General features: G+C 42.3%; 1 protein-coding gene across 1 annotated transcript; it reads left to right on the plus strand.

Moving 5' to 3' along the window:
* The first annotated feature begins 2,909 nt into the window (after window positions 1-2,909).
* On the plus strand, window positions 2,910-57,960 carry OTUD7B (OTU deubiquitinase 7B). The gene is made up of 12 exons (XM_028088328.2): window positions 2,910-3,199; window positions 33,464-33,613; window positions 37,300-37,488; window positions 40,200-40,427; window positions 41,885-41,986; window positions 43,343-43,470; window positions 47,672-47,784; window positions 49,919-50,046; window positions 50,461-50,610; window positions 51,241-51,355; window positions 52,509-52,593; window positions 53,966-57,960. Exons 2-12 carry the CDS (start codon window positions 33,529-33,531, stop codon window positions 55,172-55,174), a joined length of 2,532 nt encoding a protein of 843 aa, XP_027944129.1. The 5' UTR covers window positions 2,910-3,199; window positions 33,464-33,528; the 3' UTR covers window positions 55,175-57,960.
* The last annotated feature ends 827 nt before the right edge of the window (window positions 57,961-58,787 follow it).

The following is a 58,787-nucleotide window of genomic DNA, read 5'->3' on the forward strand; positions in this document are numbered from 1 at the left end:
AATAAAATCTTTTGAAAAAAATTTAGATTCTTGGTTTTCAGTCCCCCAAATTCTCAGTCAGTCTGAGGTTCCTAGGCACATATAGTATGCTGTTTTGAAACTCCACAGAATCCATGGTTTGAATTACAGTGGTGGTAGTGAAAAGGAAGTTATTTTGGTTTGGTTTTCTGTTCCACCACAAAAGCATATAAATGCAAACAATCGCTATTTTTTTTTTCTTTTTTCCTGGTTAGCTGCAAAATAGCTTTCTCTGAACATTTCCCCCCACTCTATCCATTAGCCAGTGTTGAAATAGTCGCTCCTTTTAGTTTTTCTGGTGAAATGCAAAGTTCCGTTTTTTTTTTTCTGCTCTTGCTTAAAGTGAAATGAAAGCTCAGGGAACTCCTTGGAGCATCCCTTTGGATTGCTAAAATGAGTTAACAAAAACAGGCCTTAGGACAGAAGAGAACTTAGTACTGAATGACAGATGAGGGTATGTTGCTGGTACACTGGTAGAATTTTCTGTGTTGCTCTTTTTCTTCCTTCCTTCCTTCCTTCCTTCCTTCCTTTCTTCTTTTTTTTTTTACTATTCTTTTACCTGGCGGCAAAAAATAATCAGCTGTGTTCTGACAGCTGACAACATCAGACAGTTGCTTCTGAACATTCAGCACAGTGACAGCCAAATGGTTGCAGATCACTACAGAAGAGGTCCCCAGTTTCTAGGCAGAGAAACTGACACATAGGAATAGGAAGGGAGTCACTTAATGGCTTAGGGGCTGGCTGAGCTGGGACCAGAATCCAGGTGGCTTGGCTCCCAGCCTGGCTGACCACACTGCTACCCACATAGCCTGGGCTGACCCAAAACAAGCAGCTCATTGAGCAATTGCACAAACAACAATGAGTGATGGATGGTCAGAGCAAGAAACAGGCACAAAGCAACTGCAACCCCATCCCTTCCTGGCCCCTAAATTTCCAGGCAAGCCTGTAAATTTGTGGTTACTTAATTGAGTTTGGCCCAGCTTTCAAATTTGGAAACTTTTTGTGGTCATTGCCAAAAGTAAAAGTCTGCCTTGTAATGAGGGTGGAGAGTGCCTTTGAACTCGGTACCTGGTTCTCATAAGGTGGTGGTAGTGGAGTTAAGACTGGAAAGACATAGTCAACAGATTAGCAAAACCTCGTCCTGGGAGGGCTTTGGTGAAACAAGATAACTTTAGATTTTTGAGGCTCCTCATCTGTGGATCTGTTCTCCTACCTCAGATTTAGCTAGCAAGGGGTGGTTGTGATCAATGGAGTTCAGTTAGAATCAACTTAGATGACCAAGTCTCGTTTTACCCTCTTCCTCAAATCTGCCACTGAACATAGCCAAAATTTGCAGTCCCCTGATGCTTGAAGCCCAGGCCAAATGGCTCTGCCTGCCAACTTGTACTGTTGGTCCTGGGTGTGCCTCCTGCAAGGCACTCTGACCTGCTTGGCCTTGGTATGGCCTTAGGCTCAGCCCTAAATCAGCTCTCAATCTTGGGTGTCCCCAGGAGATATAGCTGTCTGTCTAGGCAGTTTCCTGTTTCAGATGTCCATTTTCTAGTCCTGGATAATTCCAAAATGTCTACGCTCCACCCTTCCCATTTAGAAACTGAGGACCTCAGGAAGTACTGAGGGGAAAAGTTGACTGTGGTACAGTATTTGTTCTTAAGGAGGCCCAGTGGGCACAGTTTAGACAATAAACATTTTTAATATGCAGATCAGGTGCCACAATGTTAGGAATCTGAATTAAAATTTAGGCTTTCTTTGGGTGCCTGGGTGGCTTAGTCACTGAGTCTGCCTTCGGCTCAGGTCAAGATCCCAGGGTCCTGGGATAGAGCCCCATGGCGGGCTCTCTGCTCAGCAGAAAGGCTGCTTCTCCCTCTCCCTCTCCTCCTGCTTGTGTTCTCTCTCTCTGTCAAAATAAATAAATAAAATCTTTAAAAAAAATAAAATTTAGGATTTTTTTGGTCAGGTTATAATAGGGGCTGGCCCCCTTTTGTGTTTGATTAAATGGCTCTTCTTACTAGAACTAGTCCACATTCTCCTAATTTTTATTTGTTCATTCAATAAATATGGAAGGTCTGCCATATGCTGAAGTTTATGTTCTCATAGACATAGCCCATTGTTACTCATATAACACACATGAGTTCTGTTTTATGTAATATAGTTTCATGTATTTTACTAAAGTGTAAGATCCTTGATGCCTGGAATTATGTCTTATTCATTTCTGTGTCACCAATATCAATGAGCACAGTACCTTGCACATAGTAGGGACTCAATAAATATTTGAATTGAATTATGCTGTAATGCTGTTAAAAGGCATTAATAAAAACAGTGATACTTAACTTTTTTCTTTTGGGCTAAGGCAGACATGTCATCATTATGCAAGTAAGTAAATATTGAGTGTTAACAGAGAAGGGTATGTTCACTTCACGAGTGACGGAAGAAGACTGCAAAACTGGGTGGAGTCTCGGTCTGGGAGAAGCACTGTTAATTTTCCTCTGGTCAGTCTAGAATGACCGCGAAGAGCAACTAGAATTTCAGTCTTCTCATTCGAAAGTATTTTCACCCCTCTCACTTTTCCAGAACTACCCGCCTTTTTCTGCTTCTTCCCAAAGGGCTATAGCCAACTGACTCTACCTCAAAGTCTCAAGAGCCCCCTCTGTACCCCTCCAGCTTCGGTTCAAGAACTCTCCAGCTCAGAGGCCTTAAGAACATTGGCCAGGAAAACACGGGGTCACGCGCAGGGCAGGCGCCAAACCGGCCGCAGCCAGGGGAGCGGCGCTAAAGGCGGGGCTGCTACGGGGCGGGGCGGGGCGGGGCGGGGCCGGCAGGAGGAGGCCTGGGGGCGGCTTAGGTGTCACCACCAACCCGCTCCGGCCGGAAACTGGCGCTAGTTTCCGGCCGGACGGCCGAAAGCCACCGATCCTGAACCAGCCGCCTGAGTCGGAGTGGCGACGGGGTGTGGAGCAGGCAAAAAGCCACTGGGGGAAGCCAGTCCTGATCAGTGCCGTCTGGCTCCAGCTCCTGATCCTGTGCGGAGCAACAGCCGCGGTCGCAGTCTCCGCCACCGCCTCCGCCTCCATCGTCGTCGGGGGAGGGGCCAGCCGGACCCCGGGGTCACAGCCGAGGAATGAGGAGAGGCGGCCGGGCCCCGCGCTCCGCCCCGGCCTAGGGCCTTGCCCCGGGAGCCGCGAGGGTAACGGAGCCCCCTGCCTTGTCACCCTCTTCCCGTCTGCTCCCGTCCCTCCCGCCTCTTCAGACTCCCAAACTCTGACCCTCCGATCTCCACTGTCCCCCTTCTCCTTTCTGATTATATTTCTCCCGGAGCCACTGCCTCCCGGCACCCCTTCCACGCCCCGACTGTGCCTTGCTTCGTCCCAACCTTTTCCCCGTTGCTCCTCCCTTTCACCTGCGTCCCGCGTTCCTAGCCCCCACCCCCGGTCCTGGCCTCCCTTCCTAAGCTGTGCTGGGCAGTTTAGACGGTCCCCCCCCCTTGTCAGCGAGACTTTCGGGGAGGAATGGTGGAGTTTTAAGGTGGTTCAGAGTGCAGGCTACCCCCCGCCCGTCCTACCCCCATAGTAGGATAAAGTTCATTGTAAAGTCTCAGTATAAAAGTACAACGAAAAGAAAACCAGCTTGTTCTCCCCTCTAGATAGCCAAACTGAGGTGCGTCCAGTAATGGAGGAAGGGAGCGAAAAAGTGTGTGTGTGTGTGTGTGTGTGTGTGAGAGAGAGAGAGATTGATTCTAGGGCAGGCTTATGAACTTTAGAAAAAAGAAAAGTTGCCATGAGCCGATGGAAACTTCAGAAGCTGACGATGAGTAAGCCGGGGGCTGCGTGATCTCACTCTTCTTCTCATAATTACTAGGTTAACGGTGTGGCTCCGGTCGGGATGGAATGGGATTTGTTTACTGGGCCGGCGTATTTTTAGCTTGTCGGCTCACAAGGACCAGAGAGCTCTTGAGTCTCTCTGAGTCTCCCTGAGTCTCTCTGAGTCTTTTTCCGTCTCCCTCCCCGACTCCCTCCCTCTCGTCTAGGTAGTCTGTCTAACCTAGGTGGTTCCCCTGGGCACAATACAGATCTAGAAATTAAGGTGAAAGAAGTGGACTGGTGAAATTTTATGTAAGAGAGTCTCTCCCACACTTTTCAGGGGCGTTCCTTTTCATAAATGCAAAAGCAGGAATTAGCAGGATTTTGACTTTTATTTTCCTCATATTTTTATAACTGTGTAAAATGCTTTTGAGAACAACCAGAAGCTGGTAATTTTTCAGTCTTTGGCTTGTCATTACTGTATATTTAGGAGGTCCTTGAGGAGGTTGGATCCCTTTGTCTTTCAGACCCTATTTCTAAAGTAGAAAAGGACAGGAAGAGGTAGTGGTAAGGCTAGTCCAAAAAGATAGCAAATCCCAGATTTTTGAAAAACATTTAGAAAATTTCTTTCCTAGTGAATGAGACTGCATTCCTGTTGGGGTGGAGAAGACAGCAGGAACTTAGGCTGGGTGACTAGGGACACTCAGACTTCTAATTAACCATTTGCTGTGCATAATTTACAAATGAATACATTCTAGGCAAACAATTATACTCTTTGTCTTCATTGTTCTTCTGAACAGTTCTTTTAAAGTTTAGGAGCCAACCTGCTGTGCTAGTCTATTGATATTTTGAAGGCTGAACAGAACTGTAAAATAAATGAAATTGATGTTGCTCATCTGGAGTGTGAATACCAGTCTTGTTCTAATTTCCACTAGCTACCCCGCATGCCGCGGAGCACCTCCCAGAGTAAGTGGCCAGTTACTATGTACTTAGTGATCGCAAATGAATACAAATGTTAGCTCATGCTAGGAATAATTGAGAAGGTAAATAATGCTGAAAAGATCTTCCAAAACGGAAATAGATTATTTTTCGATTTTTTTTCCATTTTGGATTATCAGCACCTTTCTGCCGATGATTATCCATTAACATGAATAATTTAGAATTGAACAGAAATCCACTTCGGGCATTGAGCATTCAAACAGGAAGGAAAGATGGAAGGAAGATAATTTCCAAACTATTACTAATTTTTTGTTGTTGCCTGACTTGACTTATCCCTTTCATTTAATGCCAGAGACTCCCTTGTGGAAAAAAAAATGTAAACCTTTGCCAGGGAAAGGGCTGTCTGCTGACTTGTATAAGGCAGGCTGAACAGTGATGAAGGGTAATTGTTAGTTGGACTTGGTGGAGTTAGGTCACCAGCAACTTGGAAATATTCCTGAAGCTTTACGTCCTTAATGTCCTACTCTGGGGACCCCTGTCGAAAAAAGATTTAATTTGGAGGGTAAAACCAAATTTTTTAAAAATCAGAAACGCCTCCCCAGAGTCTGTTGACTATTAATAATTGTTTTAATTTGTGTGTCGGTTGATGCCAGTATTAGTGATGTCTGGTAAATTCTATTTATATCAGTGACATAAATTAGGGAAGATTTTGGAATCAGCAAAATTGGAGGCTGTGGATTAGAGTCATAAAGAGGCATGAACTATGGAGTTAAATAGAACTTGGTTCAAATCTTGATTATGGCATTTACTATGTGACCTTGGACAATTTACTTCTCCATCCTTATAAAATATGTATGAGCATCCAAGCAAATGAAGTAGTTATTCTTTGTTAGGAGTATAAGAAAAGAAAAGAGCTTCCAGGCAGAAAATGTATTTATTTCTATTTATATCACCTTCCCCTACATTTATTATTTGGTGCCTGGTGGGGTGGGAATTGAAGCAGTTGATTAAGTAGGAATAAGCCTACGGCAGCCTAATAGTCTACCACAATTCCTCTTTCTCAGAAGGTGTTGTTTGGGGTTTGAGATTCAATATATGTAACCAAGTGAATCATGATGGAGTAGCAGTATTAAAAATAAAATTTCAGATTGTTATGGGGGCACTAAGGGCCAGTTGTAAAGTTTTCGAGCGTCTCAAGGATGCTTAAGCGTGCTAAGGATCCTGGCAGATCCTTGTGAGGCTCCTTGTAAGGAGTACCTCCTCTTTGACCCCAGACATTCATCCCATCAAGGGAAGATCCTGAGACAGTGCTTTGAAGTGTGGCTTCAGCAGTGTCTTCCGTGTGGAAACTTAGGAGCTGTGAAATCTTCTCAACAGCCCCTGATAAATTCAGAGAATTAAAATCTGTATAACTGGAATATAGATGCTGGGCAGTTTTATGAATGCCTAAATTCAGTTGTCTTTTTTATTATGATAGAAGAAAGTTTTTTTTTTGGTCTTTTTTTTTTTTTTTAAGATTCACTTATTAGAGAGAGAGAGAGCGCGAGCATGGGTGGGAATGGCAGGGGGAGAGGGAGAGAGAATCTCAAGCTGACTCCACGCTGAGCGCAGAGCCTGACGCGGGGCTTGATCTCACAACCTTGAGATCATGACCTGAGCTGAAACCAAGAGTGAGATGGTCAACCGACTGAACTACCCAGGCACCCCTCTTTTTTTTTTTTTTAAGTAAGGAATCCTTGCTGAATAATGATTGAGCACTCTTGAGGATGAAGCTGTCTCCAAGCTCTAGTGACAGGCTTTGGGAAGATAGAAAAGATATAAAAACAAGTGTCCTTGCTCTTGGGACAGGGGTAGGGTTGTGGAAGGTGGTATATATAAATGGGAAGGCACACTGTTATAAGGTTTAAGGTTTAACATTAGGACACAACATATAAACAAAACCAAGTTTAGTGTGCTACAGATGGAATATGTAAAGGCTAGGAAACTTGAAATAACAGAGTCTGTGAAATTAATTAGGGAAGACTTCTGAATCAGCAAAATTTGAAACGGACTTGGAGGCTGTGGATTAGAGTCCTAAAGAGGCATGGCCAATGGAGTTAGGTAGAACTTGGTTAAGTCTTGACTATGTGATTTGGACAATTTACTTGTCCATCCTTATCTGTGAAATATGTGTGAGCATTCAAGTAAATGAAATAGCTATTCTGTGTTAAGAGTAAAAGCAAATATAAGATCTTCAGAGCCAGAAAGTATAGAATGTACAGTGTGCAGTGATGGTATGAATGACTAAGTTGTGTTTGTTGGGGGAATAAATGAGAGGGACTGGAGAGAATGTGGGTGGTCAAGTCATGGGTAGAACGGGCAAGAGGGTGGAGGGGACTCAGAGGCCAGACTCTGTTGGGTGTTGATGGAAGGGTCAATAGAGTCATTGTAGATCCTTGAACAAAGGATGGATTTAATGAGAAGTTTTGAGCCTTCTGGTCCAGGGACTCAGGGGCAAGGAGTCAGGCAGGCACCGGTACACTGTAACTCTTTGGTTTCTCTTCTGGACCATCTTGGCCTGAAGGGATCACCCAGGAGACATAGGATTCCTTGTAGAAGTTTTTGTATTCACACACCTTACTCACCATGCTGAGCTCTGTTTGTGTGTGTCTCACATTGTACTGTGGGCCTGTGGGCTATGGCTGGATTATCCTCAAGAACTTAAGGGTAAGGACAGTATCATGTTTTAAGTGCACTTACCTTTCAGTTATCTCTGGTATTGTAGGATATAGTAGTATAAGTAATTCAGAATTTCGTATTAAAATTTCTTGGTTTGAAAATGCATCATTTTTTTAAGCCAGATTTATTTTAATGTTTTGAGGATCATACTGATGTTGAAATGAATTTGCATTTCTAAGCCTCTATTACCTGATGGTGAGGAGGGTATACTGTTGGTGAAGAACAGTCAAACTTGGTTTAAAGATTATGCCTCAGAAATCCTGTAAATTGGATAATCCATTTATGGGTAATTAAGACTGGATTATATGAGTATGTTAACGAAGACCAGTTTCTTTTCAAAATCTGTGCAGGTCCAATGTGGCCACTTGGGCTGTTTGCCTTATGCCTAAGTGATTTATAGATGATGCCTATGTTGTAGTCAGAATGAGTCTTTACTCACAGTATCTGGAGGAATCCTATTGTGTTATGTTGCATTGTTGAAGATGAAGGTGGCTTTTTCAGAGGACTTGGGCTTTGTAGAGGCTCTTCCCGATAGTAGCTCTGCTAAAAAACTGTCAGGTTTTTCCTCCTGAACTAAAGTTGGTTGAAAATATGGCCAATTTAAAAAAAAAAAAAGGAATGGGGAGCAGTGTTCACATTTAATAAACAAACAAAGGATCATATGCTTGTTCTTCCAACCTTGTTCTTTCAGTTGACTTGTTTTCCTACATCCCTGCCTACCCCCCTACCTTCTCACAGTCATTACCAAACTATGTGCTTATGATGTCATGAGCACAGGATTATTATTTACCTCTTGAGTCAGGAGATTGTAGTGTTTTTGAGTGGAAATCAGAGGTGGAAGTCAGGAATCTTAATTTATACAGTTTAGTTCAGGATAATTTTCAACTGTGTTTTTTAGGATTATGTCTCATCTTTTTATTTCTCTAAGAAATAGTTTTGGATAGGAAAAATTACTATACTGTTATTTTTGGTGATCTGCTTTGAGTTCAGTTTTATGCTAGGTACTGTGGAGGACTAGGAAAAATGACGATTTTGTGCCCTTGAAGAGTATACAGTCTAGTTGGGAGTAAGGAGTATGGGAAGGAGTGAATACCCTTCCTATGCCAGACAAATAAAACAAAGAAAATGAGAAATTATATTATTGATTGCATAGTATAGACTTCATGCCATATGTATTTGGGGAGAAGAGCACTCAGGTAGTTATGAGTGCTATCACAAAGGAATTGTAACTTGTTCCAGATCTTAACAAAATAAACAAAATTGTATCAGGTACAAGGGGTGAAGATGAAGCAAAGAGCAACAACAGCAAAATCATTTCATTTTGGAGCTGAGAGCGATCAAGCAAAAGCCTGGACCAGGCTTGGGTATTCTTGGGGCAGTGATGAGACTGACCTGAGTAGCAGTGAATAGTAGTGGAAGAGGTGGTTTGGTTGGTTTGGAGCTATGTTTTAGAGGGGTCTTAGGAGGGAGGCTTATAAGTTGAGATTTTAAATGATAGAAAATAGTGAACCACTGTGAATTTTTGAGGAGGATAGTAATATGATGATAGTAGGAAACAGGTGGGCCGGGAGGGAAGGGGGATTGGCTCCTGGGGTGTATGAGGTGATGAGACCTGAGCTGGAGTTGTGGGGGGGGGGGCGGATAAGGAGAGAAAGGGGGAAAAAAGATTTTGAAGGAAAAATTAAAGTCAGTGAGGACTGGATGTAGCAGATGAAGGAGAGTGATCCATCAAGTATGACTATGACATTGTAAGTTTGGGTTTCTGAGACACTGAGATAAGGAAGTTAGGAAGGTTTCCTCATTTTTTAGGGGAATTTGATGAGTTCAGTTTGAGAGGTATTGGATATGAAGTGGGAATGAAATGCCTGAGAGAAAGCTGATCCATTTGTTAGAGATGAACCTGAAGCTGGTAGAGAGTAGAGGCAGAGGTTAATACTTTTGGAAGTGTGGTTTTGTGGTTCATCAGTATGGATGTGGTAGCTGTAGCCAAGGGGATGAATAAGGTCTCTGAAGTTTAGGGAAAGAGCAAAAGGCCGGAGATAGTGGTACTGATAAACACTATTCTATACTCTTCGGGCCATCTTAATTGACTTCTTCCTTATCCTTTCTTGTTTTCTGTTCCTTTCCTCCCAGTGCCAGCAAACATCCCTTGAATGTCTCTTACCTGGTAAGCACTGTTTTGGGCACTGAGGAAACAGATGAGTCAGACAAGGTTTCTACCTGCAAGGAGTTACGGGTCCAGGGGGAGGAGACGGATGCATAAATATATAGATGTCATGAAGTGTGGTAGTTGTTGCCGTTAAAGAATGTAGGGGTTAGTAGGGGCCTAAAGGTCAGTTCTGCCTTGGGCATGCAGAGGTTGGAAAGTGCCTCCCAGAGATGACATTTGAGATGAGTCTTGAAAGATGAGTTAAGGGTGTACCCTACAGAAGATAGGGAGAAGTACACTCCAGGCTGAGAAAACAACATGAACAAAAGCTTAAAGGAACGAAACAGCCAGACTTCTTCAGGTAACTTTTAAATAATGATTGTGGCTGGAGGACAGGGTTGGAGGGCAGGGATGAGGCTGGAGAAGTAGGTAAGGCTGATCATGCACAGCTGTAGCTTGTGCTGCAGTATGATGAGCATTTCAGGGTTTTTAAGCATTGGGGGGAAAAGTAAATTTCACGTTGTAGAAGAAAGATTATTTTGTCAGTGGCGTAGGGGGTACATTGGAGAAGAACAGAGCAAAAGCCTTTTTAAATGCCTTTATTATGCTTAACAGTAACGCATTTCTCATTAAGTGATCGTGTTTGTAGACTTACGGAATCAGAGAACTACAGGGACTGTTTCTTAGTCTCCCTTTCATTTTCAAAGGGCATACCTGAGATTTACTCAGGATCACAGAAGTAGTTTTGTGATAACTTCGTCCGGAATTCAGTCACCAATGGCTATAATGTGGTTGGAGTTTAATGAATGTCATTTCACCTCTCTGATTCTCTCATGTCCCATTCCAGTGTTTGTTACATTCTGCCACACTGCATTGTGCTAGAAGACATTCCATCCCATTGTCGTTTTTTACCAGTCCGAAGTGAACAGTGGCATTTTCCCAGGTCTGACTGAGGAAGATCTGCCCTGAGAGTACCTCAGGGAATAGGGACTTTTGACCTGAGGCAGTTGGGTGCCCTGGAGTGGAGTGAATAGGATGTTAGGATTATTCATCTGAGGTAATGATGCAGATGTAGAAGAATGTCAAGGTATTTGTTTTACTGAGTGTGCAGATGTAATTATCTCTCTTGCTAAATTCCCTTCAAGTTCTTTTCTTTTAAACTTAATTTTAAATTGTGCCAGTGAAACTTTGGTAGAAGAAATAGACTTGGATAAATTGGTTACCCACAAAAAGGATATTTATGTAAAAAGACAAGGTTTGTCATTACACTTGTATTCTAAATCTTCCTTTCCTGTGTTTTTAATTTTACTGGATTTTTATACCTTTTTTTTTTTTTTTTTTTTTAAAGCAAGCTCAAGGCGCAACCTGGGGCCTGAACTCATGACGTCCAGATCAAGAGTTGCATGCTCTACCAACTTTGCCAGCCGGGTGCCCCTTCGTTGGGTTTTTGTGAATTGGGTTTAAAGTGCTAACTGGGAGTTTTAGTCATTTTGCTGGAGAAGAACGGGACGGGCTAGGAGGCTATCTTAGAGGTTCTTAGACCCCCTGGGGAAGTTGGGACACAAAGGGATGTGGAAGGATGGGTACCTTCCACTGATAAGTCTTCCTCAAAACGTAACTGAGTTGTGATTACTTTGCTCTTTTCTCTGGGTTCTTTCTGTCCACATCCTCTCCAGAGACGGGCCTTGGTTTGGGAAACTGTCCACTTTAGCAGAATTGCCAAGTTTTAATTCTTTGTCAAGTGGGCAAGGGTACATTTTGTTTTTGTTTGTGAGTGTTTGGGGGAGAGTGGGGGAGAGAGGAGGCATAGCATAACTACTCACAGTGAGTCTTTATCTGAATTCCTATGTAACTGGAAGTTTCCTTGGCTTTTTTGAGGGGGAGATGACTTGGTTACGCTGGCATTTATGTTGTGTGGGATCGTGGTCGTCACTCCCCTCGGATATCTGATTTAAGATGGCAGTAAAAACTTCCTTCTTGTCCTTTTCTGTCAGCCTTCACCCCACCCTGTTCCTGAGTGCCTTCTGTGCACGCTCTGAGGGATGTGAAGAATCCTGTTCAGTTGAGAGCTGAACTAATCCAAGTGTTCCCTGAAAGTTTAGGGAAACTGTCTTGCTCCTGACTATTATTTTTGGGTTAATGATTCCACTGTTTTTCCAGTTACCTGGCCCTTTCTTAATCTTAAAATTTTGAATAATGAGATATTTTGAATATTTAGAAAAGTCCAGGGGGAAAAAATCCAAGACATTTTTAAGTCCATAACCCAAATTTAGTGGATGTTAACATTTTGTCATATTTGTCGTAGATCTCGTACTCTGTTTAAGGTGTAATGTTGGATATAGCAAAGTCCTACTCTGCATTCCTCTTTCTTGGGAGATGACTACTGGCCTGATTTGCTATCTATCATTCAGTTTCATGTTTTATACATATTATATATACACAAACAACGCATAGTTTTGGAAATCTTATATAAATAGAATTGTACTGTATGTATCCTTTTGCAATTTTTTCCTCAACATTGTTTTTCTGATGTGTCTACTTGTAGATCTAATTCACTTAATCATCTAATCTTTAAGCCTCTTACCTCCATTGCCCTTTTCACTTGTCCTGTTAAAAAATATCCTACCTGTCAAAGTCCCAGTTTAAGCCATATTTTCCTGATTCTTTTTTTCCTCCAGTAGGATATGATCTTTCCCACTTCTGAATTCTCCTGTCATTTTATTCGTACTTGTCTGGTCCTAGTTGTATATTTTTGTATTTTTGTTTATTTGTGTCCTTGGCATGCCATTTCTACTACACTATGAGCTCCTTGACAACAGAGAAGTTTCTTTTATCTTCGTGTCTCTCCTGGGGCTTGCCGCAGTAACTTATACATGGTCAGCATAGTGACTAAATGGTTAATTAATGAATTAAAAAATAAAAACCCTTTGCATTGATGAACTGTTAGTTTAATTATGAGCGTGATAGTGGCCCCAAGAAAATAGAGCTTATAAAGAAACAAATGTTCAGCAACGAAAATTAAATAAAATGCACATGATTGGCGAGAGTAGCCAAGACTAACTTCCTGCAGGAGATGAGCAAACATTCCCTGAGAAATGAAATGGGAATTGATCGGTGAGGAGACTCCTGGGAATTGATCATGATGGCATTGGTGAGACAGTGTGCTCCTGTGGCCAGACTCATCTCACTAGCTATCAAATTCTGCTGTTGTCATCAGGGTCTTGACACCCTCACTGGAGATGAGATACCGGCACTGAGAAAAAGCAGCCTCTCTGTTCACTTCATAAACACTGCCGAGAACCAGGAATTCTTTGGCCCCTGAAGAAGAAAGCCTAATATACATATTTGTACATTCGTATGTATGTATGTATGTACGTATACTTTTAACACTTGCCTTTTTTATTGAAACCAGATTGTATCTCAGCAGAATATTTTGAAGCTTTTAATTCTAGAAGGTAGAGTCCCAATATAACATCATTTTGGCCTCACGGAAGCTCTTCCCTCTCCTGCCAAGTAGAAATTAAATATTAAGTGGAACTATATGAAATTGCAATTTCGTAGGCAAAAGCAGTCAAATATTGGCAGTTTTGTATGGTTAAACCTTATATGTCCAGTCTTGATTTTCTCTTGGCATTCTGCAGAACATTATCATGACCTTTTTGAAGTGGATAATCCCAAATCCATTTATAATTCTAAAATGCATTTCTGAACTTTAATTTGGAACCAGTTTTCTTTTGTAGTTATCTTAAGCTCAAGTTTTTTTTTATAAAATGTTTGTATCTCTCAGCACATATTTAGTATATTTTGGGGATGGTTGTCGGGGAATGTATAAGGATTGTAGGCCACACTGTGGGAAATAAGCCTGTGATGAAAACTTTTGCTGTCATTAGCTACATACAGTTGATTGAGTTGGCTTTAAGGAGCATACAGTTTCTTTGAGTAAATGACTCCCCACCCTGCACTTCCTGCCACCCCCATATCTCCTCTCTAAGTCTTGACAAGGGAGATCTGGTGGTGGGGAAAACCATGGAAGAGAAAATTATCTGTGGTCTTTGATTTTATTTGGAGACGTAACAGGAACGAGGATATGAGCCCTAGCTCCTGGCACCAGACTCGTACTTCATGGTTTTCCAACAGTTCTTTGGCTAAGGGAGCCCCGGGTGCGATGAGTGGCGGGCGTGGGGGGGGGTGGTGGAGAGCAAAAAAACAGAGATAGTGGGAGTTAGCAGATATTGTGGTATAGGATTGGGGAACAGGAATGGAAGAATGGGGATAAGTATAAAAATTTAAAGAGGTTCTGTTTCCGCTCATCCTTCAAAACCTGGCATAGAAGTCTTTATAACCCTGGTACCTTAACTATATCCGACTTGTATCCAGGCCACATACCTGCTTGGAAAACATCATATATAGAATTCGGCTTTGAAAATATCAGTTTTGTGTTCTAAAATAGTTCTTTGAAAAGTCAGGGTCATTTTAAATGAGTTGGTCTGCTACTGTCTTTTGAATCATTAATAACTCTGAGCCTTTAGTACTAGTAAGTCTTGGTCTTTATGTGAAGATAGTCTCATGTGAAGAACTGAGAAGGACAATGCGAAAATATCATGCTGCTAACAAAAATATTTTAGACAGCAAGTTCTTATCTATTTTAAAAACTTACCTGCTCTTATGAATTCCTTTGTGAGTATTTGCTTTCGTGTTCTTTGATCTAAGAGCTCACCTGGCCGAGTGTTCATTTTCTAAAATTTTCCACCAGTACTAAGGACAAAATTATCTGACATGAAGAAAGCTTCGTCCATTTTTGATGACTGGGGATAGAGACTTCCCAAACTCCTCAGAATTCTGAAAATAGAATTTGAAAGTTAGACTTAATATTTGCTGCATCCTGGTTTCTTTGGTTGCCTAAAATAAATTCCTAGCTGTTTGGCACAAGGTGACCTCTCATTTTAACAACATTAAATTCCTTCTCTCTCACATCATCTTTGAAGTTTTTTGCAATATGCTAGTTCATTATGGAAATTAGGATAAAAAAATCATCTACGCCAATTTCTCTTGATGTTTGCTGCCAGCTTGAGACTATAAATTCCTTTCTACTGAATACCTGCTGTGTACCAGAATTTGGACAACATGCTCTAAGGAGATGCTAAGGAAGTGTTACCCAGCAAATAAGTAGTAGGAGAATTGGCCCCTTGGGAATTTACATTCTGTGTTAAATGGGAAATAGTTTCATATACATAAATACATATATAGAAAAAAAGAAATGTAAGAAACAAATACAACTACAGAGTAGTATGTATATCATCATACAGCGTTTTAGAACTGAAGGGAAATTTACACATTGTCATCATTTTCTAGGTAAGGAAAATGAGGCCCAGAAAGTTTGACTTGTCCAAGGTAGTAGTTACTCTCAACAGCAATCATTTTATTGAATATTTGCTCTCAGAAAAGTTCGGCTTTAGTAAATAAAGAGTTAAAGTCATGAAGAACTTAATTATTAGTTGTGAAGACTGAATTATTTGCATAAAAAGATAACAGTACAAAGTCATGGGTACTAAGTGTCAAATGAGGAGTACAGTTGTACAGAATTACATAGATTTTTTTTTTTTTTAATAAAAGTAAGCTCTCTTCCTGACGTGGGGCTTGAACTCATGACCCTGAGATCAGGAGTCCCATGGTCTATCAACTGAGCCTGCCAGGTGCCCTGGGAATTATATGGAAGTTTAGAGAGAATGGGTAGGGGAAAATTTTAGACTTAGGCTAATCTAGACCTTAGAGGAGAGAGAAGACTGGGTAAGTTTAGAGGGCAAGGCATGAGAATAGTGAGCATTCAGAAGGCATTTGAGGCATGAGAACAGTGAACTAAGCCTGCCTTGTTTTGAGGGCAGAACAAGTAGACAAGCAACAAGATTAATAAAATTTGGAGAGTTAGGTAAATTGGAGAGGGCTTTAAATCTCAGGCAGAGGAATTTATACTTACAGTGATAAATCCCCAAGCACAGAATTTTATGTGTAAATGAGTATTTTAGGAAAATGGATTTCAGCTATGCAGTGTAAGGTGGAAGAAGAGAGACCAGGTAGAGTTGTTATAATAATCCTGGGGAAAGGGGTCTCTACAGAGTGATGGCAATGGAGAGAGAAAAGAGATTCCAGTGATTTGAAGAAAAGTAAATAGAATTTGGTAACGGCTTTTATAGGAAGGGTAGATAACAGTGCACGTGCTCTCCATCGGGGTTGTAGCAGTAGCAGAGCTGGGTTTGGCTGGTTTCTAATGTATCTGCTCTCCAAAGGATACTTTGGTGGAAGCCTTTGAAGAGCACTGAGTCTAACCCAACATTCTCAGTTAATACTGAATACATAGTTTAAGTGACTGGTTTAAGTTTGCAGAACTTGGTGTAGAGCCCATTCTTTTTGACTGTTGGCCAGTGATCTATGATATCCTATTGCTTAAGAGGAGGTGGGTCAAGTGGTTAAAAGCACAGAGGAGATGCCTGGGAAGTGAAATAGGAAGTTACAGACCACATTATGATGAGGTTTACCCACAAGCCGTTTCAGTTCTCCAAAGGTTTTCCTTATCTTCAGACACTAAATGTGTATACTGTCAGGCTCATAATGCAACAGTGACCTGCGTTCCTTAGAGCTATCTTTTGACATTCAGTTTTTCAGAGTCGAGGAAAAAGATTCCTTCCGATTTTGGATTTAATTGCATATACTCTCTGACTCCCAATTTTGAAGATGAAGTATCTTTTCCTCTGCATGTAGATAGGTTGTTGTGGTTACAGGCTGTAGGTGAGGTAAGCCTCAAAGGCCCCATCAGTCTTTTTGGAGTAAAGGGAGGAGGAGAGTTTTGGACCCAGATCTTTCAAGCTTATTTACCCTGTCAGCAGTTAAGAACAATTTACTTACACAGATCTTATTACCTAAAAAGGTCAGTAAATAGTGTGAATCAATAGAGTGTTTTCGCTAATGGGAAGTTTTTAGAGAATTAAATAGCCTTCTAAAAAATCCTTTATATTTGGTTTTAAATTTGTAGTCAGATTTAAGATGTGACTCAATCTCACTTCTTTTCCCTTCTGTTTTTCTTTCCTTTGCTTTTCTTTTCCTTTTCCTATTCTGCCAAGCTTTTATCTTGTAATAACAGATACCTGAAGACTCACAATAGCATTATCTGGATCAACTAACATTTATTATGTACCTACTACAAGTGTCTCTTATTTAATTTCATCTGCCAAGACGAAATATTCCGAGATTTTATGACTAGGGCCCTAGTAGTAAACATTTTCCAATGCTTGGCTTTTACAATTCTTACCCCATTTTAATCTTTGCCATGACTCTTCTGTTATAACTTCTGACCTGGCTGGGAAGGGAAGAAAACTTTACTATTTAATGGTGAGACCTACCATGAGTTTTATACTAAGTACTTTATATATCACCTCACTTAATACTCCTAACTGTTCAATAAGATAGGTAGATATTCTTATACCTATTTACAGATTAATTCATCTGAAATATTTATTACTGTTAATAAAAATATTTGTCAATTCAACCAAGATATTTAGGTACTGTTGAGGTGCTGAGGATACCACAGTGACTATCAGATGAGGTCCCTGATAAGGCACAGAGAAGTTAAATAACTTGCCCAAGGTCACACAGCAAGAAAGTGACAGAGCTAGGATTTACATATAAATCTGGTGGATTTCAAAGGGAATGTATGCAACCACTATAACACACTGCCATTTGTATATATTGCATGTTCTCTGTGATTACTTAAATAAACCAAGTTATAAAGCTAGGTGCTACTCCCAGTATTTCTTTTGTTTAAGAAGGTTCTCCATGGGGTGCCTGTGTGGCTCAGTCGGTTAAGTCAGCAACTGTCTGCCTTTGGCTCAGGTCATGATCTCAGGGTCCTGGGATTCCCTGCTCAATAGGGAGTCTGGAGTCTGCTTCTCCCTCTGCCCTTCTTCACTGCTCGTGTGCGAGCGCACATGCTCTGTCTCTCTGTAAAATCTTTAAAAAAAAAGGGGGATCTTTACATAATTAAAAAAAAAAAAAGGTTCTCCATGAATCTAAGAAAGAAATCTGTTGGTGCTGACAAGCACACCTGCCCAGTAATGCTTTTCCTCTCTTCCCCTCCCCTCTCCCCACTCCCTCTCAACTCACTCATACCTGGGTATAAACTGGACAGTGTGACCTGCTTTGGCATGTGGATGTGTTTGTGTTTTGAGGACTGGGAGAGTTTTGTTTGTTTCCTTGGCTTCCTGAACGTTCCTTGCCCACTTGCAAGTGCTTTCTTGTAGCGTGATGGTGAGTAATGTGTTGTTAACATTGTAATGTGGTCATACCAGTTGGAATATTTTTTTTTCTTTTTCCCTCAGTTCTCTCTGATGGGTATGTGAGTGGGGATTCTTGGGTCAAACTTGCCTTCTGCAGTTCATTCAAACAGAGAAGGCTTTCTGTATTTGGAAGACTGAAAAATAGTCTTGAGGTTAGGAAGACTTAAAATCCAATGTCTGGGGTGTCTGAGTGGCTCAGTTAGTTAAGCGTCTGCCTTTGGCTCAGGTCATGATCCTGGAGTCCCAGGATCAAGCCCTGTGTTGGGCTCCCTGCTCAGCGGGAGTCTGCTTCTCCCTCTCCCTTTGCTCCTCCCCCTGCTCATGTTCTCTCTTGCCCGTTCTCTCTTAAATAAAATCTTAAAAAAATAAAATAAAATCCAATGTCTTCTGCCCAGCTGAAACTCAGTTTTGTGGGGCGCCTGGGTGGCATCTGCCTTCTGCCTTCTGCCTTCAGCTCAGATCATGATCTCAGGGTTCTGGGATCGAGCCCCATGCAGGGCTCTCGCTCAGCGGCGAGTCTGCTTCTCCCTCTCCCTCTGTGATCTCTCTCGCTTTCACTCTCTCGAATAAATAAAATCTTAAAAAAAATTCAGTTTTGTCAGTATTCTAGGTTTATTCTTTAGCTAGTGTGATCCAAGAGAGTTGTTTGTTTTCAGTTATGTCCATTATCACCGTGTGCCATGTCTCAGATGAACGGTGTTTGTTCTGGAGTTAGCAGCTTAAAAATAGGCACACAGGTTTTGTGGTAAGCATTACCTAGTAGGAAGCACTAGGTAATGCTGTTTAGGTCTGTGAGACTGAGAAGCTGAGTTCCAGTTGAGTTCTAGGGATTACTTAGGGTGGATCAAGGTAGTTAGTGTTAGAACTAGTTGGTTTTAGGGACCCATGTCAATTAAGGACTGGGATTTAGTCATATCTGTGCATGACACATACGGTTAATAAGGTGATTTATGTGGATGTGTCTAACCCAGTGCTTGGTACTTGATTGGTACACAGTAAATATTAGTTAAATCTTTTAAGGTACTTGAATGGTGAGTGTTGTCAGTTTGTCTTTCTAGGGCAGCTTTCTCATAATTAGAAGAATATTTATCTTTAGAAGAATATTTATTGATCATTTAACTGTGGGTAAAGCATTTGGAAAAGGGATTGGGGTATCGAAGATTTCTATCAGAGTCTTGCTGAAACTATGGTCTTACCATGTACAAATTGAATCAATTAGGCCTAATTTAAAGGAAATTTGTGATTTTGCTTTGTTAGGGTCAATCGTATGCTTTTTTGATAGGAATAGCTTCTTGACCCTGTTGTAGAGTTGAAAATGCTTGCTTTTCAATTCCAGTTAAACTTGGTTTGATTTTTGATATTTGAGATAGTTGCCTATGATGTTTCCTTTTATTCTCTGCATTTTTTCAGTGAATAAAGTAATATATTTGCAAGTATTTTGTGAACTGCAAAGCTAGCATTTGCTATTACCACCATCACTACCAATAATAATGTTAAAAATATTAATGGGATAGGACTCATTCTAATGAAGGTTGGTTTCCTGGAGTAATTTCAAGGAGAAAAAGTCAGGACAATGGGATATGCCCAATGGCTTGTGTACTAATTTATATCTTTTGTACTTTTTGTGGAAGGGAAAAGGAAAAGCAGAGACTTGTCACTCTGAAAACTTGGCCGGGGCCTATGTCATCATGAAGGGTTGCCTGTAGTACTTAGATATACACTATTGTGGCAAGAAAGTTAAACAGGATTTGTCATATGTTTGACATAGTACATTCTACTGGAAGCATCTGTCTGTCTATATAGGAAACAACTCCTTCCAGTTCATTGGTAAGATCAACTACATTCTGTTACTATGGATCCTATACTGATAAAATGTATCAGTCTAGGACATTATGGCCTCATAGAATGGTAAGATTAAGGAAACTTCAATGCCTTTGACCAAAATATTTAGCTAGATGTTATCATCAAAATCTTTTACAGTCAACTTCTGATTGATTGGCATTCTTGGAGAAGAACATGTGATTTTAATAATTCAGAAGAGCAAGTTGTTTAGTAAATTTTGAAAAGACTCTTACTTTTTAAAAGCTTACTCTTCATTATTTTCTGTCTCCGATGCCTGGAACTCAGTAAATCTGTGTTGAATAAAGGAAGTTAACTGATACCTATCTTGGGGTTTTCTCTGGAATCAACCTGTTAGATTAACTTCTAGAAAGCAGGGATGATGACTTATTGGTTTATGTATCCCCTTCACTTAGTAGACTGCCTGGCATGGAGTGGGTCCTTACTAAGTTCTTATTGAATGATTGAGTCAGGAAGTTAAAGTTTTCATTAAGGGAGAATTGCAGTGACCTGGTGCTGTTGTGCTGATGGTGGCCTTCCTAAGAGGAAGAAGAGATGTAGCGTTCCCACAAATCAACATGAATCAAAGTGAATGTGAGGAAAGTGATTGCTTTGGTGCTGCCAGGCATTTTATTTACTCTTTCGGACAGGGAGAAGTAATGTCTTAAAAGTTGTTGCTTTATTTCTCTCTTGTTTCTTATTTTATGTTTTATTCTGTTCAAAATTTAGTTATTGCTGAGATTTCATAACAGCATATGAGAACTTTATTATAGCTTCAGAGTATCAATAGAAAAAAAGAAAAATCTATCCCTTTGTTACACTTAATTTTATCCTACCCTCTTGCTACAAAACTTCAGAACTCAGGGATATAGTGCTAGAAGAATATTTCCAAATCCAGCTTATATCTTTAGTGGTGATGAACAAAACAAAAATGGCCATTTGATTTTAGCATGCCCTCATGACCATCTGTATAGATGATTTCCCTTAATATGGTTTGCTTAAGTGATTAAATTTCCAAATTATGCATCTTTTTCTTTGGTACATATCTGTAGAAGTGAGAGATTTATCTGGGTGGCAGAAGGAAAGGAACTTTTCATAGATAAATCCACAAAGTAGATCACATGGAGAATTGAAAGTCATTGATATATGTCAAGTCAGGTAAAGATTACTAGAATAGGAGTCAACAGGCGTGCTTGGGTGGCTCAGTCCGTTAAGTATCTGACTCTTGGTTTTAGCTCAGGTCATGGTCTCATGGGTCAAAGGATTGAGCCCCACTTTGGGCTTCACGCTCAGTGGGGAGAAGAGGAAGGTCTGCTTAAAGATTCTCTCCTCCTCTGCCCCCCGCCCCACTCATGTGCACGCACGAGCTCTCTTGCACTCTCTAAAATAAATAAATAAATCTTTGGAGAGGAAAAAAATAGTAGTCAACAGATTTATGTTCTATACACAGTTTTAGCACTAGTTAGCTCTGTGACTCTGGGCAAGTCACTTAATCTCACTCACCAGTGTTCTCATCTGTAATTTGAGGGTATGGAATGAAGTGATCTCTGATGTCCTGGTTCTAAAGTCTGTAATTCCAAAGTGCCAAACAAGGGAAGTAGACTGACTTTCTGCACCTCACCACCAGGCTTGTTCCACATTAGACCCAAATGTGAAGTGTTAATTATGTAAAAATAGAAGTGTATAGTCTATGTTCCCAGGTAGACTAGAAGTTAGATTATATTAAATACTTATAACTAGTTTTATGTGCTTAAATATAAGAGGCATGGTTGCTTTTATTTATTTTAAATTTTATTTATTAGAGCACAGGGAGAGGAGCAGAGGGGGAGGGAGAGGGACCAGTAGACTCTGCGAGAGCGGTTTAAAGGTTTTTTTTTTTAGAATGAGAGAAGGAGTGCATGGTGGCGGGGAGGGTGGTGCAGAGAGAGAAAGAGAGAGAGCATCTTAAGCAGGCTCTGCACTGGGTGTCTCAACCCTGAGATCATGACTTGAGTCAAAGAAATCAAGAGTTGGATGTTTAACCAACTGAGCCACCCAGGTAGCTGAGGCTCTGTTCCTTTTGAAAGAAGAATTATTGGGATGTCTGGGTGGCTCTGTCACTTAAGCATCTGCCTTCAGCTCAGGTCATGATCCCAGGACCCCGGGATCGAGTCCCACATTGGGCTCCTTGCTCAGCGGGGAGCCTGCTTCTCCCTCTGCCTGCTGCTCGTGCTTGTGCTCTCTCTCTCTCTCTGATAAATAAATAAATAAAATCTTTTAAAAAAATAAATAAAAGAAAAATTATTACCACAAATGGCACAACCTATACAGATGAAAGAGACCCAAATAGAGACCCAAAATTATTTGGGTCTCAGGATATCCTGGGTTGGAGTTTCTGTCCTAACTCCAACCTAGAAATAGAAATATGGGTGTATTGGTGGAGTTGGTGGGGAGTGGGGACAATGGGGCTAGTAGTGTGGATGAAAATGGATAGTATTTTAAAAAGCAAAATAATAAAGAATTCCTTAGTCTGTGGAGTTTGCATGGCTAGACCAATTTGATTTTGTCATAAGTCCCTGTAGAACTGATATAAACCCTGTATTCAAATTCAGAATACCCGGGTCCAAACTCCTTGCTACCTGGGTATCATTTAAGCTTTGTAAGCTTCTCTGTGTGTATGTATTTTCCATCAGAAAAGAGGGGATTAAAAATCTCAAAAGAGTATTTAATTTTTATAATTTTTTTAAAGATTTTATTTATTTGAGAGAGAGAGAATGAGAGAGAGCACATGGGGGGGGAGGGTCAGAGGGAGAAGCAGACTCCCTGCTGAGCAGGGAGCCTGATCCAATCCAGGACTCCAGGATCATGACCTGAGCCGAAGGCAGTCGCTTAACCAACTGAGCCACCCAGGTGCCCTAATTTTTATAATTCTTATTAAATGAGGCCTTCTTTGTGAAAGTGCTTTAAAAACAAATTACAGCAAAAGAGAAGCTATTTTTAGTGTGAACAGACAGCTTTACACATATAGTCGCATAGACCTTGATTATATGTACCTATGGGGTGAATAGTGACATTTGAAACCAGTAAATAATTCACAAGCCTATTTTATTTTATTTTTTTGATTTGTTTATTTATTTTGAGAGAGTGAGAATGAGAGAGAGAGTACATGAGAAGGGGGAGGGTCAGAGGGAGAAGCAGACTCCCTGCAGAGCAGGGAGCCCGATGCGGGACTCGATCCTGGGACTCCAGGATCATGACCTGAGCCAAAGGCAGTCACTTAACCAACTGAGCCACCCAGGCACCCCTCACAAGCCTATTTTAGATATAGACTAGCTCTCAGTCATCCATACACATGGACTAGCATGAATAATTTAGAACTACAAATATTTATTAGGCATCTGCTATGTGCCAAGCAAATTTTTAGGCCTGTTTAGAATTTTTTTAAAGTATAAAAGAAAGGTGCCAACCTCAAGGATCTTAATTCTATCTAGAATGTATCTTGTTTTCCAGCCTGATGATTTCTTACACATCCTTAAAGATCCAGTTTGAGAAACTTCCCTAACCCATCCAGGTAAACTAGTTCTTATACCTCTTCCTACCCCATTGGGCATGAATAACATGTTTAGATTTCTCCCAGCACACTGAAATGCCCTGAAGGTAGGACTGTGGCTTCTCTTCTTCATTTGTATCTCCAAGGCCCTAGGGCAGTGCCTGGTACATGGTGGACCCAGCTGGATAAATTTTGATTGAATTGATTGAATGACTGGTAGTCAAATTGGAGAGATAAAATGCAAGTATCAGGAAGGCCAACTAATACTACAAGGCAATATATGATAACAGCAAGTGCCAGTATGTTGCACATACTGGGCCTAGAGGAGTTCAAATGAGGTCTAGATATGGCCAGGACATATGGAACTATGGAACTTGCGGATGGAGAATTTTAAACATAATAATAGTAATAAAAAATATCTTTCTTTGAACTGAGTTATGTAATTTTATAAAAGACAAATTTCTTTTTCTAATTGTTTGAGGCTTTTAAAAAATTAGTAGTTGTGTGCTGAAGGAAGTTAATTTATCAGAAATTTACAAAATGAATTTCCTAATTGTAGATAGTTCATAATTAGAATTTTTTTCTATTTCCTTTTTTTTTTAAGATTTTATTTGTTTATTTGACAGAGAGAGAGACAGAGAGGGAACACAAAAAGGGGGAGTGGGAGAGGGAGAAGCAGGCTTCCCACTGAGCGGGGAGCCCGATGCGGGGCCAGTCCCAGGACCCCGGGATCATGACCCTAGTCGAAGGCAGACGCTTAACGACTGAGCCACCCAGGCGCCCCTGCTATTTCTCTCCTTGAATAGAAGTTCTCTGACGGTGAAATGGCCAGAAGTTAGGAATCAAGAAGGGGAGAGAAGATTGTCTTCAGTTACCGAATGTGGGTTAATTCAGAGAAAGAATGACTAGCGTCTGTTGATTTGTAGTATCTTATTTTTTTCTCTCATGTCAAAAGTTTAGTAATCAGAATTTTTAAGGGCTTAAGTAGAACTTTTATTTTTACAGACTATTTTTTAAAAAATTGGATGTATTGAGAATCAAACCTTGAACTATCTTTGACCCTCCCTGAAAGGAAAGAGAAAAAATTCGTTGTGTGTGGCAAATAGAAATTCTGGTCTGGATCTAAAAAGATAAACATTAACAAGAGTTTTGTTTCTATTCAAGTTACTGTTGTTGTGCCAATTTCATAATAACAGACTTTCTCTATGACTCTTTCTGCCCTTATTTTTCTGAAGGTCACTTCCATTGTACACGTCTTCCGAATTATTAAATTTCCCAAGTAACTGTAATCCAAGGAGCCTTTCTTAGTAGCACTGAAAAGACAAATGCCAGTTCATAAGGAGTTCTCTGAACTTCTCCCTGATCTTTATATCACCATTTGGCTGTTAATGGGTTTGTCTCTTAGAGATTCATTTTGCTTTTTGTAGGCCTGATTTAAAAAAGCTAGAAACTTTTTTTTTTTTAAGATTTTATTTATTTATTTGACAGAGAGAGACACAGCGAGAGAGGGAAGACAAGCAGGGGAAGTGGGAGAGGGAGAAGCAGGCTTCCCGCGGAGCAGGGAGCCCGATGCGGGGCTCGATCCCAGGACCCTGGGATTATGACCTGGGCCGAAGGCAGACGCCCAATGACTGAGCCACCCAGGCGCCCCAAAAAGCTAGAAACTCTTGAAAAATATAGGTAAATCTTGCTCTGACACATACACATGCTAGTGGTAGTAATAAAGCCATGAAGCCAGTTCTTGAGTCTTTACTGGTATGTATCCACAATAGCATATAATAAGCTAATAAATTGTTTGGGAATGGTAAATTATATGATTGAGTTTTTTTTTTTTAAAGATTTTATTTATTTGACAGAGACAGTGAAAGAGGGAACACAAGCAAGGCGGTGGGGGGGGGGGGCGCGGAGAGAAGCAGGCCTCCCGCTGAGCAGGGAGCCTGATGTGGGGCTCGATCCCAAGACCCTGGGATCATGACCTGAGCCGAAGGCAGACACTTAATGACTGAGCCACCCAGGTGCCCCATGATTGAGTTTTTTTGGGTTGAGTTTTTTCTCTTAAGTTTGATTTAGGGAGAGAAAGTGGCTATTCCTTGAGTATACACTGTCATGGAGATAGAAAACCCAGAATTGTGCAGGGTGAGTAGAAGGAGATGTGAACATTTTTTTTCCAAAAAATAGACAACATGCATGAGATTAAGAGAATATTATAAAATCTTTGAATCTGGAATGAGTAGAGTAGTAAGGGGTAAATGTGGGGAGGTAGGATTGGTTGATTAAGACATTAGAATTTCAGTAAATATGTGTGAATTTGCTATTCCTGGAAATTTGGGAATGAATGGGCTATTTAGCTATGTCTGTACATCTAGGAGAGGACAGACAGTTCTCTTCTGCTGTTATTTTTGAGGGACCATCTGGCAGAAGGTACAGCCCAAGAGGTCCTTGCAACATTTTCTTGGAGGCTCAAGGAGTTGAAAGACACTGGAATGGGAATGATAGACTGGGTCCTGTGTGCATGTGTTGACGGTGCCTTGGAAATGGCTGTGGGACTGAAGGATTTGTTGGAGATGAGTAGAGGGAGCTTTTGCAGGAAAGGTACAGGGGCTGTATTGGGCACTAGTGGAGTGAGGTGGACTATGTGGGGGGCAGAAGAAAGGCAACTGACCTTTTTTGAGGACTTACTTTGTGCCAGGCACTGCCCTAATGTATCTTCAGTTAGTTAATCCTAACAAGAGGTCTGAAATGCAGATTATTTCCCCCATTTTATACATGGAGAAATGGAGGCACAGAACAGTTATATTATCTACCCATAGGACAGCCCTCAGAAGGTATACTGGTATTTGAACCTAAATCTGTCTGAATCCAGAGCCAGTTCTCTCTATCTCACTGTGGTGTTGAAAGCAGTTGAAACAGGGAGGGTAGACTGGCACATGGGGGGATGGCATGTGCTTTCTCAATTCTCCTCCCTGGACTAGGGGTGCTGTGGTGCCTGGGTTTGGTCTCTGGAGTCCATTAGGCCGGGCTCGTGAAAATCCTGGCTCTGCCACTTTTTACCTTTGTAACCTTGAGTGGATTACTTAACCTTTGTGAACTTTAGCAACCTCATCTGTAAGGTAAGGTTAATGATACAAACAAACCTCTTAGAGTTACTTGGAAGTTAAAATGAAATAATGTCTGAAACTTTAATGCATATTACTTCCTGTCACTTCTTTTTTCCGTTTTAGACCCATCTTTTTATCTCTGGGTTGTAACATAGGTCTCTTTGGTGTGGAACTTGGTCATATTCTCTCTCTTTTTTTAAAGAAGGTTATATTTTGTTTCTTTCACTTATAAGGACCCATATTGATTAAAAACAATCTGCCAAGAGAGTCTTTCATTTTTCCCTCCCACCTAATCAGGAATTGTGTGAAATTTCTAAGGGTTTTTGTCCCTCCTCTTTCTCCCTCTCTGGATTCCTTGGGACTGACATCATAGACATGGAGGAGTTTCTGACCTTTGAAAATTCTTGACAGTCTTAAATGTTGTGGTTTTCCAGTGAGTTTTGGGAGGAGTTGGAGGGGACTCAGACACAGCTGTAGTGCATCACTGGGACTGGGAGAGGGTATAGTGTGAGAATGTGGACGCTTTGGGGGATGTAGGAGATGAGAAAATGTAGGGTCAGTAGTTTCTCAGGCATTTTAACCTAACTTATCTATAATCAGTATTTAATTTTGGGTCATTTTTCTCTGTTACTAAGTAGTTGGGCACGCAGAGCATGCAGACTGATTGTAATGTTAGTCTGAGTTAAACAATGTTTAGGAAGAGAAATTTGTTGCAAATAAGATCATATAACAATCTTAGGCAAATGTTTTTGAGATGAGCCTCTGTTTTAGACCTGCCTATTTACAACACTGATTATCTGTGCCAGGCGCTGGCACAGTGATTATCTGATTATCAGCAATACTGGTGTGTGTGTGTGTGTGTGTGTGTGTGTGTGTGTGTGTGTGTGTGTGCGCGCATGCTTGCATGCGCACAGTGGGGGTACTGTACAAATACAGTTCAGTTAATCTGAACAGAAATTGAGTATCTACTAAGTGCTTGGGTATTAGGGATACAGGATGAACAAGACAAGATTCCTGCCCTCAAATTGCTCATGGTTTAGTGGGGGGGACAAACGTATAAATAAACACAGGTACTCTGTGGTGTGATAAATAATATTATAGAGGTGGAATACCAGGTGCAGCAGAAAAGGAGGAAGTGGGCAATTTAAGTTGGGAAGCCAGAGAACGTTTTGCCAACGAGGTAGTACTCAAGTTAGTCTCATAGAAGAGATAAGAATTCACCTGCTAGACCACAAGTCATTCCAGGCAGCAGGAACAGCATGGGCAAAGGAACTGAAATGTGAGCGCACGGTGTACTCGGGGAACTACCAGGAGGGGACGGGGAATGGTGGGAGGTGAGTGAGGCCAGAGGGTTAGGCAGGGCCAGATCGTGAAGGGGTCTTAAGCTTTTGTCATTGAAGAATTTAGAGCAGTGATTTGTAACACCTATTTTCATTTTAAGATTGATCAGCCTCCACAAGCAACCAATGGCTGGCGAGAGGAAGAGGGAGAAATTCAGAAGCTGTTTCCTAGAGTCCAGGTTATGAAAACCTGAGAGAGAATAAAAGAGTTGTAGTTTATGAAAAGGGTGGGATGGATTTGAGAAATTTTAAAGGTAAAATGAGTAGAACTTCACAAAGGACTATTTGTGAATGAGGATAAGGTGAAAGAGAAGTCCAGGGTGGCTCCCAGGCTTTTGTGACTTGGCTAATAGGGCGGATGATGGTACCATTTGCTAGAATAGGCAATACTGGAAGAGGAGTAGCTTGAAAGGGGGAAGGACAGAGATGAGAGAATGAGCTCTTGTTTTTAATGTGCTGAGTTTGAAGTGCGTGTGGGATTCCCAGGTGAGCTGGAGAGTTTGGGGCTGTGGATACATTTGAAGTTATCAGCATCTGGGTGCTCAGGGACATGAATGAAATTCTCATGCAGATAATATAACTTGACAAGATGGAAAGCCTGAGGTAGAATGTTGGGTGCACTAACCCGTGGTTAGGAAGAGGAGTCCACAAAGGTGACCAAGACGCGGAGCCAGAAGAGGCAGGAAGAGTGATCAGTAAGTATCACATACTACGAAGAGATCACTTTAGAAAAGCAGGGAAGGAGAATTGTGATCCTATTTTAAGTCAGTGCCATTCTCCTTCAGTAGAAGCACATTTTGATAGGATGAGCACTGCATGCAAGGTGAGAAAGCATCAGTGAATGTTGATTTTAGGGAGTTTTGCAGGGTGGAGGAGAAGAGCAGCTGGTAGGTAGGGACAGGGGAGGAAACCTGAAGGAACTCCTCTTGCTTTGTGTCCTAATTTTTTCTGTGAGGTTGGAGGCAAGGTCATGTGTCAGGAGTAAGGAGAGTGATAAGGATTGGGTAGGAGAATGGTGGAGGTGTGGGATAGTAGCTGAGAAGATTGGTTGACTTGTCCCAAAGTCAAGCAGAAAACAGCCATGTTTCATTGAATGTAATGAGAGTGAATGTCATTTACTTGTAATTGGGTTGCTATGCATGGTTATGTGATCTGATCTTGCTCAATGGCCCCAGGTAGTAGCAGAGAAGTTGAATGTGGGAGCCATCTAGGTTGGGCAGATGAAATAGAAGAATAGCAGAGCTAGGTTTTTACTAGAAAATAAGTGGCCATTGGGTTCTCATTCAGTTAGGCAAGAAGGGACAAAGTGGCATCTATCCACTTCTTTTTTTTCTCAGTCGTTACTGCTGTCATCCTAGTCAAGCTCACCATCATGTCTTTGCAGGAATTTCCACTTGTGCTCCTTCCACACCCTTCTCACTACAACCAGGGGGATCTTTTACTATTTCAGATCTGATCATGTCCTGCCCCTACTTACAGCCCATCGATGGCTTTTCATTACTTTAAGGATAAAATCTCAATGTTTAGCAGAGTCCACCAGGCCGCCTCTTAATCCTCATTTTGTACTCTTCTCACCTCTATGTTTCTTCCTGCCACAGAACGTTGATATGTGTTTCCTCTGCTTGGAGCATTCTTTCTTTCCCAGTTTGTCCCTCCAATTCCTACTCATTCTTTGGTCCTTAAATGTATTATCACTTCCTTGGGAAAGTTTTTTTCTGACACCCTGTAGGAGATAACACCCATCTCTCCAGCATTTCTTTATTACAATTTTCTGTGAAATTTTGTGGGTTTTTTTCTCCAGACTGGAATCTTCATGAGGATAAAAATTGTGTCTTTCTAGTTCACTGTTGTGTTTCTAATCCTGAACGTAGCGCACCTAACACGTAGTAGGCACTCCATGATTTTTGTTGCTTTAGTGAATAAGGTGGTTAAGGAATTGGATGACTTAATCTGAGGTGAGGATATCTTGAGGTAGCAGTAGAGAGGGAAAGCTGGAAGGAAGATGAGATTGTAACCAAAGTAAGATTTTGGATGTTGAAAATATAGAGGTGGAGTAGTTTTAGGAGATGGCAGGGTTCAGGACTGAGATGCTGGAGCATTTGATGAGATTATGAAGCTCTGGGCGCCTGGGTGGCTCAGTTGGTTAAGCGACTGCCTTCAGCTCAGGTCATGATCCTGGAGTCCCGGGATCGAGTCCTGCATTGGGCTCTCTGCTCGGCAGGGAGTCTGCGTCTCCCTCTGACCCTCTTCCCTCTCGTGCTCTCTCTCTCATTCTCTTTCTCTCAAATAAATAAATAAAATCTTAAAAAAAAAAGATTATGAAGCTCTTATGGCAGAAACATTGGATGGGTTGTGTAGGTGGTTGTTGAAATTGCTGAGGAAAATGGTAGGATTTAAAGTGAGGGTGATATAAGGCAGGTGTCTTTAATAAATAGAAGAGATGGGCACAGCCCTTTCCTGTGTGAAAGGATTCAGTAGGTAAGAATCAGTGCTGTTTTGGGGTTCAGCAATGCCCTAGTGCCTTGGAAGGCAGTATGGTGCAGTGGGGCATGTGTCCAAAATACTCTGGGTTCAGACTTTGGGCAACCTACCCGACTTTTCAAGCCTTATTTGTTTCTTTGTAAACACAGTTTTGTATGAAGAAATGCTTTCTCTAATCTTTGTCTGTGAAAATGCCATCATTCTTGGGTGTGGATTTTATTGTTCTGGAGAAGAGAACTCAGGCCATTATGTGAAAGTTATAGAGGGAGGTGGACTGGTGATTTAATTTAGAAAAGTGTTTTCTAATGATTAGATCTGTCCAACAATAAGACATCGTGGCAAAGGAATGAGTTTTCCATCAAAGTTGTATCCATCCATGCAGAGACCGGGTGATTTCCCTGTCAGAGATGTGATAGAAGGATTTCTGCAGGGGGGCAGACACTGGACTAAGTAATCACTAATGTCTTGTCCAGTTGGAGGACTGGAGGGTATTGACCCTAATTGAGATTTGTCTAAACACCGTTCAATCAACAGATGTTTGAGTGCCTCCTCTGTTTTGTTTGAAAGTTTGAAAGCCAGTATTTTCTTTTTTTTTCTTCCTGTGTGCTGAGACAGCCAAGGACTGTGTGTTTTAGTCCATGTTGTGGATATTTCCCATTTGGAATTTGAGAAGCTCAAGCCAGGTGTTGGTGGTGATGTAACAAAAGCTACTGTCCTCCCCTGTTGGGTGGGGTTAGGGTGGAGTCTGTGGCCTGCACCTGGAGGCATCAAATACAAGAGTGTGCTGCCAAGATGCTTGGTTTAGTGCTTTGAATTTTTTGGCAAGTCGTTCTAGATAATGTTGGATCTCTAAATTACTTCTCAAAAATAATTTTTTGAAAAGAATGACCTACTGTGTTGGCAAATGAGATCTATGATGCCATGACATTGATGGTTTTTACTGGCTTCTCAGCCACGGGAGCCTATGTCTGGCTGGGAAATGGCCTACATGCCTGTGGCATCAACTCTTCTCTCTTCCGCTGAGCATCTTTTTGCTGATTGCTATGTGTGTGCTTACTGTATACCTCCCACAGTCTTTCAGAAAGTTATTAAAGTGGCTTTACTAAGTTCCTTTGAATATTTTTAAGAGAGAAGATTGAAATTCATTTTGCAGCTATGCTCTTGGTTTTGGATGAGTCATGCTTTCAAGTTATTTGGGCTGCAACCATCTCTTGTGACCTCTAAGACAGTGACTAAAATGGGCTTGGAGAAGAAATTCTTTTCTTTATTAGGGGAGGGAGAAACCACTCATTCATTATGAATTCTGAAGGAATTTAATTCTTAAGTATAAAATGTAAGAAACTAATTTATTTGATAACTTGACATTTGGCACTTGAGGTATGTTAGGCCAAAAGTTCCTTAGGTATTGGTAGCCTTTTCTGACAATTGGGATATTGAAAAATGGAAGGAAATTAGACATTGGTAATACATAGACTAAAAGAGAATGTCAGGATCATGGTTTATGAGGCTATAGTGAACTGGAGAAGTTCAGTTTTTAAACCTGGAAAGGATCTTAGAGGTCATCGAATGCAAGTCTAGGATAAACAAGAGGCAACTGAAACCCTGTAAGTAATTTGACCAAAGCCACCCAGCTAATATATATAGGTGTAGGTAAAATCATATGGTACGAGGGTGGCAGAACTAGTGACAGTATGGATGATGTCTCTTCAGAAAAGAGAGTTTCTGAAACTTGGAGAGGTGGATTGGGACCAGGGCGGACTTTTAGAAATAGAGGGGTGATAGGAAGTACGAAGGACCCTGGAATTTCTCATTTATTAAGTTAAGCCGAAAATGGATTGGTTTGGTGGTGGCTGGTGTGGAGGTTCACTTAGTCATTTAATTATTTACTCATCAGGCATTTATTGACTGCCTACGATATTGTAGGTGCTGTGCTAGGTGCTAGGTGTTGGGCTACAAATATGAATAAAACACGTCCCTGCAGTCAAGTTAGTGACTTCCTGGTTTTATGACCCACAAATCATTGCTGTTTATTTGCCTTAATATTTCTAAGGAATGCAGAAAATCAGGATCTGATCATACCACTAAACAAGCTGTGTCCTGGCATTGGGGGAGGTTTGAAGAAAAGGTATCTGAGTCACCCTTAGACTTTAGGTTGTTTAGGAGGAGATGTTTCTGCAGAGAGTCACCTGAGTCACCTTTTACCTTTGAGAATTCTACTTTTGGCCTTCCCAAAAAGGCAAGGGATTGATGGGTGTGGTAGGGCAGGTGTGTTATGGTTACTTTAGGAACAAGCCCTCTTCTCCAGAGAACTGTAGACCTGTCTAGTATGTAGAATTTGGTTAGAGATTGTTCTTCACTCTGTTATTGCTTCCTCGGCTGGGACTGCTAACTTTAGAGGAATGCGGATTGGTGCCAGGCTATCAGGTCAGGGACAGAGTTTCTGCCAAAGTCAAGTCTGAAAGAAGAGATCTTTTTCAGGTAAACTTATTTGGCTCATTTGTCCGTGGTGGAAAAAGGCTTGTTTCCTGGGTTCATGAAGTTAGTGGACAAAAATTGACTTTTGTGTACCTTTGAGATCTCCACTCTGCTTTGCATAATAGCTTATTGTTTTATTTTGAGTAGTTTTCACTATCAGCTTGCTCCTTCCGTGTCCTCAGCTAGCCTCAGAACACTAGTCAACTCTAAAGTTATTCAGTGTATAGTGCTCATTTGTTCATTTACCCATTCATTCCGCAAATATTTCCTGAGGGCCTGTATGCCACGCACTGTGCCAAGTGATACATGCTGAGGACACATTAGTGAACAAGACACACAAGCACTCGGCTTTCAAGAAACTTACATATTAAAGGAGGAGGCTAGACAGCAACCTATTAAAATAATTTCAGGTTATATCAAGTGCTGGGAAGGAAAGAAACAAGGTGGGGAATTCTTCAGGGTGGTAGTCTGCTGCTTTCTTCCATTAGCTTGAATAAGCAAACTGATGGATAGAAATGGAATTCTGTAGAAAGGTAGAAGAAAAGCATTATTCAGAGTGACATTAGACTTTATGATTAATTTAGTAGTTAAGAAGTTAATGCGGAATTAGGAAACTAATGTTGCTCTTCATAATAAATTCAGCTGAAATGAATGAGCTGGGATAGTTTCCCCTTTTGGTTAGGAAGCTGCTGAAATTGGGCTGTGATCATCCTATTTCAGTGTAATTTGAGCCCTATGTGTTTATTTCCTCCTCAGGTGGAGGCCTGAATTTTGATCTATGTCCACCCTACCTCAGCTGCCTGAAAGTACTTAATGATCACATGACCCTGGACATGGATGCTGTCCTGTCAGATTTTGTCCGTTCCACAGGCGCAGAGCCTGGGCTGGCCCGAGATCTCCTGGAAGGTAAGGAGCCACAAGGGGGAAAATAAGAAGAGAGAAAGTAAAATGCGATGTTTATTGTTAGGATGACTTGGAACATTTAAAGATACTTCGTGTATGGCAGACCTTATATTTACCTCACTCGCTTCTAATAATCCACCTCTGTATGACCCACCATAATTTTAAAATGCAAAATCCCCTTTTCACTTTGAATTTTTGGTGTAGCTTTCTCCACTGTGAATTTATGCTCAGGTAATGCAAGTGAAATTTTATATTAATCCACTAAAAGCACAATTCTAGATCTGTAAGTCGTCTTCTTTATATATAAATGACTTTGGGATCACTCATGGTTTTGTTTCTTTCCTTCCCTAATTTGTATAGGTGATTCTATGTAGAGTGAATTAAGTTAATGCTTTTATTTTGCTTCCTTTGTTTACTTATGTCTGTATGTACACATAAGTGTGAACGTTCTATATTTTAAGGTCCTTAAAGCTTAGAATCATGTCAGTAGGTTGCTTTGTTTGGAGTCATAATTAACAGATGTTTTTTGTTGATGGAAATATATAATGACACAAATGGGTAAGCCTGAGGAGAAAAGGGCAGGTTCTTAGCGTACATTCTAATGTTTTAGATTGTCAGCCCTTAGCAGGGTGTGACAACTTGACATTTGTTTCTACCTCTTACTTAGGAAATGAAAGATCTGGGTTTGGACTCCAGTTTGCTAATTCAGCATGACTCTACCCTTGACTGGCATTTTTGGTTTTATTTCCTACTACCTTCTCCTTCTTATGCTTCAGCCTGGCCCAACTCGTCACCTTTCCCTGGTCACATTAAGTTGTTTTCTAAGTCTGCAGCGTCCCTTCCTCCATTATTCTCCTGAGATTCTCCTCATCCTTCAGGATTCAGCTCAAATGCTTCCTCTTCCTCTTGTAGCATGTGTTGAATGCTGTGTGTGTGAAGTACTTGAGGTACATTATTTTATTCTTACAAGCACTCTACAATATAAGTTTTATTATCCCACTTTTACAGTTTTAAAAACTGAGGTTCAGAGAAGTTAAATGGGATTTGAACTCAAGCAGTCTGGTTTCAGAGGCTGGCTCTTAACAGTTATGTTACAATTAATATTTGTGTAATCTCTTTCTCTCACACACAGACGTGCACACACTTCTCTGCTATGAAGGAAAGGTTGAGGGTACTATGGAAGCGTAAGAGAGAAACCCAATTTAGATACAGGGTGCAGAAAGGCGTTTCTAAGGAAGTGACCTTTGAACTGAACCCAGAAAGGTACGTGGGAGTAGCAAGACAAAAGGGATAGAGAAGAGAGTGTTGATATAGAAGCTTATACAAGGACCTAAGGTGAAAGAGAGTTTGGCACTGGGTAGGAAGAGTGGGGTAAGAGTAGGAAACAGGTAGAAAAGCAGGAAGCAGAATAAGGGGGCCCTTTGTAGACTGTGGTGAGGAGTTTAAATGTCATTCTGTGTTCAGTGGGAAGCTGGTGAAGGGTTGTAATCAGGGAGTGACGTGATTGGATTTGAATTTTGGTTGAAGGCTGTGGAACAGATTGGAAGGTGGCCAGAGAAGTGATCAACCCAGTTAAGACTGTTGCCACGGTTGAGGTGAGAGATGATGATGGCTTGAACTGCTGTGGTGGCAGAAGAGAGAAAATTGGATGGATTTAAGATAGAATTTAGAAGGGAAATCAAAGGGCCTGATCTTCATTTTCTCCCTGCTTCTGTCTTTCTCTCTTGCTTTTTCCTTGAAAAGTTAACTTTCGTTCATATTGTAAAGAACAAATTTGAGAGGGGACATGGTAGGGGAAGAGAGACTAGCTGAGCCTCTCCCAGAGCCCAGGGGACAATCATGAGGATCTGCATGGGCACAGTGACAATAAAAATGGACAAGAAAGAACAGATTGGAGAGATGTTTCATGAGTGCAAATATTGACTAGATAGTGAGGGCGGAGGAGCTGGATCTGAGTAGTGAAGGTGATGGAATTTTCTGGCCTGGAGGGCTTGTGATACCATTATCAGTTTGAGGAATATAGAAGGAGGAGATGTAGCAAGTCTCCGGAAGAAGGATGATGGGCATTCAGTTTTGGACAAATTCGCTGTTAGGACCTGATTTTAAGGAAATACAGAGCCAGTGTTCAGTACGGTGTTCTGTATTTCCAACTGTGTGGTAAACATTCATTCATTCATTTGTTGAGTCAGGACAAAAATCCTTCATTCCTCAACAAATATTTATTGAGTACCTACTATGTGCCAAGTTCTAGGTGCTCGAACAAAACAAAACAAGCAAAAATCCCTGCCCTTACGTTCTAGCAGGAGAAACAGTCAATAAATAATAACCATGATAACCAAATCATTGTAAAGTATATGTTAAGGTGTGAAGTGTTATGGGAAATGATGGGTAGGTTGTGATTTTTCCTTGGGTAGTTAAGGCAGGCCTTATTAAGAATGTGACATTTGAACAAATATCTGAAGGAGTGTAGATAAATTAAGGAGAGAGCCTTCCAGGCAGCGGGGGAAGTTGTTGGAAAGGCCATAGATAGGAGCAGTCCTAGCATGTTTGTAGGGACAGCAAAGAGGCCAGACTCACTGAAGCAGTGTGAGCAAAGGGAGCTGGGACAAATGGCAAATGTAATGGCTCAGAAGTAAATTCATCGGGTATTAATGATTCATACAGCTTAACTGGAAAATTAGAGTAATAACATATGACAGCAACAGCAATAAATACATATATACAACTTTCTGTGTCCCAGTGCTTTTAATTCATTTGCTCTTCATAACAGTCCTACATGGAGTCATCTTCACTTTGATAGCCAGGGAGATTGAAGCACAGAGAAAAGGCTGGAAAAGTAGGCCAGGTCATAGAAAGCCTTGAATGTCAGACACAGGAGCCTAGGTTTTATTCTGTAGGCAGTGGCAAGCAATTAGCGGTTTTGATTCTGGAACTGAAATGATCCAAACTGTGCTTTGGAAAGATTAATTTCATGGGATACTTTAGAGTGGATTGGAGGTGGGATAGTGGGTGATAGGAATTGAATTAAGGGGGTAGCAGGTGGAATAGAATAGAAAGAAATATTTATTGAATAATATAACTGGAGAAAGCAACAGAAAAATCCATTATGACAAATCTAGCATTTAGGGTCTTTTCTTCAGTAGAGTAGTGATTCTTAAATTTGGCGGCAGTTAACCGTTCCTTTTGGTAATCTGAGGACAGCTATCAGCTCTTTTTCTTTAGAAAAATGCACATACTTATACCTTTGTATACAGTTTCGGATGGTTTAGGACATTGCAGAGCATGTCTAGGCTAAGAACTCTCTGGATATCAGAATTCAGAGACCTGGGCTTTAGTCACACTTTTCCTTGGTGCAAACTGGCTGTGCCTTTGGGCAAGTCACTCTACTTCTTTAGGCTTCCTTTGTTTTATCTGTGGTCTCTGTGGGCCCTTTCATTTCAGAGACACAAAGTTTCAATGCTCACAGAGCCGACTTAGGAAATGGACAAGTAAATAAAGAAATTGTGGTATTGCAGACTGAAGTGTTATTGAAGAAAATTAAGCACAATAAGGAACAGGAGAATGGTGGAAGTATGCATGAATTTTCCTTGCTAGTTTTAAGAGGATGGTTCGAGTGATTGTTCTGTGTCTTTCCTCAGTTTCCCTGTACTCTGAGTACCCATTTCACTCTCTGCTTTGTCTCCTGCCAGGAAAGAATTGGGACGTGAGTGCCGCCCTCAGTGATTTTGAACAGCTACGTCAAGTCCATGCTGGAAACCTGCCCCCACCCTTTAGTGAAGGGAGTGGTGGCTCCAGGACCCCTGAAAAGGGGTTTTCGGATAGAGAGTCTGCCCGCCCTCCCCGACCCACCCTGCAGCGGCAGGATGACATCGTTCAAGGTACTGGGGTAACTGAGGGGTGTTTCTGTAGGTGGAGTAGAAAGGAAGGGAGGGGACTGCTAAATGGAGTCATCCTTTGGAGATGATCCTATCCCTCCCCCTGCTCCCCTGACAGACTGATCAGAGGTGGCCTCAGTCTGTCTTGGTGCGGGAGCCCCACACTGTCCCACTGCATCTTGAGTATTCCCCTGTACGAAGGCCTTTTTCAGATACTGGGAGAGAAATGGATGAAGGAGAACAATCTAGTTGCCGAGATAAAGTACATAAAGGTAGAATTCAAAGGATCACTGCCATCCACCTCGTCGGTTAATATTTGTCAGTATGTATCAAAATTTTAAAATGCATGTATACTCTGACTTAGCAGTTTGATTTCTAGGAATTTATCATATGTGTGTATGTGCACGTGGGTGTGTATATATATATATATATATACACATCCTTTAAATAAATAGACGTAAGTGGACACATACACATATGCAGCATAACGCTTGAAAGTTAAAGCTTGAAAACAACAATTAAGGTCCATTAGTAGAGGAGCAGCTAAATAAATTAAAATCATTTATGTTGTGGAATACTCTGCAGCCATTGGAAAGAATTAGGTAGAACTTGATGTGCTGTTTTTTAAGTCTCTAAAATGTATTGAGAAAGGTAAGATGCAGTACAGTTTATATAGTATGTTCTTGTTTATGTTTTTAAAAATGATTTCAAAAGCTATAAGTGCTTCTTTTTTTTTAAGTTTATTTATTTATTTTAGAGAGAGAGAGAGCAGGGGGAGGGGCAGAGGAAGAGGGAGAGAGAGTCTCAAGCAGACTTCACTCTAAGCGTAGAGCCCTATGCGGGGCTCTAGCTCATGACCCTGAGGTCACCATGACCCTGAGTTGAAACCAAGAGTCAGTTGCTTAACTGACTGAGTCACCCAGGTGCCCAAAGCTAAATGTGTTTCTATGTGCATAAAAAATTCTAGAAGGATCCAAAAGGTTGCCTCTAGAGAAGGAGTCAGAAATTTTGAATAAGGGGGAGATTTATTTGTAATACTGTACATCTTTTGATAGTATTTTGATTTTTTACCATGGGCTTATAATACTTTTTAAATACCTAAAAAAAAAATAGTTTAAGAAATAACATCACTATAAAATAACTTTAGACAAATCTTGACTTACTTTGTATGTCATCTCCGACAAGTATTGGATGAAGAACTACTTCCCAATACAATTTTTAGCTTTTGATAATCTTTATATATAAACTGAAGTCATGCAAATGAATTGTAATATGACACTGAGCAGATTATGATCACAGACTATCTGCTGGGGAATTTTAAGTACCATGTAACCAAAACAAATGAAATAGGGACACCTGGGTAGCTCAGTCGGTTAAGTGTTTGCCTTCGGCTCAGGTCATGATCCTGGGGTCCTGGGATCGAGTCCTGCATCGGGCTCCTTGCTCAGCGGGAAGCCTGCTTCTTCCTCTCCCTGCCGCTTCCCCCACTTGGGTTCCCCCTCTCTCTCTGACAAATAAAATCTTAAAAAAAAAATAATTTGAGGCACTGTCTACATTACTGTCTTTCTCTGGCATGTTAAGTGAGAATGACTGTACCTATGCTTTCTGATAAATATGAATCCAGAAAAGTTGTAAATAATGTAAATAAACGTTATTGATGGTAGATAAGAAAGTTTCCAAATTGTGCAAGACTGTTGAATCACAGATCTGTACTTCTGAAACAAATAATGCAACATATGTTAAGAAAAAAAAAAAAAGAAAAAGAAGAAGATAGCAGGAGGGGAAGAATGAAGGGGAGTAAGTCGGAGGGGGAGACGAACCATGAGAGACGATGGACTCTGAAAAACAAACTGAGGGTTCTAGAGGGGAGGAGGGTAGGGGGATGGGTTAGCCTGGTGATGGCTATTAAAGAGGGCACATTCTGCATGGAGCGCTGGGTGTTATGCACAAACAATGACTCATGGAACACTACATCAAAAACTAATGATGTAATATATAGTGATTAACATAACAATAAAAAATTTAAAAAAAAGTTTCCAGATGTGTAAGATTTATCATTTTTTTTAAAGATTTTATCTGTTTATTCATGAGAGACAGAGAGAGAGAGAGGCAGAGGGAGAGGGAGAAGCAGACTCCCCGCTGAGCAGGGAGCCCGATGCGGGGCTCCATCCCAGGACCCTGGGATCGTGAACTGAGCCAAAGGCAGACTCTTCACCGACTGAGCCACCCAGGAGCCCCTATTATTATTAATTTTCTATAATGGAAATTCTTGCCTTTATTCTCCAAAACTGTGAAAATTATCAGAGTGATTATTTGATTCAGCCTAGCCAAATGAAACCCCATTTCCCTTATTCCCTCTTTTTCCTACCAAACAGTGACCAAGTTGCCAAATGAATGAGTCCCTTTTATGTTGGGAAGTGGGAAGTAAAAGAAGACAGAGTCATGGGGAGCAGTTCAGGCAAATTCTTTTAAAAAGGGTAGAAAGAGGAATGTATATTTGGTGCTAATATAAGTGCTTGCAAAAATACTATTTTCTATATTTCTCCACTTGTATGTGGATTGAGAAAGAGGGTTGGGAAATTTGATAGCTAGTGAGACTCACAGTTTCTCCCTGCCTGGAAGAGGTAACCCATGTCAAGAGGTAACCATCACCACATGAGTGGAACGTTCTCTGGGCTGTGTATGTTCTAAGGTAACTCCGTTTCTCATTGCAGAAAAACGCCTGTCTAGGGGCATCTCCCACGCCAGCTCCAGCATTGTTTCCCTGGCCCGGTCCCATGTCTCCTCCAATGGTGGGGGTGGGGGGAGCAGTGAGCACCCCCTGGAAATGCCCATCTGTGCCTTCCAGCTTCCAGATCTCACTGTGTACAACGAAGACTTCCGCAGCTTCATAGAGAGAGACCTTATTGAACAGTCCATGCTGGTTGCCTTGGAACAGGCAGGTCAGTGAGTGCTTCTTTTCCTGGGCTCTTCCTTCTGCTCTTCACCTGCAGGCAGCCACGTGGAGGGGCTCGCCTTGACCAGTTAGCTTCCTGTTTAAATGTGGGAGCTGACTGCAAAGTCAAGAATCAGTCAGATCAACATGTACTGAGCTAGGTCCTTCTTTTCGGGACACAAATTTGACACTTTCCCCTGGAAATTTCTTGTTTGATGGAAGGGAAACCAGATATACACCTGAAAGGCCCAGGAATCCAATACCTAAAAATCCATACATGGGGCAAAAAAAGTACAAATGAGTTATAATTGGCTCTGGAACACCCTTGTGACCAGAAAGAACCAATACTATAGATGATGTACAATGGCGATTAATTTAAAAGTCCCATTTGTTTATATGAGCCTTTCCCGGAGATTTATTTACCTTTAAAGTTGTGCTTGTCTTAAATTACTGTTAAAATTAGTTAATATGGTGGGCGAGGCTGCTGGGAATTCTGGGAAATCTAGTCAGGTATTAAACTTACTTAGAAGACAGACTGGGGGCTGGGAGGTGGGGGCATGGGAAAGAAGCTTTCATTTTTCATTTGTACCCCTGTATAGTAACTGTGTGCATCTATTTATAGTTTTTTAAAAAGTTAACAAGTTATCTGGCTAGTGAGATTATAGGCCAGTTTTCTTTCTGTTGCCTTTTCAGTAATTCAAGAAAACTTTTAAGCATGATTCATGAAATATTTTCCTCATGTGAATAATGGATCAGCAATTGTGGGATGACTGTACAGAATCGAGACTCATTTTCTAAGGTGTTTCATGTGCTTTGTCTTGTTGCTCATGTCTTTAAAGTCATACCACATACAAGCTGACATGCTGTCATATATGCAGATGATACTTACGTGACATGAATACATGCTTTGGGTTGTTTTTCTTTTACTGATGATGGATTTGTGCTGAGCTTCATTGTTAACGATGTTTACTGGTCTCCTGAGCAAAGTGAAGGAATCAGAGCCGGACCACGTAGCCAACACAGATTTCAGCCTATGACCTTGACCCCATCATCTAACCCAGAGTTGCTCAATCTCAGCACAGTTGACATTTAGGACCAGATAATTCTTTGTTGTGTGAGCTGCCTGGTACATTATATTATGTTTAGCAATCTCTCTGGCCTCTACCCACTAGATGCCAGTAGCATCCCCCCACCAGTTGTGACAACCAAACACATGTCTAGATATTGCCAAATGTCCCCTTGGATATTTGTTAGATCAGTGGTCCCCATGTAAGAACTGCTGATCTCACCAATCATGCTCTCCAGGTTCTGATCGACTAGGTATAAGTGAAGAAGATATAAGGAGTGACAGTATTTTGGGTAGGCTTCCTAGAGGAGGCAAGTTTGGAGTCTGTTTTAGAGCTACAGAAGTGGGAAGGGCTTTATGGATAATCTGCTCCTCTCCTTTTCCTTCTCTTTCCGTAGGGCGTTTGAACTGGTGGGTGAGTGTGGACGCTACCTGCCAGAGGCTGCTTCCTTTGGCAACTACTGGGGATGGAAACTGCCTCCTGCATGCAGCCTCTCTGGGTGAGTCTTGAAAATGGTGTTCCGCACCCTCAGAAAGGAAGCAATAGAATTAAATCTCATGTGCAGGACTTAATCCACTAACCTTGATCTTAGGCAGAAGTGATCGTACAGCATGTGTGCGTGTGTGTGCGTGTGTGTGTGTGCGTGCATGGGCATGGGCGTGCAAGAGGGGATGGAAGAGAGCCCTGCCCTGGCTTTTCAGTCTTGTTCAGAGAGAATATGGAGAACACAGGATTTAGCATGGGTCCCACTCTGAGAGCTATCCCCCAGAAGTATTGAACAGCAAGTATGTAAGGGAGATAAAGCTATGTGTGTATATCATTCTACTTAATATTTATTCTTTTGGTATATAGAAAAGATGTTTTCATCAGTTTTTATGAGATTTGTTTAATTATGAAACTTATTTTATAATTCAGTATGTTTTTTGCCTTAGATTTTTTTAATTTTTATTAGCATATAATGTATTATTTGTTTCAGGGGCACAGGTCTGTGATTCATCAGCCTTACACAATTCACAGCGCTCACCATAGCACATACCCTCCACAATGCCCATCACCCAGCCCCCCCATCCCCCTACCCCCCTCCACTCCAGCAACCCTCAGTGTGTTTCTTGAGATTAAGAAGAGTCTCTTATGGTTTCTCTCCCGCTCTGGTTTTGTCTACTTTCATTTTTCCCTCCCTTCCCCTGTGATCCTCTGTCTTGTTTCTCAAATTCCTCATATCAGCGAGGTCATAGGATACATGTCTTTCTCTGATTGACTTATTTCACTCAGCATAACACCCTCCAGTTCCACCCACGTCGTTGCAAATGGCAGGATTTCATTTTTTTTTTGATGGCTGCGTAATATTCCACCACGTCTTCTTCATCCATTCATCTGCCGATGGACATCTGGGCTGTTTCCGCAGTTAGGCTATTGTGGACATTGCTGCTATAAACATCGGGGTGCACGGGCCCCTTCGGATCCCGACATTTGTATCTTTGGGGGAAATACCCCGTAGTTGCCTTCGATTTTAAAGAAGCCCTCATATTCCAACCATACCTCCCGCTTTAATGCTGACTGCCATTTGCCAGACCCATCTTCTCTGCTGCGACTCTGTATATTAGTTTGTTAGACTTGCGTACGAGTAAGGGGCTTTCTGTCAGGGGTTTGTAGGATGTGGTAGATCCCCCACTTTTAAGTTCTCGAAGTTTCTGAACCTCCAGAGTAAGGAACATCTTTTCTCTCATTTTTAAGTACCTCTCCCCGAAGTCACAGGGGTTTGTTTGAACCTGGCCTTCAGCCTGATTTCTTTGATGCTAGGGTATGTGCAGCATAATTAATAAAGGTGTCCTGCTGGTATGTTTTCTTGCCACAGGCATGTGGGGTTTCCATGATCGGGACTTGATGCTGCGGAAAGCTTTGTATGCGCTGATGGAGAAAGGAGCCGAGAAGGAAGCATTAAAGCGGCGCTGGAGGTGGCAGCAAACACAGCAGAATAAAGAGGTGAGGGAGTTTGGGTGGGAGCACCTTGTCCCCCAGAGTTAGCTACGGGAAATGCTCAGTGTGTACCAGTAGGCAGTGTCTCCTGGTGCTTAATTGGTGGTACTCCCCTTGTAATCCTAGAAATTGTAGAAAATGCAGAAGACACCACAGGGCCCATGCCTTTCTGATACAGTCATGAGAACTAGTATGGGGAAGCTGAGACCCATAGAGGAGGTAGCTAACATTGTGCTTCTTACCTGATAGACGCCAAGTCTTCAGTAGAAATCTTTTGCAAAACAAGATATGATAAGTCCACAGGATTTTTGTATTGTTTTGGGGTTTTGTGCTTATAATAAGGCTAGATCAGTTTTTAAGGACTTATGTTTTCAATTCTTAGGGAAATGTAAATGCTTAAAAATGTTGTTGGCTGTATGTACTCTTTGCTTTTCATATACTCGGTTTGTTTGTTTAAAAATTTTAAAAACATGCCTGTTAAATTGAGTTTGAATGGTACTTCTTAGGAGTTCAGCAGATGTTGAGACTGTTTTTGTATAAGAAAGTAACAATGGACTGTTTGTACTTTCCATCCCCGTAATGGGGGTTGAGCTAACTATGGCCTGTGGGACAAATCCCACCAACGGTTTTGTAAAAAAAAAAAAAGAAAGAAAAGTTTAATTGGAACACAGCCCTCCCCATTCATTTATGTATGTTTGTTTATGTTAAGTGCTTTCCTTGTATAGAATAGAACAGCAGCAGAACAGAGTAGTTGCATATGGCCCCCAAAGCCTAAAAGATTTACTGTCTGCAATTACGATGGAGCAATAAAAGAGTTTGCTGACCCCTCACTTTAATAATGACACTGTACACTTACATAAAGATAACAGGTCTCCCTCTTTCCTTTTCCCCTGGTTGTCTCTCTGTCTTCTGTGTTTATCTTGTGCTCTTTGTGAATATCTGTTTTTTTTTTGCCATGTATATGGCTAGGTGCTCTGGCATAAATATGGGACTATCTCTTCAGAAACTTTCCTTTTTCTTTCCATCTTCTTTCTTGTTGCCTTTTAGTGCTCTATTATAACTGGCCATTATGTAGAACTAAGAGGGTTTTTTTAGTTATTAAATTTTTATATCCTGAAGATTAAAATATGAAGGTAGAATGTGTCATGTTTCTCTCTTAAAAACAAAGAGCCCAATTGTTAAAATTAGGATGGTATTAAGCTCAGAATGGAGTCTTTGATCAGCCAATCTGCCCCAGAGGATTCCTGAGGGAAATAAATGCACAAGGGCAAGGCCAAGTAAATGGCATTCTTTATTACTGCCAAGTCCCATGGCTCCTTGGTGAGCTGAGCTGGACCTTGTGGAGAGCTTCTTTTGCTTAAGCTAGAGCCAGCCTAAAGTTTGCCTTCCTCACTATTGAATTCACACCATCCCTGAACCTTACATCTGGCACTCCAGAGTCAAGAAAAGGCCGAACTAGAGCATTCAGCTATTAAGTAGAAGTGACAACAACAGAGAATAGGTATGCCCAATTCTAGCTATTAAGCTATTGTAGTTATTTTAAAGGTGGGGCTAGATTATTATGGCTTTAGCCAGGAGACCCAGAAATACCCGAGTTCTGTTCTTGGTCAGCCACCTGTTCCCCCTCAAAGTCCCCAGTGGAAATACATGCATAGAGAGTAGTGGCTATCAAAGGAGCAATATTTTACTCCTTTTGCCCAGCACATTAAAAGTTCCATATTGGAAATGTGGCCTAGAGAATTGTTTTAGTTGAGACTATTTATAGCATTTTGCTGCACCTTAGGCATAGGAATGGAGGGAGGCATGAGGGACTGCGGGGCTTCTTTAAATCAGGACCAAAACTCCATAGGGACTAAATTGGTTTTGATTTCCCAGGCCTTCTTGTTTTGTATTGAAGTTAGTGGTCAAGCCCAATAAGGATGGGGCGCCTGGCTGGCTCAATAGGTAGAGCATGCAGCTCTTGACCTGGGGGTCATGAATTTGAGCTCCACCTTGGGTGTAGAGATTGTTTACATGAATAAACAACAACAACAACAAAGTCAAACCAGTAAGGACATTTTCAGGCTGGCAGGGTACGCCACCTAGTGGCTGCATATATGAAAACAGGAAACTGAAATAGGTGAGAGGAAGACAAGAGTGACCAGAGCACCCAGTCAGTACGTTACTGCCTGTGCATTGTTCTTTTTATTTTTAATTGAGAAGCTTCGTTACAGCATTTTACAAAGAGAACATAACTTTGTCATTTTGTTATTATTAAAGTAAAATGTGGGCACCTGGGTGGCTCAGTTGGTAAAGCATCTGCCTCCCTCTGCCCCTCCCCCCTGCTCATGCTCTCTCTCGCTCTCTCTCAAATAAATAAATAAAATCTTAAAAAAAAAAAGTAAAATGTGCTAAAACAGCTCTTTAGTTCTTCTTAAATTTGCTCCTCATGCCCCTCATATTTTCAGTGTGATTCTTTCTACTGTCAGTGTGTGTTTAAGCAGTATAAGCTCATTTAAATACTAATGTTAAGCCAAATACAATTAACAACATAGACTTGTCTGCCAAAGTATCATATACCCCCTAAAGCAAATGGTATTTTTAAATTGTCCACTTCTCCAATCCCCTTGATAAAAGTTATAGTTTCACTCAGCATGTATTTATTAATTACTGATCACATCATAGGCACTATAGCATATTGCCTGAAACACGGTCCTGGCCCTTACGGGTAGGAGGAGGAGATGGACATGTAAATACATAACTGTACCAACTGTGATAGAGTCTACGGCAGTTGAGGAGAGAGGGCACAAAGGAAGGAGTGGGTCTACCAGGAAGATTCAGGAAAGGCTTCATAAAAAAACATACTTGAGTCGTCTCCTGACAGTTGAGAAATTATTCACCAGGTGGATAGGGAGTGGGCTGCTCCAGGCGGAAGGAACAAGCCAGACAAAAGCTCAAATACAAAGCAACGCAGTGCATTCAGGGAACTACAGCTAATTAAATGACATGTTAGAGAGGTGGGTAGGGGCCAGAAAGTGGACTTTGTATGCTACACTTAAGGATTTTGAACTATATCTGACAGGTCATGATGGTTCTTTTTTTTTTTTTAATAGATTTTATTTATTTGAGAGAGCGAGCGAGCATGAGCAGGGCGGGGGCAGGGTGGGCAGAGGGAGAAGCAGACTCCCTGAGCAGGGAGCCCAATGCAGGACTCAATCCCAGGATCCTGAGATCATGACCTGAGCTGAAGGCAGACGCTTAACTGACTGAGCCACCCAGGCACCCCAGGTCATGATGGTTCTTAAGATAATTTGTAGTAGGAAGCAAAGATCAGATTTTAATTTTAGAAAAATCTTTCTGGTAACATTGTAGAAAATGGATCAGAGGAATGCTTGACTGGAAGTAGTAAAACCAGTGAAGGGTCCATTACAGTAGTTCATGCTTAATAATTGTTGACTAAGGAATCCAGGTGTGGGGTGGGTAAAAGAGGAATCTTCAGTAAGTCCCTCGTTTCTAGCTTGGGTGTTTGGTGATATTCAGTGCTATTCACTAAGGCAGGAATATAGGAAGAAGAGTGGGTTTTGGAAGAGGTAGGAGTTCAGGTTTTGACTGTATAGAGTTTGAGGCAGTCATGGGCAGGTGGCAAACTTTAGTAGGCAGCTGTATGTGAATATAGAAATTAAGAGGAGGTCTGGGATGGAGAGGGAGATTTTAGCATCCTGAGCATATAGATGGCAGTAGATGAGATTATGGCAGTAGAAGAGATCACCCAGAAGGAACCAAGGCTGCTAATATTATTGACACAACACCAATACTTCTTGGGTAGACAGGGTTGAGAGAGATAGGAGAAAGTAGTGTTGCAGAAGTGAAAGGAGAAGGAAGTTTAATGAGGAGTTGAAATGCTACTTGAAGACTAAGAAAGACGAGAACCAAAGAGAAGGTCATTGTCCTTTGCCAGAGTCAGTTAGGTGAAGTGGTGTAAGTGGGGCAAGGGGTGTAGCCTGGACTGAAGTGGGCTGAAAAAGAATGGAAGAAAAAGAAGTGTAAGAGAGATCATAGACTATTCTTTTGTGGACCTTGACTAGGAAAGGGAGAAGACTTTGTAGTACACGTTGTAAGCCAAGTGCTAAGAGAATAGGGAGTGGGGCACTGTGAGTGAGTTGAATAGCTGCTGCCTCGTGAACCTAGCCTCTAACTGCTTGATCTCCCCTGCCTGTCTTTCACGCAGTCAGGCCTGGTGTACACAGAGGATGAATGGCAGAAGGAATGGAATGAGCTGATCAAGCTTGCCTCGAGTGAACCCCGCATGCATCTAGGTTCCAATGGAGCCAACTGTGGTGGGTGAGTATGGCTAACGTGGTTGGGGGTAGGAAGTAATATTTACTGAGTCCTCAGTGTCCAAAGAACTTCTTGCTAGGGGGATGTTAGAAGGAAAGAGAGGGGCTGTGGCAAGGGTACAGAAGGGTGTAACAGCATGGTACGTTCTAGAAACCACAAGTAGTTGGGCATTGCCAGAATACCGAGTACATGGTATAGAGTGCTAGATGAGGCTGGATAACCAGAGTTTTGTGTGCCATGCTGAGGTTTCTGTTGTACGATGCTGAGGAATTAAAATCGTATCCTATCCAGACTTTGAGAAATTGTAGGACATGACTCAGTTTTCTCAATAAATATACTGCAAGGAAAATAAAAAGGGAGAGGGAACCTAAGTTTAAAGACACTTACACAAATCAACCAGTGGGAATGTGTGGACATTTATGAGACAGCTGGGGAAACGTGAACAATGTCTACATGTTTAATTGTTAATTTTTTTAAAGTGTGATATTAATGGTTGTGTGGTTGTTTTTAAAAGGAGTCCTTTATTTTTTATTTATTTATTTTTTAAAAAAATATTTTATTTATTTGACAGAGACACAGCGAGAGAGGGAACACAAGCAGGGGGAGTGGGAGAGGGAGAGGGAGAAGCAGGCTTCCTGCGGAGCAGGGAACACAATGCGGGGCTTGATCCTAGGACCCTGGGATCATGACCTGAACCAAAGGCAGACGCTTAAGGACTGAGCCACCCAGGCGCCCCAGGAGTCCTTTATTTTTTTAGAGATAGAAACTGAAAAATCTATGGATGAAATGATATCTAGGATTTGATTCAAAATAATCTGGTGGGGTGGGGGTGGGGCCTAATAGGGAACTAGATCAAGGTCTAGGTGAAACAACATTGACCATGTGTTTTATAATTGTTGAGGCTGGGTGATGGATACGTGAGAGTTTAGGTATAATATTCTTTCTAGTTTTGAATGTTTAAAATTTTGAAATTTTCTGTAAGATAAGGTTAAAAAATTATAACCTGTCCAGACTTTATTGTGCATAAGAATAATCTGGGAGGCTTGTTAAAGTGCAGATTTGGGGACCTCCACCCTAAGGAAGTTCAGTTGAGTTGGACTGAGCTATGGCCCAGAAATCTGCATTTGTACCAAGTACCCAGTGTTGAATAACATTGCTGTTGGGGTCAGGAAGCCACTGAATTGTGTGTATCCTGGTGACCGGAGCAAATTCGTGTATTTGAACACACTGCTAGCAGAGCGGGTGATGAAGTGGAGGGCATTGAGACTGGGTGCAGTTGTAGTAATCCGGGAGAGAGGCCATGGGTGTGAACAAGAGGGGTGGGTTGCAGACAGGCTGGAGGAGATAGATAGGAGAGAGACACGTAAGAGATGGAATCAGTCAAGCCAGGTGATTAATTAAGATGAAAGATAAAGAAGAGTAACTATTTCACAGATTTCTGATTAGGCTACTAGGTAGATATGGTGAGGGTGAGATGCTCTTCTTCACGTAAGGGAACATAAGAGGAATTTTTTTTTTTTTTTGTGGGACATGATGCATGTGATGTGTGGGTGGTTGTAGGTAAAGTGAGGCTACACAGTTGTGTCCTGAGCTACAGGATAAAGCAAATAGGGGAAGGCTATTGAGCAAGATTGGTTTTAACAGAGGGATTACCTCCAGATTCCTAACACTGTTTTAGCCTTAGGGCCTTCACATCTCTTTTCTTGGATTTCCCCATCTCTGAAACGGGAATAGAAACAACCACCATAGCATAAAATAATCAGCTATGTCCATGGCAGCTTTAAGATTAAAAAACCAGGAAAAGGGGGTGCCTGGGTGGCTCAGTCATTGTGCGTCTGCCTTCGGCTTGGGTCATGATCCCAGGGTTCTGGGATCGAGCCCCGCGTCAGGCTCCCTGCTCAGCAGGAAGCCTGCTTCTCCCTCTCCCCCTCCCCCTGTTTGTGTTCCCTCTCTCACTGTGTCTTTCTCTGTCAAATAAATAAACAAAATCTTAAAAAAAAGAAAAGGAAAGAAAACCAGGAAAGGACATTCCTCTTTTTCCTCTTTGTGGAACTGATCTTCAGGGGTGTCTTGTTTGGTTTTCTTCCCTCTCCCCTCCGCGGCGCCCCTTCCACTCTCTCCCCTCCTGCAACTCTAGGGTGGAGAGTTCAGAGGAGCCTGTATATGAAAGCCTAGAAGAATTCCACGTCTTTGTCCTTGCCCATGTGCTTAGGAGGCCCATAGTCGTCGTGGCCGACACCATGCTGAGGGACTCTGGTGGGGAAGGTGAGTCAGTCCTCGGTGCCCTGAGCACCTTCTATTTGCAGAGCCTTGGGCTAAGCACTGGGAGGAGGGAAGGAAGGGGCTATATGGACCCTTGGGGAGAAACAAGGTATACATTAGGACAATGCAAAATTCTCAAGAGATCGAGAGCAAAGCAGTTGGGGTTAATTGATGAGGCTTCTTAAGAAAGCCTGCTTCTCCCTCTCCCGCTCCCCCTGCTTGTGTTCCCTCTCTTGCTATGTCTCTCTCTGTCAAATAAATAAATAAAATCTTTAAAATAAATAAATAAATAGATAGAATGATTAACTAGGGGTTAGAGTGAGTAAAAGGGGGGAGCTCCCTTGGAAGAGTGGGGTGTGGGGATTGCCCTCTAGGCAAGAACACATCCTGAATAACAGACTTTGTGGTTTGCCGCAGCGTTCGCCCCTATTCCCTTTGGGGGAATCTATCTGCCCTTGGAGGTCCCAGCCAGCCAGTGTCACCGCTCCCCTCTGGTGCTCGCCTACGATCAAGCCCACTTTTCTGCACTTGTGTCCATGGAGCAGAAGGAGAATGCCAAGGAACAAGGTGCTGAATGCGATGTTGGTGTCTTTGGTGTCAACTGGTCTGCTTAATTTTCACTTGGAAAAACTTAAATGGGAGAGAGTGTAGGAGGGAAGAACTAAGTGACATGCAAGCCCAGACAGTGCACACTGATACTGTTTTACTAAGCTAGAGATACGCCAGGGTGTTTAAATTAAAAATAAATACGTTTTGACAAAGAGCTTTGGGGAAGAACACAGTAGCCTGCCTGTATTTGCTTCTCCCTGTTCTGGAGTGAAGAGTGTGTGTATTAAGGTCATAGAACCTTCCAAGTGATGCTTTGCGACTGAGCCACCCAGGCGCCCCTGCTGTATTTGTCTTAATAATGACTTTGAATTTTTTGAATCCACATTAACCGGCAAGAACATCGTGAGTGTTTGTTGACTGACTAGGGGGGAGTCATGGAGATTAGTGGCCTAAATTGTGTGTTGGCTGGTAAGGGAAAACCAGTCTGTCTGTTTTTGATGCCAGTGTAATTCACATGTGAAAACTGAGTGAGCTCAGTTCGAGACCTGTGATATGATCCAGCCTCCTCTTTAGTGAAGTCAGTTTGCGTTCAGTTGCCTTCCTCTCTCCTTAAGGAGACTCCTTGATGACATGTTTCTTCCTCCCCAGCTGTGATCCCACTTACAGATTCAGAGCATAAGCTGCTGCCCTTGCACTTTGCTGTGGACCCTGGAAAGGGCTGGGAGTGGGGCAAAGATGACAATGACAACGTCCGATTGGCCAGGTGAGGCAGGCATAGGCTTCCCACCTGCTAAGTGTCTCTTCCACATACAGCATCCATTTCCCCGGGGACTCTTCCTCAGCTCGGAGGCAAGACAGTCACATCCTAGCTCTGGTGTTTTGGGGAAGTTGGAGACGGCGGGGGGAGCGGGGAGCGGGGACATGTTGGGCACCAGGATTCTTACAGCATGCAGCTGCTTTTTCTCCCCATGAAAGAGGGAAATCCTGGGATTACAACTTGTTCTTTCCTTATAATGTGAGGAGTGTTCTTCTCCTGGGATACATCCCAGAATCTCCAAAACGGTGATCAGAAAATCAAGATAATCAAGTCACACTTTTTCTCCCGGTCCAAGTGAGAGGTGTTTTATTTTATTTATTTAAAAAATTTTTTTAGGATTTCATATTTTAAGTAACCTCTACACACAACATGGGGCTCGAACTCACAACCCCAAGATCAAGAGTTGCATGCTTTACCAACTAAGCCAACCCATGAGAGGGGTTTTTAAATAATTGTCTGAAGTGTTAGTTTGCTTTGGATTGTTGCCTTTCCGAATCTAAATAGCAAGAAAAATGTTCTTTCTGCCAGCCCCCCTCCCTGCCACCTCCCAAAGCAGGTTTAGTCCTCGGCCTGTGCCCTCCACAGCTTCCTATGAAGAGGGTATGGATATAAAAGCTTCCTTACCTCTTACCCAGTGTTTCCTTCTTTGGGCTCCTGACACTGGGATCCAATTGAGAGGGTTTGATTTAAAAACTCAGAATTTATGGCTTTTAAAATAAGTTCTCACCTAGATATCAAAAGCTCCTTCTTAATAATATTTACACCAGCAACAATAATGGCTACTGTTCAGTAAGTATTTCCTGTTTTCCAGACATTATGCTGGGTCCTTTCCAGTGCTATTTTAATCTTCACAACAACCTTACAGGGTAGATATTATCTATGCCCATTATCAACCCCAGCTGAGTTCCAGGGAGGGTGAAGTGACTTGCCTCAAGGTCATAAAGCTTAGTACTAATTGGTGGAGCTATAATTCAGACCCCACCTTGTCTGAGTCCCAAGCCATTGTAGCCCTCTCCCATCCTACCTCCCAACTGGATCACACACTTTGCTTTTTAAAGGTCACAGGATGTTTTTAATTCTTCCTTTCTCCTCTTCACAGTGTAATCCTGTCCCTAGAGGTCAAATTGCATCTGCTGCATGGCTACATGAATGTGAAGTGGATCCCAGTGTCCTCTGATGCACAGGTAAGGACTTCTCCGACCCCACCCTTGTACGTCCTTGGTTTTCAGTGACAGGGGGAACAAGGAGACCTGGCAGTGGTTTCCTTATGAATCCCTTCTGAGTGGTAGCTGACGATTCAAGGTTAGGAATAACTGGAAAATATCAGATGAGTTCCAAAAGACACTTTTTCCTGCCTTCTTACCTGTTAGTGCCCTCCATTTTCCACAGCTCCTCTCCGGCTCTGCTTTGTGATACTAAAACACATTCTTCGAAGAAAAGTTTTCTAGACTTTTTGGTGAACTTGAGATTGTCATTACTTTGTCCCAAGCCTTATATATATAGATTTCTGTGGAGGATACCAGAGGAGACAGAATCGCTTAAGTCTCCTTAAGAGACTGATCTAGTAGGTTCTGAGGATGTCATCATTCTCCATAGAACAGGAATACAGGAACAAGGGCAGACTGACAGACTCTAGTGCTGAATGTCTAAAAGTTGAGGGGATGCAGAATGGTTAGAGTTGGTTGTGGTTAGTTAAGACTTCCTTGAGATTAATTTTGGGCAAAATCTGGCATAGGCAAATTTGTTTGTTTGTTTTTTAAAGATGTTATTCATTTGAGAGAGAGAGACAGAGGGAACACAAGCAGGGGGAGAGGCAGAGGGAGAGGGAGACGCAGACTCCCACTTGAGCTTGGAGCCTGACATGGGGCTCGATTCCAGGACCCAACCATCTGAGCCACCCAGGCATCCCAGGCATAGAGAAATTTGTAATTGAGGCGCCTGGGTGGCTCAGTTGGTTAACGGTCTGCCTTCGGCTCAGGTCATGATCCTGGGATCGAGTGCATCAGGCTCCCTGCTCAGTGCGGAGTCCGCTTCTCCCTCTCCCTCTGCCTGCCGCTCCCCCTGCTTGTGCTCTCTCTCTCTCTCTCTCTGTCAAATAAATAAAATCTTAAAAAAAGTGAGAGAGAAGTTTATAATAAAGGGTATTCTAGTATCTGTGGAATATTCTTCCTCCTTACCCAGACGCCATGTATTGTATGGTTGCTCATTGCTCTAGAAGAACCTCCTTATTACAGAAGGGAGTCAAATTGCAGGGGGTGAGACAAAAGTTAGATATTTAGATACATCTTTCCCTGGTCCATGGGAGAGCTGACTGGAGCTGGGGAAGGACAGTGCCTTCCTGGGTGACCCTTCTCCACCATGACAACGGCCCTTTGCTGGAACTAGGCAGGCACTCCAGGGATGGAGTGCACAGGGATGTTATCAGCCCTTTTCCACGGGGCTAATTCCTGTAGCAATGCTGCAGCGAGCCCTGTGAGCCAGATGGATGGGCTAGAGGGGACTTCCCTCGCCTCAGCCCAGTGGGACAACCAGTAATCCTGTTCTTATGTCCTCCAGGCTCCCCTGGCACAACCTGAGTCCCCCACAGCCTCAGCTGGAGATGAGCCCCGGTCCACTCCTGAGTCTGGGGAATCAGACAAGGAGTCGGTTGGCAGCAGTTCTACAAGCAATGAGGGCAGCAAGCGGAAAGAGAAGTCAAAGCGAGGTCGGGAGAAAGACAAGAAGAGAGCAGATTCTGTGGCCAACAAACTGGGCAGCTTTGGCAAAACTTTGGGCAGCAAGCTCAAGAAGAACATGGGAGGCCTGATGCCCAGCAAGGGCTCGAAGCCCGGAGGGGTGGGAACGGGGTCGGGGGTAAGCAGCGGCACCGAGACCCTGGAGAAGAAGAAGAAGAACTCACTGAAGAGCTGGAAGGGTGGCAAGGAGGAGGCAGCGGGGGATGGGCCCGTGTCTGAGAAGCCCACGTCTGAGTCTGTTGGTAATGGAGGGAGCAAGTATAGCCAGGAAGTGATGCAGAGCTTGAGCATTATGAGGATTGCAATGCAAGGGGAGGGGAAGTTTATTTTTGTTGGAACCCTGAAGATGGGTCACCGTCATCAGTATCAGGAGGAGATGATCCAGCGCTACCTTTCTGATGCTGAGGAGAGATTCCTGGCCGAGCAGAAGCAGAAGGAGGCAGAGAGGAAGATCCTGAATGGAGGGGTGGGGAGTGGGCCTCCTCCAGCCAAAAAGCCAGAGCCAGATGGCGGGGAGGAGTTGCTGACTGCCCCCCCAGCAGAGTCCAAGGCAGTGGCATTCCCTGCTGGCTACCCTGGGGGCTTTACTGTCCCGAGGCCTGCTGGGGCTGGAGCCCACTGCCAGGAACCCCGGAGGCAGCTGGCCGGGGGGCCTTGGGGGGGGGGCCTACCACCCTATGCCACCTTCCCCAGACAGTGTCCTCCAGGGCGGCCCTACCCCCATCGGGACTGCATCCCGTCTCTGGAGCCAGGCAGTCACCCCAAGGATGGCCTTCACAGGGGTGCGTTGTTAGCACCCCCGTTCCGTGTGGCTGACTCCTACAGCAACGGCTTCAGAGAGCCCCCTGAGCCAGATGGATGGGCTGGAGGGCCCCGGGGGCTTCCTCCAACCCAGACCAAATGCAAACAGCCGAACTGCAGCTTCTATGGACACCCTGAGACAAACAACTTCTGCTCCTGCTGTTACAGGGAAGAACTGAGGAGGAGGGAGCGCGAACCGGGTGGGGAGCTGCTGGTGCACAGGTTCTGAGGAGGGGGAAGCCTTGGAGGGCAAGGGGGGCTAAACAAAGAGAGTTAAGCTCAGCTCATTGGCTCATCAAGACCCAGCCCCCATGCGGATGGGGCAAATGCAGTAATGTCAGTGGGAGCCTAGCCAGGAACTTCTGAAGTGTATGTGCGCGCTGGAGAGCTGCCAGGCTGGCAAGAGCAGGTCGGGGCTGGGCGGTGCCTGGAGGGCCGCGCAAGCCCTTCGTCAATCTTGCTGGGACTGAGGAGGTACAAGGGGGAAAGATGGTGATTTTGTCTCATAACTACTTGGGTACACCCCAGGATCCAGGGGAAATGAGGGAAGGTTTAGTGTGTGGGTGTGGGGAGGTGGGCAGAAGTCCGGGGCAGGAGCAGGCAAAGGAGGTTCTCAGTCAATAAAAGAAAAACCAGACCAAAGTTCTTGTAGGTTGGAAAAAAGCACATGACGGTGGAGTGGGGAGTGTGGAGGGAAACTGGGGAATTAGATTTGCTGTTGATTTGAATTAAGGTAGAAATTAGGGTTGGCCAAATTCTTTCTCCTGAAGGATCTGGAAAGACAAGGCAGTAATGTGTCCTCACAGGTGCTTATTAGGAGGGGGTTGGTTTAAATCCGCTTACTGAGATGGGAAAGGGAAGAACTTACAAGGGGAATCCTTTTCCTCTCAAGTTTTATTTCTTCTAAACAGCCGTCTGTCATCCGTTCTGGTTCGAGAGGAGATTGCTGATTGCCCCGGATCTTTTCCTCATCCTTTTTGAGGGCTGAGCTCAGCTAAGTTAAGATTGTGATTTTTTTTTTTTAACGACTTTAATTTTATTTAAAAAAAAAAAGGAAAAAGTTCCCTCAGGGGAAGGGAAGAGTAAGGAGAAGAGCAGCTGTGTGGGCTGAATCTTCTCCAGGTGATCTTTTGTAACTACTTAGCAATAACCACACAGTGGGGTGTGAGTGCACCCGGGGAGGGCAGGAGCCGGACAGACCTTTGGCCAGACTGTTTCAAACAAAACCAAAAACCATCCTCTGCTGCTGTGTTTCTGTAGAAAGCAACTTCTTTTGACTCTTTTTTTTTTTAAGGAGAAGAAACAAACAAAACGACCCCATTGAGCAAAAACATTTTAAAAAATGATTTTTTTTTCTTCCTATGATTCTTTCTCCTTCCTCTCTACTTTTGGAGAATGAACTTAACATCCCGGCTTCTTTTGTTAAGCCATAGCTGACCTTAATCTGTGGTTAGTTTATTAAAATAAGAAAAAAAATACTTTGTAAGAAGACATATTTTTGATAATAGGATTGATGTTGAAACACGGGGGTAGGGGTTAGGGGCAATTTATAAAAAGGTAGTTAGAGAAATACTATTTTAGTGAACTGTAACCACAGATCACAGATTACTCCCAATGAGCTGATCTGTCTTTGGGTTTCACCCTTTCCCTGACTCAGCCCTTTTCCCCAGAGGGTGGGAATGGGCCTATGGACACAGAAGGGGGAGCTCCTTTGCATTTTGCACAAAGCACAAGTCTGGACAGCCTTTACTCTGGCCAGCACCATTTCTAAGAGCTTTAAACTGGAGGACCTATCCTGGGCCGATTTTCCTTTTTCTTTCTTTTTTTTTTTTCTGGGGAAAAAAAAACTATGCAATTGTATACACTCCTGGGTGCATATGAAGAAGGGGAATAAGTGTACTTAAGTGTCCGGAGTGTTTATCGGGGCTGTTTTTCTGTATGTGGATTTCTCTTTTGAGGTATGTACTCCTAACCCATCTCATGGAATGGCATCCCCACATTTGCTCTAAACCGGATGTGGGCTGGGTGTGTGTGTATGTGTTTTGGGGACCTGTAATTGCCATATATTGCTTCTGCCCAATCAGGAAAGTTGTCATCCCATGTCCCCCAAGACTGTCCTCTTCATTGGAACTGCTCAGAGTTTAGAAAGATTCCTCTTTCTTCAGCAGACTTGAAAGTCACTCACTTTTCAAATCTGATAGTCTGTTGATTTAATCATTTCATATGGCTATTAATTCTTAGGCTTTTATTTGAAAATAGAATGGTTTTCAGGAAGCACTGGGGTCAAAGGAGATAGATTCCAAAGGAGGGGATGTACATATTTTTGGCCAGGGCTGGGACTACTACAAGATGAGTACTCCCTTTGGTATAGCACTTTAAGGAGTACTGAAAAACTCAGTGATTAAGATAAATACCATGTTAATGCAGTATTTAAAATACAAGAAAACTCCATGATGACTAAAATATCAAAATCTTAAAGAAGGATCCAATAGGACTGAGATTAAGGTGAGGGAAATAAGCTGAATTGAGCAAGTATGGGGTTGAATCCTGTCCTTACAATTTTGATACTTAGTTCATTGTGGATATTTTACATTGGTTTTGATGTTCAAAAAATACTGCATTAAGATAGTATGTTGGTTACTGAGTTTTGGGGCACCCCTTAAATTTTGTGCCCGAGGTGAGAGCCTTGCTCACCTCACCCTGTCTCTGGGGCTAGAACAGCACTAGTGAGACCATCACCTCGTGAACCTCCATCCCCTAAGTGCGCCCAAGCAACAGGTGGCTCCAGCTCACACCCGGCACAGCTCACCTAGCTTTCCCGGAGGCGCCCATCTCCAGCATAGGATTCTGGCCTGGACCGATAGGAATGGGAACAGACCAGGGGTTTTCCCAGAGAGTAAAGCCAGGAAAGTTTTAATTCTCCATTGGACTGCTGTGTTTGGATTTGATTTGTTATTAGATTCTAGCTAATACTTTTGTTTTTAAAAACTGAGGACAAATGAACAAAAACAGAAACCTGGTGTCATGTTTGTATTTGTTTTGATTTATAAACTAACCAATCCCAATTTATTTGACCTCTTTTCAAATAAAAAAGGTAGAAATTCTGGGGGGTTGCTTAGGAGTGAATATGATAAAATAGGACTTTATTTAGGCCCTGTTAGCTTTTTATTCAGAAATAAATTATTTTTGTTTAATTTGGGAAGGTAACTATATATTGAGGCATTAAAAAAAAAATTCTCCATTCTAAGGATGACGGGCCCTGAGTCAATGGATGTTTTTCAGTAGGGATGAGTAAAGACTGTTTTGCTTTATTCTTTGAGGGGGTTGTGTGGGATGGAGGGTGAAGGAATAATGCCTGGGAAATGAAAACAGACTCTGGTTGGTTTGTGGCATTTTGGGAAGATGAGGGGGTGGAAGAGGCAAGCCCATGCAGTTACTGTGCTGGGAGAGGGGAGGAGAAGGAGACGTGACGTGCACCCAAAATGAGCAAAAATTCCTTGGTTAAGGAGGGGTATGTGGCTGAAGGGGGAGGCAGGTCCTGTCAGCCTGGCTGAGGGATGGGATCTCTCAGGCTTAAATAAGTGCACTTAGTTCTTTTAATCCAGGGCATTGGGGTACCTACTGAGGTTTTTATTGGAGAGGGGAAATATTTGGGGTTCTTATTTTTCCCCCCTTAAGACAGTGCTACCCCTCCACCCTACATTCTCCACCCCAGCCTTGATGGAGCAAGTATACTATAGGATAGGTCTCCAAATTCCTACCTTAATCTGTGTTGTTTTATTGGGAGTTACAAGATTTAATCAAAAGTTTTTCCCTCATACTGGATCCTATCAACAAAATAA

This window comes from Eumetopias jubatus, unplaced genomic scaffold (genome assembly GCF_037043125.1).
Source record: "Eumetopias jubatus isolate StellerSeaLion01/CBP00866 unplaced genomic scaffold, mEumJub1_p1.0 scaffold_4, whole genome shotgun sequence".
In the NCBI taxonomy this organism is placed as follows: domain Eukaryota; kingdom Metazoa; phylum Chordata; class Mammalia; order Carnivora; family Otariidae; genus Eumetopias; species Eumetopias jubatus.

Bases quoted from the DNA above. Each gene is read 5' to 3' on its own strand.
- OTUD7B (XM_028088328.2), top strand. From the start codon at position 33,529: ATGACCCTGGACATGGATGCTGTCCTGTCAGATTTTGTCCGTTCCACA. The intron at 43,471-47,671 runs GTGAGGGAGTTT...TCTTTCACGCAG, and splicing joins AAACACAGCAGAATAAAGAG to TCAGGCCTGGTGTACACAGA. The intron at 50,047-50,460 runs GTGAGTCAGTCC...GGTTTGCCGCAG, and splicing joins GAGGGACTCTGGTGGGGAAG to CGTTCGCCCCTATTCCCTTT.